The sequence below is a fragment of the Mirounga leonina genome, unplaced genomic scaffold (genome assembly GCF_011800145.1).
Source record: "Mirounga leonina isolate KUSES-001 unplaced genomic scaffold, KU_Mleo_1.0 Mir_154, whole genome shotgun sequence".
NCBI lineage: Eukaryota > Metazoa > Chordata > Mammalia > Carnivora > Phocidae > Mirounga > Mirounga leonina.
In genome coordinates, this window is record NW_023270389.1 from 2,379,803 (window position 1) to 2,436,998 (window position 57,196).

The following is a 57,196-nucleotide window of genomic DNA, read 5'->3' on the forward strand; positions in this document are numbered from 1 at the left end:
GGCAAGGTTCAGGGTAGCTGCGGAGGCTGTGGGGGTTGGGGGGTCCAGGACTCAGCACTGAGGTCCGGGGTCTGGTGTGGGCAGAGAGGCGGGGCCCAGGGGAGCGGAGGCCCTGTGGGCTGACCCTGCTTCCCCCTCCCCAGCACCATCGTGAAGAGTGGACTCCGTTCCGTGGCGCCCGATGCCTTCCGTTTCACTCCTCGGCTCAGTCGCCTGTGAGTGGCCAGGGCTGGGCAGAGGGAGTGGGAGGACCCTCAGACTTGAGTGGCTGCTGGGCTTGTGCCCCACCCCCCAGCTGTTGTGAAGAAGGCCCCGACCTGGTCAGGGATGTGGCCTCTCCCATTCTCCTGGGGCTTTTCCGCATCTCCTTCAGGGATGATTGTGCTCTGGGCACCAGCGGGGTCATGGGTTCTCGCTTCCACGCTTCATGCTACGGGACGTCCTGGGTGCCTGCCCCGTTTTTCTTTCTGGAGTGCAGACACAAAGCAGTCCAAAGGGAGCAAGGGACAGGAGCGTGCTCCACATTCTGGCCCGGGCTCCATCTCCCACCCCCTCACTGGCCCCCGGGATAGCCTGGGAGCTGGGGCATTGGATCCGCCACTAGTCGCCCTGCCCACCCCTGGGAGTCACAGCTGTCTCTCTGTAGATGGTGGGGAGGGGCAGCGAGGGGCAGGAGAGGGAGACTCTTGGAGTCCCTGGCAGCCCCCTCTCTGGGCTTCTGGGGCCAGGAGTTCAGCCCCTCCTTCTTACCATGGCGAACAGACAGACAGACGGCAGGGTGCTGGGGTCCTGCCATTCATGGGGTTGTGCGGGGTCCTCTAAAGTCTCTGCTGTGTCCAGTGATGTAGCAACAACAGAAAAGGTGATGTTACTCACATCACTCACGACATACTGGGGCTTCAGTTAAAAGTGAGTACCCAGTGACACCTCACGACGCTTATGTCCGTGAATCTTCACAATCAACTTGGGTGAGAGAGCATGTCAGCTCCCTTTTATAGATGAGGATTCCGAGAATCACAGAGGCGACGTTTCTGGGCCGAGGCCACACCCCGCTGTGTCTGGTGCTGGACTGGGCATTCTTTCTGATCTCTGTGTGGTGGTGCCAGCCCCACTCAGCCCCCACAAACTGTAGGACAGCTAGGCCAGGAGACGGGCCAGGGCAGTCCCCATAGACGGAGAGCCCCCGGAGTAGCAGGCTGGTGTGGGGCTCCTTACCCAGCTTGCTGTGTGGCCCAGAGCTGGCACCTCCTGGCTGGCACTCTCTCCGTGTCTGCAGCTGGGGGCCCGGGGCCTGGGGGCCCTGAGGAGGGGAAGGAAGGAGGCAGGGAGAAGCTGAGGAAGTGCTCGGAGATCCTGGTCACCATCCCCCTTTTCTTCTGGCCGGTTCTGGGCTCCGGGGCAGGGGAGCACAGATGGAGTCCCTTCCCCCAGCTGGGGCCTCAGCACTTTGCCAGCTGGGGCCAAGGCAGGGAGAGGGGAGCAGGCTGTTCCCTGAGACCCCCCCCGGGGTCTGGGGAGGGGGTTAGGTGGGGTTAACCCTCGCTCTCCCAGCGAGAAGAGGGGGACTCCAAGAGCCTAACCTGTCCCAGCCCCGGTGCCTCCGAGGCTGGTTCTGGTTGCCTGGGCTGGGGAGGAGAAGCCAGATGTCAGCTTCCTGCCGCTCCTCCCTCCTCACCCTGGGTCAGAGCGAGGTCGGGGCTCAAGGCGGCTGTCTCTGTCTCAACTCCCACAGGAATCTCTCCTTCAACGCTTTGGAGTCTCTCTCCTGGAAAGCCGTCCAGGGCCTCCCCCTGCAGGAGCTGTGAGTGTGGGCCTTCCAGGGACCAGAGCACTGTGCGCGCCCGCTCACGCACATCTCTGTGTGGAGCTGCGGCGGGGGGTTGCTCTTTGGGGACTCTGCCCACGCCCGTGACCCCCCTCCAAGGCCGCAGGTCCCCTGGAGGGCACTCCTGCCCTGGGGGCGGCCAGGGTGTGGGGGCAGAGCTGGCCAGCTGAGTGCGTGCGCGCATCTGCCCACCTCACCAGCACCCCGCGCACAGGGGCCGCCTGGGACCGTGGCCGGGTGTGTGTGGTTGGCACCTAAGGCCCCTGGGTCACTCGGAACACACTGCCCTTCCCTCCGTCGTCCCGCGCAGAGTCCTCCCCCGGCCTGTCTTCCTGAGCAGCCCGTTGGGGCAGGCGAATGCCATGTAGCCCCCAGCCGGCCCCTGGGCTTTCTGGATTCTATTTCTTGCAATAACGTCTTGTGCCTGGGGTGCCGGAGAGGACCTTCTCCTCTGCCCCATTCCTTCACCTCCGGATCCTGCCCCCCGCCCCACCGACCGACCACACCCCCTCCTGCGTGTTACTGCATTCTCTGTGGCGCCTCAGGCCCGACGCCGGCCCGTCCCCGACTCTCTCGGTGTCCCCCATGCCCACAGGGTCCTGTCGGGGAACCCTCTGCGCTGCACGTGTGCCCTGAGCTGGCTGCTGCGCTGGGAGGAGGCGGGGCTGGGCGGCGTGCGCGGCCAGAAGCTGCAGTGCCCCGGGCAGGGGCCCCTGGCCTTCTTGTCCAACGCTAGCTGCGGTAGGTGCCGGGGAGGGGGCGCCGGGGGGCCGCATGCCTGCGGAGGGAGCACTGGGCAGGGGACTGCGGAACGGACATGGGCAAGAGCTGGGGGTGCTGAAGGTTGGAGGGCACTGGGCATCGCCGGTGGGGGCTCGGGGCCACTAGGGAACGTGCGGGAGAAAGCCCTGGGGCCGCGCCCTGCTCTGATGTGCCTCGGCTATCCTGGGCCACCAGGCGTGCCCGTGCTGAAGGTCCAGATGCCCAACACCTCCGTGGACGTGGGCGACGAGGTGTCGCTGCAGTGCCTGGTGGAGGGGCGGGGCCTGGAGGGGGCCGGCTGGATCCTCACGGAGCTGGAGGACTTGGCCACAGTGACGGTGAGAAGCCCTTCACTGCCCCGTCCCTGTCCCCCCTCTTCTCCTCTCCCCGGGAAAGGCTTGGACAGGACACAGGGGACAAAGCCAGGAAAAGGGAGACAGTGAGGAAGAAGCACATGGAACGCAAGGGAGGGGCAGATACGGTTTCAGCCTACGGGGCTCAGACTCGTTCTGTGGGGCAGGCACACACATGCCCTCAGGGTGGGCACTGGCCCAGCGGGGACCCCAGCCCCTCTCTGGGAACATGGCGCTTGCTGCCAGAGAGACAGTCCCTGGACCCACAGACCATCCCTCCCATCCACTGGCTTTGTAGACAAGGGAACAGGACCAGGGGGAGAGCGCACAGGATTCGTGGTCCTGCATCCAGTCGCATCTCAGGGTCCTTCCCTGGAGATTGTGGAAGCAGCATCCTCTTGGGTGTGTGATGAGCTTATTAGTAAAGAAGGTCCAGGTCTGGGCCCAGCTTTCTCACTAATGAATTTTTGGACTGACTTTCGGAAGAATCCCTTAATATGCCTATACTTTGGTTTTCTTATCTGTGAACTGAGGAGGTGGATGTGATGACCTTTGATGTCTCTGCCTGGTTGTCAACTGAGGAGGTGGACGTGATGCCCTTTGATGTCCCAACCGCCTCTGGGCACTCTCTGGCTGCTATCTCTGTTGTGTGGATGTGTCTTTGGGCATCTTCCCGTGCCTGGCCCTTTGTGCTCAGGCAGCCACGAGCAGCCAACAGCTGACTAAGGCCTTGTGGACACGGTCAGCCGAGGCCGACAGTAGGCTGTGCCCACCCATCAATCTGGCCCCACATGGGTGGGCACACAGGGTCCAGCCCATTGGAGGAGCCGGGCCAGTGTGTTCACTTTGAGAGGGGACCCACCCCCAGGATTGCTGGAGGCCCCTGGAACAATATTGAAAGAAGGAAGAGCCACTGGAGCTGGGGACCCAGGTATGGTGGGGGGAACACGAGCCGCTGAGCAGAGCCACTGAGAGTGAGTGATGGAAAGGGAACAAGGCAGAGGCAAGAGGTTGGCCATGACCATCGGCGGAGAGACTTCTGGTCAGCTGTTTTGGGAAATTCCAGGGTTTTGCTTTTCTCTTAGGGAGATTTACGTGTTTGCTACCACTTCTGTTTTCTAGAAACTTCCTACAGAAAAGTCACACCCAACTGGGTTCAGTGGAGGGCAAGGGAGGCTGGTCACCCTCAAGAGAGGGGACGGTGGCAGAGCAGCTCCAAGGGAAGAGCTGATGGGCTGCCCTGCACCCCCAGGGATTTGGGGGAGACAGGGCCACAGACAGAAGCTTGGGGCAGGGCCGGGCTTCCCCTGGAGGAGGTTGGAAGCCAGAGCCTGCACAAGAGGCTAGAGAGCTCTTCTGGAACTTCGAGCTTCCATTCCAGTGGAAGCCCGGGGAAACTTCACCTCCTCTAGCACTTAGTTGCAGGATTCCACATTTCTGAAATTTCCAGATAAATGAGGTTTGTCCACTGCTCCATTGACTTCCATCATTTTATGGAAATAGCTTTCTAAATAATAGCTTTCTAAAATGTCAAAAGATCATTTTGTCTTACCTCCTTGGCTTACAAAGCAAGAAAGCCAAGGTTCAGCAAGATTAGGAATTGTCCTAAGGTCGTGTGACTGACACATATCCACAGTTTCTTAGGAAGAGAATCTGAACCTGATTGAGTCTTCTGATGATGATTCAGAATGAAGTCACTTGGCCGCTAGCTTCACTCTCCGTGTTTATCTGCCAGAGGGGCTCGGGGTGCCGCCGCTGTGCCTACCCAATGCCCTGCCAGCCCGTTTTTCTGGTCTCCCCTGGGCGGAGACTGTTAGAACTGTGTAAAGCAAGAATGAGTTGTGTCTGTCTGGTACTTGGGGTTCTTGACATCTGTTGAGCTTCTCAGATGGTGGTCCTGGTTCAGGGTATTCTGCGCCTGTTTTGAAGTTAGTGGTCATGTTCTAGATTTTTTCGGATCATTAAATAAATGGTCCAGGAGATAGTCTGTGAACAAGCTCTAAGGGGGGGGGGGGCATTCTCTCCTCTACCTCTTCCCTCCCCCCGTTCTCTCCACTCCTTTCTTTTCCATCTGGAGCCACAGGGGTGCCCCAAAGATATCAGCTCCAGCCCCCTGCCTCCATACCCACGCCTGCTGACACTCTCCCTCATTTACCCTTCTCTTTCCTGACCCAGCAATCTGGGGGTCTGCCATCCCTGGGGCTGACCCTGGCCAATGTCACCAGTGACCTCAATAAGAAGAATGTGACATGCTGGGCGGAGAATGACATGGGCCGGGCCGAAGTCTCCGTGCAGGTCAACGTCTCCTGTGAGTCCCAGTGACCCCCACACACACACCCCCCTTCTTCCCTGGAAAGAGGCTCTGAGGGGCAGGGGCTGGAGGAAGGGGCTGGGATATGTATCTCCACAGCTGTTCCCACCCAGCTGTTTCCAGATTCCCATGAAAATCTGATCCTGTGGGGGAAGTCCTGGGGGCTGGTCAAGGCCAGAGGGATGGGGATGGATTTCTTTCTGGCTCCCTGCCCAAGGCTTGCTACCTGAGGCAGCCAGCTGCCTGGCCGCTCTCGCCGTGTTACTTCGCTGCCCGCCCACCGGAGCACTTTTGTCCCACATCCGAGTTTTATTTATTTATTTTTAATTTTTTTTTTTAAGATTTTCTTTATTTGTGAGGGAGAGAATGAGAGACAGAGAGCATGAGAGGGAGGAGGGTCAGAGGGAGAAGCAGACTCCCCACTGAGCAGGGAGCCCGATGCGGGGCTCGATCCCAGGACCCTGGGATCATGACCTGAGCCGAAGGCAGATGCTTAACCAACTGAGCCACCCAGGTGCCCCCACATCTGAGTTTTAAAAGAAGAGATTCTCCTCCCCAGCTCTTCTTTATGCTCGCTGCCTAATTTCCCTAGGTCTGCCAACAAATTACTTTAAACCCTGTACATTATGCAATTTTTCTTCTTTAATTGTGAAATATAAGGTAGATATGTGCATAAAACATAGATACTTTAAACAATAATTAGTCTTTGGCTCTTCAGAATACAGTCCCTTTCCTCTCCCCATCCTTTTTCTCTGCACCATCCCGACTTTTGGGATAATCGTTTCCTGGCTTTTAAAAATAATTTCACACACGTGTGCTTCCCTATCAGTGTGGTTTAGTTTTCCCTGTTGGCGCACGGTCTAGAGATGGAATCCTCCTGCAAGTATTATTCTGGGCTTAGTTTCTTCTGTGCAACATTGTATTTGTAAGATTCACCAGTGGTGCTGGGAGCAGCTGTTGTTCCTTAGGTCCTTTCCTGCCGAGTGGTGCCCCTGCACATCTATGTATCTATTATCAAGAGGCTTTTGCTCTCCTCAGGTTGGGTCTATTTCAAACCCATACATTTTTTTTCCAAAAGCTTTTTTTTTTTTTTTTTAAGGATTTTATTTATTTATTTGTTAAAGAGAGAGAGAATGAGCAGGGGGAGGGCCAGAGGGAGAGGCAGAAGCAGGCTTCCCGCTGCACCGGCAGCCTGATGCCTGATTCTGGGCTCGATCCCAAAACCCTGAGACCATGACCTGGGCCAAAGGCAGACTCTTAACCACTGAGCCCCCCAGGCGCCCCTTTCCAAAAGCTGTTTAACTACATATTTTTTGCTTGTTTGACGTGTAGGCCCTCTCCCGGTCTTCTTAAGCTTGATTGCACTTCATTTTTCTGGATCCCTTATCCAAAAGACCGCGTGTTTCATTCCCATAGCGGGACCCGCTTCCCTGGGGCTGTCACTGACTGCCACCACAGAGGCTGGCCGAGCCTCTGAACTGTGTGTAGCTGCTGCCTGGTTCATTTAAGATTGACCGTCGCCTTTCTTCGGGAGGTCCCTCCTTGGGCATGTCTTTGGGCCTGCTGGCCCACCGCCACCTGATTTCTGGTTCTGCCCCACCCCGACTGGTCAGGTGGGCGCTGGGTCCCCTCCGGCTGCTCCCTGACTTGCGGCTGTCGCCCCGTCTGGCCCGCAGTCCCGGCCAGCGTGCAGCTGCACAAGCCAGTGGAACTACACCACTGGTGCATCCCCTTCTCGGTGGACGGGCAGCCGGCGCCCTCTCTGCGCTGGCTCTTCAACGGCTCCGTGCTCAACGAGACCAGCTTCATCTTCACCGAGTTCCTGGAGCCCGCGGCCAACGAGACCATGCGGCACGGCTGCCTGCGCCTCAACCAGCCCACCCACGTCAACAACGGCAACTACACGCTGCTGGCCACCAACCCCTTGGGCCAGGCCTCCGCCTTTGTCATGGCCGCCTTCATGGACAACCCTTTCGAGTTCAACCCCGAGGACCCCATCCCGGGTGCGAGGGCCACCCTGCTCCCCGCCCCTCGGGGCACAGATCCGGGCGCCGCGGGGAGGCCTGGTCCGGGAGCTCTGGTGTCGGGCTCCGCGCTGGCCTCCCTGCCCTGCCTCCCCCGAACCCCGGGAGCCCCGAACCCCTGGGCTGCCCCGCTCCCTGGGCTGGCCGAGGAGAGGGTGGTGCACCAGGGCATCGGGGGCCCAGCTGGAGAAGGGCTGCGTGCCTCTTCTCCTCGAGGTCCAGCCGCCCCACCTCCCCACCCCACCCACCGCCCCAGGAAGGGGTGAGTGGGGAGGAAACTCACTGACCTCCTCCCCCCATCTGACTGCTCTCTCTCCTCCTCCCACTGCAGTCTCCTTCTCGCCAGTGGGTGAGTAGCCCAGGCCGGAGGGCAGGTTCTGTCTGGTCCCTGAAGCCGAGGCTGGGGCAGAGGGCACAGCTGACCTGATCCCCAAGGGCTCAGCAGGGGCGGGTCGGGGGGAGCTGCTGCAGGAGACATAGCATGGGCCGAGGCCCACTATCCGTGCCCTGTGTCCCCACAGACACTAACAGCACTTCTGGAGACCCAGTGGAGAAGAAGGATGAAACCCCTTTTGGGGTGAGCATGAGACGGGGAAGCTGGTCTCAGCCTTGGGATCGGGAGGCTGGGCTCGTGGCTTGTCAGGGAGGAGGACGCAGGTCTGGGGGCCCGGCTCTGGGCTCCCACGCAGGATGGGGAGCTGTTTGCTCTGGGGGGATTCTGAGGGAGCAGGAGAAGCTCGGCTCTGACCACCCCCACCCCCAGGTCTCAGTGGCCGTGGGCCTGGCTGTCTTTGCCTGCCTCTTCCTTTCCACGTTCTTCCTTGTGCTCAACAAATGTGGACGGAGGAACAAGTTTGGGATCAACCGTGAGTCGGGGTGCTGCAGTGGGGCTGTCCGTCCGTCCGTCTGTCCGTCCGTCCTGCTGGCTTTGTTTCCCACTGGCTCTCCCTGACCCCGTCCTCCGTGTGGGGGGCCTGCACATGGTGGAGAGCTAGGGGGTGTGCACTGGGGTGGATGCGGGCCTGGCCGCGGGGCGCGTCTGTCGGCGCTGCGGCTGGGAGAGTGTCAAGCAGCAGCTGCTAATTGGCGGCTGGATTGTAGTCAAACACTGAGTGGGTCTGGGAGGTCTGAGCTCTGCGGGGGGGGCGAGTTCTTTGGTGGCCCACTGGGCCTGGCGTTGGGCAGGAGCCAGACAGAGAGAGGCCAGAGTGCCTCCCCGTCCCCTGCCGGCTGCCTCGCTCCCTCGCTCCCCTGCCCCTCCCCTGCAAGTTACGGGCCGGGGTTGCCTGGTGCCCTGCAGCCTGACAGGGGCTGGGGTGTGTACCTGGGTTGTGACCCCTCCATAAGGCTGTGTTGCTTCCCCAGGGGCAGCTGTGCTGGCTCCAGAGGACGGACTGGCCATGTCCCTGCATTTCATGACATTAGGTGGCAGCTCCTTGTCCCCCACTGAGGGCAAAGGCTCTGGGCTCCAAGGCCACATCATCGAGAACCCACAATACTTCAGTGATGCCTGTGAGGGGCTATCCTGGGTCAAGGGTGGGGGTGAGCCTGGTTGTGTGTGCGCGTGTGCAGAAGCCCCTGTGTCGTCTCCTTTGTCCACCCCAGGCCTGAACCAGCCTCCCCTCCCCTCCCTCCTTTCCCCGTCCACACCGCAGTATGGGGCTTTGAGGAATGCCCAAAGGCTCAGTTTCAGTCCCCAGCCACCCCCTTGGCTGGCAGCCTTGCGCTGCCCCCAGGCCTGCCGGCCAGTCCTTCCCAACACGGGGGCTCAGGTCTGACCCTGCAGGCCTCCCGCCTCCCGGCAGGTGTTCATCACATCAAGCGCCAGGACATCGTGCTCAAATGGGAGTTGGGCGAAGGCGCCTTTGGGAAGGTCTTCCTTGCGGAGTGCCACAACCTGTTGTCTGAGCAGGACAAGATGCTCGTGGCCGTCAAGGTACAACCCTGTCTACGAGCTGCCGCTGGCCCGGGTCCCACGTCCCAGAGCACCCCAGTTCCAGGACCGGGTGCTCAGGCTGGGGGGGTGGGCTGCGGGGTGTGGCCCCCTTGGGTGTGGGCAGGGGAGGGGGCCCCTCACCCAGTCCCGCCGCGCCCCGGCGTCCAGGCGCTGAAGGAGGTGTCGGAGAGCGCCAGGCAGGACTTCCAGCGAGAGGCCCAGCTGCTCACCATGCTGCAGCATCAGCATATCGTGCGCTTCTTTGGGGTCTGCACCGAGGGCCGTCCGCTGCTCATGGTCTTTGAGTACATGCGCCATGGGGACCTCAACCGCTTCCTCCGGTAGGAGTGCCTGGCCACCAGTGCTGGCCTCCGGCTCTGAGCCCCTGTACCCCTTCCCTGCAAGCGCATCCCCAATGGTCTGTCGAACCGAGGGGGACACCAGACGTAGCAGGAGGGCCGGGCTCCTGTCCTGGAGGAGCGCGAAGGCGGCTGTGTGGATGGGGGGCCGTCTGCGCCAAGGACATGGTGGCGGTAGTTGGGGGGGTGGGGCGCGAGCAGAAGTCAGGACAGTGACTTGCAGAGAGTGTTTGCACGTGCGGGGGGGCGCGCAGAACCAGGCCTGTGGGGGTGACAGCGTGGAGGCCTTCCAGGTACTCTGCTCCCACTCTGCACCCTGGCTGCGTGTGCATGGACACGTGTGTCTGAATAATCACCCTAATATATATGTATTCTTCATAATCTCCAAGCGTATATGGCCATTTATACTCGAAGAACGTCACTAAAAGTTAATTTCTTTTGCTGTGGCAGAACAACTCTGACACATTTACTAATGTGTGCCGATGATTTTAATAGCTTTAAGAAATGTGCCCATTTCACAGATGAGGCGTAAGTGGCTTGCCCACAGGCACACAGGGGTAAGTATGACCCCAAGTAGAGCCCTCCTGTCAGCCCCTGACTGTGATGGTCACATGTTCCCTTTGTTGAGTCCTTGGATGAGAACGCCCCCTTTCCCAGGATGGCGCCCTGGGAGGTGTGAGGCGGGTAGGGGGAGGGCCAGGCTTGCACTCAGCTGTGACCTCCTAGCTGAGCCAAATAGCTTTCCTCTCTGACCTCAGTTTCCCTGCCAGTAAGAGGGACAGTGGGGGGCTGTGGTTCTGGATGAGAAAGCGCTGTGTGGCTGTCCAGCTGACGGTCGTGATTTGGTCTCTGAACACCCCCTTGGGAGTGAAGGGTCATCCACACCGTCAAGCTATAGAATTCAGTTGGGAGAGACCTTGAGTCTGAGCTTATCCTGTGGAGGAGGAGGAGCCCATGCAGGGTGCGGAGCAGGAGGGAGGTGATGAGACCCCCATGTGGAGTGTGGAGGTGGATGGGCTCAGGAGACTGGAGTCAACGGGAGGCCAGACCAGAGGCCTGGCTCACCAGACACCGTGTGGGCTCAGTGCTGAGTGTGGGGTTGCAGTCCAGGGACAGGCCACCATCTGGGACCCAGGCTGTGGGAGAAGTGGCTCTTAATGCTGCGGGGAGCACAGGGAACCAAAGGAGGGAATCATGAAGGCTCCTAGATAAGTCTGGAGGACATTCCCTAAGAAGCCCAGCTGTTCCTTCGAGCCTCGGGGCCTTTGCATTTACAGTACCCTTTGCCTGGCACAGCAGGTCTTCCTCCCAGTCACTTCACCCACCTCTGTCTCTGACCCTTTTGAATGGCTTACTCACCTCTTTTCTTCAGGGTTTACGTCTCAGTTTAAATGTCTCTTCCTCCAAGAAGTCTCCCCTGACTTCTCCCACCCCTAGCCTAAGTGCCTATCAGGTGCCCTGTTGACCTGTGGCCTACTCCCCAGGTAGCTCTGTGACTGGCGCACTGCAGGTGTGTAGTAAGCCCCGGGCTACGTGAAGGAATAAACAGATGAGGAGAAAGTTGGCCCGTGGGCAGGGGCTGGCCTGACAAAGCCATTGGCTCCGGCAGGGGTCAGAAGAAGGAATATCTGGGGAATGGAGCTGAGTGACCAGGGATGGATCTGGAGTGGTGGCTGTGGGAGGTGGAGGGTGTCCTGGAGACCTTTGGCAGGAAGAAGGACCCCACGGGAGGCTGAATAGTGAGGGCAAAGGCGAGAGAGACAGGAGGACCCCCAGGTTTCAGGCTCGGAGCCTAGGGGGAAGCTTCCCTTCACGGAGGCAGGGTCAGACCTGGGGGAAGAAGCTAAGCATCTGGAGGACCCAGTGGGAGGTGTCCATGGGCAAGAGATGCAGGGGCCAGAGGGCAGCTGGCTGCTGGGCTCAGAGTTTGAGGGGGCTGCCTGGGGGGGCCGTGAATGTGGAAAGTGTGGGCACTGGTGGAGGCTCCGGAGGTGGGCACACCCGGCGGCCCCCCTCCCAGGCCCTCCAGACACCTGCCTCCCTGTTCCTTGCTTCTTCCATTCTCGGGAGTCTCCTCCCCCCTCCCACCCCAGCCCCCCTGGTTCCGTGACCTCAGCCTCCTGGGGGCTCCCCCCTCCCCCAGCCGGGCCTCCTCTCCCTCACTCTTTGGCAGGTCCCACGGGCCTGACGCCAAGTTGCTGGCTGGCGGGGAGGACGTGGCTCCCGGCCCCCTGGGCCTGGGGCAGCTTCTGGCCGTGGCCAGCCAGGTCGCGGCGGGGATGGTGTACCTGGCTGGTCTGCACTTCGTGCATCGGGACCTGGCCACGCGCAACTGCCTGGTGGGCCAAGGCCTAGTGGTCAAGATCGGCGACTTCGGCATGAGCAGGGACATCTACAGCACGGACTATTACCGCGTAAGGGTCCTTGGGCCCCCGCCTCGGGCGCGGGCATGCCCTCCTCTTCCTGGGCGGCGTGGGGGCCCAGGCTGCCCCTCTCTGGACTCTAACCCCTGTCTTACCTCCTGGGCCACGGACGAGGGTGTGTCTCCGCTCTCTGGGACGCACAGAGACGCCACCATCGCTTTTTCCCTCTTAGCGTCGGCCCCCAGAGCCCCTGCCATTCATCTTTAATGACGGGGCGGGGCGGAGGCAGCCGCGGGGGCGGGGGGGGGGGGGCGGGCGCCCCCCCCCCCCCCCCCCGCAATGACGCGGCGCCGCCTGCAGGTGGGGGGCCGCACCATGCTGCCCATCCGCTGGATGCCGCCCGAGAGCATCCTCTACCGCAAGTTCACCACCGAGAGCGACGTGTGGAGCTTCGGCGTGGTGCTCTGGGAGATCTTCACCTACGGCAAGCAGCCCTGGTACCAGCTCTCCAACACGGAGGTCAGCCCTGCCCACCGCCCTGGCCCTGCCCCTCGGGTCCCCGGGTGCCCCATCCCACTGCAGGGGCCCCATCCAGCGGCCCGACAAGGCTGGGCCTCCATCGGTCCCCTTCTCTCCTTGCATTCTTCCCGCTCGGATTCCTGCCTCCACTCCCAGTCCGAGCCCAGGCCCAGCTGGCTCCTGGGGGAGCCTCAAAGCACTTTACAGATGGAGCCCAGACCCCCATGCTTAGCTGCATTTTATAGACCCGGTAGGCATTATCAGGGAGGAAGGGAGAGGCCTTGAAGAGGTGCACAGCGCAAGAGGGCCTGATACTGCAGCAGGAAGGCTGGAGGTCAGACTGCAGGAAGGACAGGCCCGTCCCTCCCTCTGCCCTCCCCCCTGGACACTGCTAGAGCAGGCCCCAGGTGTTCTGTCTCCCAGAGCAGCTCCCCCCACCCCCTCCTTGGCTCGCAGCTGTCAGTTTCCATTTCTCGTCCTAATGCAGTCTGCTCCCCGGAGGCTGCCGGGGTGGGGGAGAGGGTTATAGATTTTAATTTTCTCAAGCACGGAGAGAAGGAATGGAATTAGTGCTGCCCATAACCCAAGTCCTTTAATGGGGAGGGAGGAAAGAAGGGAGGGGAAGAGCCTCCAGGCCCCGTCACCCATCTCCCTGCCGCCATCTCTCCTTCTTTGGATCCCTTAGCTGCTCTAACAGTCCTTCCTGGAGTCTAGCTTGGATCTTTCCTGCTGCAGTTTCTGTTCAGAGGTGCTAGGACCCCACAGAATGGTACCTACAGAAGACAAAAGGAATTGGGGTTGCCCTGTACCTTAAATCGCCAGCCAGCCAGTTTTCAAGGCCTGCAATCCTGCTCTACTTTCCTTTTGCCCTCTGGAGCTGAGAGGTGGAGGACCCTTCCCTTCCTCCATTCAGCCCTCAGCCCTGGCTGATGGATTTGGCAAATGCCTGGGCCCCTCCCCTTCCTCAAATCACCTGGCCAGTCTTCTGAAGGTCTGATTACAGCCCTTCGGGAAGCAGTCTTACCCCCAGCTCAGCCTTCCCAGCCTGCCTACATGCTCAGTGTCGGGGTGGAAAGGAATTTTGGGGTTCGCTGCGTCCTTCTAGATTATTCGTAGCCAAGAGGCCCAGCCATCTGTGGGACCGGCCTGGAGAGCTCAGGGAGGCGGGGGTGGGGGGTGGGGGGTGCAGCTGCTGGCCTCCCCCTCCCGCTCCAGCTCAGTGCGCCCTCTTCTCTCTCCCTCTGGCGGTCCCAGGCGATTGAGTGCATCACGCAGGGGCGGGAGCTGGAGCGGCCCCGGGCCTGCCCACCGGAGGTCTACGCCATCATGCGGGGCTGCTGGCAGCGGGAGCCCCAGCAACGCCACAGCATCAAGGACGTGCATGGCCGGCTGCAGGCCTTGGCCCAGGCGCCTCCCGTCTACTTGGATGTCCTGGGCTAGGCGGCCAGCCCAGGGGCTGTGCAGCCTGAACACTGGGGCCTGCCCTCGGCAACCCCTGCAACTCCCAGCAGCCCCAGGGTGATCTCAAAGCATCTAACTCACCCTCAGCATGCCAGAGGGGACAAGTGGGGTCTGGGAGTGGAGGATGCCCCTGCTTCTCTGGGCAGGGTCCTGTCATAGCAATTATATTTATTATCCCTTGGCCGTGTGTCTCTTGCCAGTTCTTGGGATGACGTCACTCTGGAGAGGGGGATTGAGCCGCAGGTAGGGGGATGCTCCTCCCCTCGCTAGTCCCCCTCAGCGGTGGTCCTACTCACGGCAGCTGCCGCAAACCCTCCTGGTCCTGGGGCCATTGTGTCCACCCCATGGTGGGGTGGCCTCAGGGCAGGCTTCCCAGAACCTCAGACCCGAATCGGCTGTCTCCGCACTTCATGCTCAGGAAGGCCGTTGCTGTAGTGGAAGGACAGAAGTTAGACGTTGCGGCGGACAGGATGGAAGCATTGGTGGGGAGGTCTTCCTGGTGTTCGTGCGCACAGAACAGAGCAGGCAGGTGGTAGAACATGGACGAGAGAGAGGGAGAGTGCGCTTGAGTGTGCATGTGTGTGTGTGCACGCGTGTGGCAGGGGCAGGGAAGGAGCAGGAGCAAGAAATGATGCGGGAGGCAGGACCCATTTTCCTTCCCCTCCGTCACTCTTCCTGGCTCTGAGTGCTTTGAGATCAGCCCCTGGAAACTGGGGCCTGGGCAAGGTGGCTATTTCCTGAGGACAGAGCCATCTCTCTGTCCCATTCTGCCCAAGGAGGAGGTGGGCACTCCCTTCCCCTCTGCCCCCTGGAACACCACTGGCCTTACAGAATGGCCCCAGGCTTCTGTAGGCTCCGAGGCTGGCTGAGGCCCTCCCCGCCCGCCCCCATCTTCCTCACCAGGAGCCCTGGAGGAGCGGTGCCCCCCCGACTCCGGTCCCATCACTTCCAATCACCTGCTCAGCTCCCGCAATAACCCACGCTCCCCATGGCTCCTCAGGGCTAATGTCGTGGCTGTCTCATGTCCCTGGGTGACCAGCTCCCCCCACACAGTGATTCAATCTGGGTCTTATCACCCCTAGGCCTAGCCCGATGGTGTCTGCCTCTTGTCCAGGCTGGTTAGTGCTAATGGAGGTCTGACCCAGAGCTGCAGGCTGATTGATGGGGGGGGTCTGGTCCCTGAGGGCCAAGTTCACAGGTCCTCCCTCCTCTTCTGACCAGGGCGGGGGCGCAGTGAGTGCGGCCCCACCCAGTGAGGGGGCGCTTACACCAGGTGGAGTAAGGGGGGGTGTAGAAACATGGTGGAAGAGACAGGGTCGGCGACCAGATCCAACAGGTAGGCCAGGGAAGGTGCGAAGAGAGAGACAATGCAGAGACAGGGGCGGAACCTACAGACTTGGGGACATGCAGAAAGACTGTACGGGGGGATGTGGGGACAGAGCAGAGAGACAGACGGACACCGATGGACAGACAGGGGCGGATGAGTGGTGGAAACAGTGACAGGCCAGCCGAATCAGAGAATGTTCTGGAGAACAGCATGGGAGCTTGGTGGGGACGCTTTCTCTCTCACCCGTACTCCCATCCTCCCACCTCCTCTGCTCCTTGAGCCTCTCTTCAGGGCTGAGGAGGGGGTGGACTGGGAGACTCCGTGGGTGGAGGTTTGGGGTGTCCTCCCTGAGCGGGATTTGGGCCATCCCTGGAGCAGAGGGGATGGAGGGTCGGGGAGTGGAAGGGACGTGCCTGGGCAAGTGGAACATTTCCAAGGTCAAGAGCATCACGGCATCAGAAGCTCTTAAGACCACAGCCAGAGGTATTGCTGGAAAAGCTGGGCAGGTAAGGTGAGGGGTTCTGGGAACAAGGTCAGCACGGGGAGGGGTATGTTCCATGAGAGAGTGGGAGAGGGGACAGGAACAGGAGCTGAAGCCAGTCACTCGGACCCCTTCAGGCAACCTGAGCCCCGGGCCTTGTCGTGGTTGGTGAGGAGGGTGCCTGCTTGCACCCACATGGCCAGTTTCATGGCCTAAGAGCCCCCCTCCCCTTCACTCACATGCAGATGAGCAGGTCTCACGGGCAGACACATGTGAACACACATACACAGCCCCCACCCTCCTCGCCGTAGCTGTTGGATTCCTTTGTCGTTAATGGTGCCCCCCTCCACCCCAGCGAGGCACATGCCCCTCCCTGTTAATTACCTCTTGGCTGTGCCCAAGTCCATTAGCTGCCCCCCCCACACCCACCAGGGGCTAAGCACCAGCTGAGATGCATGCTTGCAGGGGGATCAATGGAATGGGACCCTGAGGACCCCACGGGGAGCTGGGACAGGGACAGCAACCTGAGGCTGTGGGGATGGGACACCTGGGTCCCCTAGACCTAGTGTAAGCCCCACCCTCTCGGAAAAGTCTGTCTGGACTGGAAGGCGGAGGCTCAGACCTGGTGATGGGCTCTGCAAACACGCTCAGCATGGAGGGGAGCACCCAGAACTCTCCTCTTAAGGAGGTTGTTGCCAGCTCCATCCTCCCAACTCTGGAGAGAGGGCGTCAGCGATGCAGAAGCCGGTGGGGCTCCCCCAGGGCCACCCCAGTGCGGGGATGGGCTCTCTGAAGAAGCCAGGGGTCCAAGCCATCCGGGCCCCCTCAGCCTCTGCCAGCAGCCTCTGCCTCCTTCCTGCCCTGCTCCTGCAGGGGTTGGGTTCCTGACAGACAGGGGAACCGCGCATCTGTTCTGGTTTCCGGGAACAGTGTGGGCAGAGGTCTGGGGCAGCCTGGGTGGGGACTGTCCTGACCTGCATCCCTATGAACCCCCAAGTGAAGGGAGACCCCAGAGAGAGTCCCAGACTCTAGAGGCCCTGGGGTCTCTGAGTGTCAGCTGGAGAGAGCCTGTCTTTTTTTTTTTTTTTTTTTAAGATTTTATTTATTTATTTGACAGAGAGAGACACAGCGAGAGAGGGAACACAAGCAGGGGGAGTGGGAGGGAGAAGCAGGCTTCCTGCTGAGCAGGGAGCCTGATGCGGGGCTCGATGCGGGGCTCGATACGGGGCTCGATACGGGGCTCGATACGGGGCTCGATGCGGGGCTCGATGCGGGGCTCGATCCCAGGACCCTGGGATCATGACCTGAGCCGAAGGCAGACGCTCAACAACTGAGCCACCCAGGCGCCCCTGGAGAGAGCCTGTCTTGCCAAATTCCTGAAGTGGCCTTGGACAGGCTGCCCAGTGCGGGAGGGGGTGACAGTCCCTGGAAGAGCCAGGACCCAGAAAACCCGACTTCTCAGCCAGGCTGAACGCCCCCCTCGGCCCTGCAGCCCCCCAGGGGCTCTACGCCTCAGCTCCGACAGCCCCCACTGCCACAGGGGAGCCTTTGAGCACCTCTGGCTCTGGGGCGGTGGGGAGACAGGGATCTGCCGCCAGGAGAGACGGAGGCAGGAGGAGCCTGCACAGAGGCCCAGAGGGAGAGAGGGCCGAGCAGCCCAGAGCCATGCAGAGAAAGGCTGTGGGCATATCTGCATGGAGGGGAGGAAAAGACAGAGGCTGAGCTGCAGAACAGGGCCCGGGAGCGCGCGAGCAGAGCCCCTGGCGGGGTTGGACTCTAGCCCTGTCTCCTATCAAGCCCGAGGCCCAGGCTCTTCAGCCCATCCCCTGCTAAACGGGGTCCCTTCCTCTTCCTCCAAGATCAGGCTCCCTGGAGAGCAAGCTTCTAGACTCTGGAGCCAGAGCGGCAGGTTCTGTGCTCAGCAGCTGTGTGATGTTGAGCAAGTCACTCAGCCTCTCTGTCCCGTCGTGACCTTGTCTCCAGAATGGGGGTGACAGTGGCAGTCACCTCACAGGGCTGTTTGGGGGTTTCAGCAAGTCCTGTGAGTCCCTTCCAGCAGGGACTGGCCTGGATGTGCCGGGCACAAGGTGGCTGGCCTCATTCCTCTCTTCGTCTCCTCCTCTCCATCCTTTGCGTGCCCTCCATCCCGGCCTGGCCCTGGTCTTTGTGGGTGAGGCAGGACAGACTGGCAGGTGCCATGTTTTGTGGGGACAGTGCTCACAGAAGAGGCGCTCTTGCCTGGTCCCGACCAGCCTTCCAGCTGCAGAGAGGGAGGACTTAGCTGGCTGTGGGGGCTGGGAGGTGAGGCAGGGGTTTCTTCTCCCTCTGAACCCCTGCAGACTGCAGGTCTAGAGAGGTAAGGGCCAGAGCGACCCCCGCTGACCAACCCTGTCAACTCCAGTCCCCCGATGTTCCCCAGGGAGACCTCCCTTCCCCGCTCACCTCCTCCAGGCAGCCCTCAAGGATTAGACAGCGACCTTGGCACCCCTGTAGGGTGCTTCTGAGGTCACAGATGCTCACAGACTTGAGTCAGGTCTCCAACGTATCCATCCAGGTGTTAGGAACATGCTTCGGAGGCTTCCTGCGTCTTATCCCTGTGACCTCCCATTCCTGAGTGTCAGGAAGTCCTTCTTGCTGTCTACCCTCTTGCTTCCCACCTGGATCTGAAGGGGTTACTCAGCTCCAGGCCTGCCCACTGCAAGTCCCAGCTGCCTGGGCCTGTGGTGAGAGCTAATGTAGGCAAGAGTCGGAGGACAACAGGGGATAAAGTTATTAGCATCTTCATCTTTGAGGGATATCGATTGTCGGGTCTCCAGGCTCACTTGGTCTTACAACGGGGCTCACAGGGGTGTTGGGAGGGACTCGGAAAAATCTCATGGAGCCTCCACCCTATATCCTGAGCGGGAGCTGGGGTGCCTGCGTCTTCCCTGAGGGCGACAGGTAGAGACACAATGTGGGACACAAAGGCTGTGCAGAGGAGAGGGCTGAGGGCAAGGAGCAGACTGGGGGGGACTGGGGCTTTGCTTTAGAGTGTGTGTGCATGTGTGTGTGACACGGGGGGGGTGGGGAGGGAGGGAGAGGGGAGGAGAGAGGGAAAGAGGGAGGGGGGAGGGTGCAGCTGAGCTGGAGAGATTCAAGGTGGCAGCCCAAAGGGGAGAAGACAGGGTCCCTCCTCCTGAGGCTCAAGTGCACGCCAGCAAGATTTCGTGGTGGAGGCCGAGCCCCCTCCACCAACACCGGGATGTTCTGTGATATCTTGCGGCAGCTCCAGGCAGCCTCCCCTGCTCCTGGGAGCCGAGTGTCGCTGGTGTGTCTCCGTGTGTGGCGCTGGGCGGTGCCACGCGGGGGAGTGTCGTCCCCTTCTCACACCGTGTGTCTGGTTTGGTGTTTGCACGGGACAGCCTCTGGGAGGAGGTGTGTGTAAACTTCGCCCTCGCACACAGCTGTGCACATTCCTGTTCTCAAGGTGGAAACAGGAAGGATGCAGGCAGGGGAAGGGGCTCGGGGGTCTGGCTGCCCACCTCGTCCAGGTTTTGCAGCCCCTGGCCGACCACCTGGGGTCCAGTTGCAGCAAGGCTTGCAGGGGTGAGGGCCTCAGAGAGGGGGTGCAGGTGTGGGTGCGGGTGTGCTGGGGACCGAGGGACACTCTCCCTCCCTTCCTTCCTCAGGACTCCTGGCCTCTCTTCTCCTTCGCTTTCCCTTCCGGAGCCCGAAGCCCGGAGCCCGAAGCCAGAAGCCCGGAGGAAGGGCAGGAGTGGCTTGTTGGGCAGGGGGTCAGATGCATTCTTTTTGCCCCAGAGGAGCTGGCTTCCCCTCTGCTGGGCTGGGAGAGGAGGTAATTAATGGCAGCGAGGCCAGGAGGGGAGAGTGTTCAGGGCTAATGTTGGTATTAATCAGGAGCCGGTCCCCAGCGAGGGATGGCATTCAGCTGGGGCAGTGTGTGTGTGTGTGTGTGTGTGAGAGAGACACTGGGGAGTGGGGGGCTGTGGGGGACTGGGAGCTCCTGACTCAACCCGTCAGCTTCCCTCCCTCTCCATAGGGCCCCCCCTTTCCTTGTTTTGCTGGAAGTCCCTCTTATCTGTCCTCCGACCTCCTGCGGGCATCCTGATGGAGGGCCAGGATCCCTCCCCAAGTCCAAGTCCACTCCCCAACCCCTTCCGAGCCCTTACTGCCCGCTGGTGCATTAGGTGATTCCTGAGGCTGCCGGCCCTGCTAATTGCCTCTCATACCTCTCTCATCACCAGGGCAGCCCCCCACCAACTCCATTAGCCCCCCCTCTCCCCTGATAGCCCCTAAATCAGCCCCAATTATTCACAGGAGGGGGTCTGGGCTGAGCTGTGATTACAGCTCCAGTGGAGGGGTGAGGGATGGGGACTGGAGTGGGCAGGGCTGGGAGGGGCGGGGGGGTGGGGCCTGTGGGCAGATTCAGGGCCGGGACCACCACGGGCAGGGACCTGGGAGCCTGAGGCAGGGACGGGATGCCAGGCCAGAAGGTGTGCAGTGGGGGTTGTAGCTCCTTTTGCAGGGTCCCTTACCCACACCCGAAGACCCAGGAGGGCAAGGGAGGGATCAGGTGGGCATGACCCCTGTGAGTGGGCCATGCTGGCCAGCATCATGGGCACCACGGCCAAGCACCTAGACAGGCTTGGGGAGCAGCAAGGAGGCTCTGTCCTTCTGGGCTTTCCCTTGAGGTTCCCACTGCCCGCCCCTGCCCTGCCCTGCTGGCCACCACGTCTGTGCCTCTGGGGTGTGCGTCTGCTGAGGGGCATCGTGCGCTCAGCCGGTTGCGGCATCAGGGCACTTTCTCCAGCCCTCTCCGAGTCCCTCAACGCAGCTACTCTAGGACTCCCCGCAGCCCCTTCCCATCCCAGAGGGAAGAGGCGCTCATGCTCTGCGCCCCCCAGCTTCCCCCCTCCCCCAGGAGCACTGTCCTGGGTTCCGAGCCACCCACCGCACCACGCCCCTGGGTCAGAGCGGTGGCCTCCTCCTACTCTCCCTGCTTCCAATGTGCTCCCCACAGCCAACTCAACCCCCAGTTATTCTTTTAAAGCTTGAATTGGATCGTGACCCTCCTCTGCTCAAAATCCCCTGGTGGTTCCCTATCTCCTAGAACAAACTCCAGCGCAGCCAACAAGGCCCTGTGGGGTTTGACCCATCCACTCCCCTGACACCCTCTCTGTTCCAGTCGCCTAGCTGGTCTCTGAACGTGGCACGTGCTCTGGCCTCAGGGCCTTGGTGCCTGCTCTTCCCACAGCCTGGAATGCCCTCCTCCCTGCAGAGAGCTGCGTGGGTCCCTCTTTCATCTCCTCTAGGTCTTCACCTGGAGGTTACCTTTTCAGTGAGGCCTTCCCTGACCCCCTTTCCAAAACCAGGGCCCCCAGCACTCCCACCCCCCTCCCCTGTGTTCTTGGCCTCTATTTGTTTATGACAGCACCGAGATCATGGAATGCATCACGATTCTACGGATCTCTCGTCTCTCCCCCAGCCCCACCACTAGGCTGCAAGCTTCATTTGTCCCCTCCATGTTTAGGCAGAGATTTTTCTCTATTTTGTTCACAGCTGTAGCTCCCCATGCCTGCACACAGTAGGTGCTCAACAAATCTTTGTTCCACGAATGGATAATAGTGTCCCCAACTAGCATGTGAGCTCTTGAGAACCGGGGAACTTTTATTTCTTGCCTAAATAAGTTATTAAATATAAAGGTCTTAGGCGAGTGCCTGTGAGTCAGTAGGGTCTGTCCAATAAAAGTAGCTGCCATCACCATCATCATCATCATGGTCATTTCCTCTGCATCCCGGGCACCAGGTAAGCACAAGACCAGTGCCTGTTGAACAAAAGAATGAAGGAGCCGCGGCAGCCCTTGATCTCCAGGTTGTGAGGTCGGGCCCCACCTTGGGCATAGAGACTAACTTAAAAAGAAGAAAAGAATGAGGGCCTTGGACCCCCTTGACCCCTCTTGGGAGGCAAGAGGAGAACCTGCATCCTTCCAGCCACAGGGCTGGGCCCCGGAGGTGGAGGTGGGGCCCAGAAAGCTGGAGGAGCCTTGCACGCAGCCCCTCGCGCGGATGTTCATGAGCTCTTACTCCGCGCCAGGCTCCGGATCATAAAGGCCATTTCGGCCTGTCCCCAGTCCTTGAAACACTCAGGCTAGGGGCTCAGTCGTTCAGCGTCTGCCTTCGGCTCAGGTCATGATCCCGGGGTCCTGGGATGGAGCCCCGCATCGGGCTCCCTGCTCCGCGGGAGGCCTGCTTCTCCCTCTCCCACTCCCCCTGCTTGTGTTCCCTCGCTTGCTGTGTCTCTCTCTGTCAAATAAATAAATAAAATCTTTAAAAAAAAAATTGAAGTATAGGGGCACCTGGGTGGCTCAGTCGTTAAGCGTCTGCCTTCGGCTCAGGTCATGATCCCAGGGTCCTGGGATCGAGGCCCGCATCGGGCTCCCTGCTCCTCGGGAAGCCTGCTTCTCCCCTCCCACTCCCCCTGCTTGTGTCCCCTCTCTCGCTGTGTCTCTCTGTCAAATAAATAAATAAAATCTTTAAAAAAAAAAAATTGAAGTATAGGGGCACCTGGGTGGCTCAGTCGTTAAGCGTCTGCCTTCGGCTCAGGTCATGATCTCAGGGTCCTGGGATCGAGCCCCGCATTGGGCTCCCTGCTCAGCGGGAAGCCTGCTTCTCCCTCTCCCACTCCCCCTGCTTGTGTTCCCTCTCTCGCTGTGTCTCTATCAAATAAATAAGTAAAATCTTTAAAAATAATAATAGCAGGTGAAGGGGTGCCTGGGTAGCTCAGCCGTTAGGCGGCTGCCTTCGGCTCAGGTCGTGATCCCAGAGTCCCGGGATCGAGCCCCGCACCGGGCTCCCTGCTCGGCGGGGAGTCGGCTTCTCCCTCTCCGGCGGCCGCTCCCCCGGCTCAGGCTCTCGCTCTCAGTCTCCCAAATGAATAAATTTTTTAAAATCTTGGGAAAAAAAAAAGAACACTCAGCCCAGGTGAGACAAGTTTAACGTTCATATGCAAGAGTGGGGGGGGAGGTAGAGGCCGGACAGGGTCCCCGAGAAAGCGCCCTCGCGCTGAACCTGGACGTGGAGGGAAGAGAACACCGCGCAGGTGAAGGGCGGAGCGCAGGTTCCCCCCTTGGCCCCTAGGAGGCGCTGCATCGCATGACTTTCAAGGCCCCTCTGGCCTCGGGCGTGCTGAACTCTATGATCTTGGGCCTCCGGGCCCGGAGCTGTGCGCTGGTTTCTGCTGCCCCCTGCTGGACACTTTTGGTCCGCCACCCGCCAACTTGTCTCGCGCCCTTCCCTGCGCCAGGTAAGCTGCACCTGCCAGCGTGCTCTCCCCACCCACACCTCCCCGAAGCACTTGCTGGTCTCCCTCAGACAGGAGCCTCTCAGGTAGAAACTATGCGCAAGACATGTTGTTGATAAAGGACTCGAAGCCAGAATACATAACAGATTCATCATTGTTAAACCCCACGATCCCACCCCAAAGAAGCTACCGGGACCGGGGCGCCTGGCTGGCTCAGAGTGTGCGACTCCCCATCGCGGGGTCATGGGTTCGAGCCCCACACTGGGGGTAGAGCTTACTTGAAAAAAAGCTACCATGATAAACGAAAACACGTTCACACAAGACTTGTACACAAACGTTCAGAGTACCTTTAGTCACAGTAGCTCAAAACTGGAAACGAAACAGCAGGTCCCATCCAGTGGCGCGTAAAGATAAGGCAAATTGTGGACTCTCCATACAGTGGGATGCCACTCAGTGACAAGGAGCAATGAGCTACCCAAAACCCTTATGGTGAGTGAAAGAAGCCAGACATAAGTAAGTATGGCATGAGTCCATTTATACGAAATCGTAGAACAAACAATTCTGCAGTAACAGAAAGCAGATTAGAGATTTCACAGAGCTGGGGGTGGGCGTGGGGCATTATTTGCAAAGGGGTACGAGGGAAATTTTGGGGGACAGAAAGAATTTTAAAAGATTTATTTACTTTAGAGGGAGGGTGGTAGAGGGAGAGAGAATCTGGAGTCGACTGGAGACAATGACCTGAGCCGAAATCAAGAGTCAGATGCCTAATTGACTGAGCCACCCAGGGACCTGGCAGGTACAGGAAAAAAAAAAATTTTTTTTAAATAAATTGTATTTTATTTATTTATTTATTTATTTATTTATTTATTTGAGACAGAATGAGAGAGAGAGCACATGAGAGGGGGGAGGGTCAGAGGGAGAAGCAGGCTCCCTGCTGAGCAGGGAGCCCGATGTGGGACTCGATCCAGGGACTCCAGGATCATGACCTGAGCCAAAGGCAGTCGCTTAACCAACTGAGCCACCCAGGCACCCGCCCCAGAAAAATTTTTAAAAATTATGTCGACTGGGGCACCCAGCTGGCTCAGTCCATGGAGCATGTAACGCTTGATCTCGGGGTGGTGAATTTGAGCCCCACTTTGCGGGTAGAGCTTACTTTTAAAAAGCTATTTTGATTGAAGTGGTGGTTACACGGGATAACACATTTGTCAAAACTCATCAAACTAAGACATCAAACCAAGTGAATAAGCCAGACACAAAAAGACAACTATTGTATGATTCCACTTTTGCCACGTACCAGGAGTAGTCGAATCCATAGACACAGAGTAGAATAGAGGTGACCGGGGGCTGGGGGAAGAGGAGGAGTGGGGAGTTAGCATTTAATGGGGACAGAGTTCGAGTTTGGGGTGATGAAAACGTTATGGAGATGGATGGTGGTTGCACAATATGGATGATTTATGTCACCGAACTGTACACTTTAAAATGGTTAAAATGGTAAATTTTGTTATGTAGATTTTGCCATAATTTTAAAAATCTTAAAAAGTGTCATCGAACAGTACATTTTTAAGTGGATACGTTTTTTATGGTTTGTCAGTCATACCTCAGTAAAGTTGGTTTAAAAAATCTCCAAGGAGGAGTGTTCCTGCCTTGCTCTTTCTGAACTATTGTAGCTTTTTTTTTTTTGTGGCAGGCGGTGCAACCTGGGGCGGGAGCCCAGACCACTGCAAAGCCACTTAGTGGCATCCTAACCGCGCGGGACAGCCGTCTCATCCTGTAAGTGAAACCGACCTCGAGTTAAGGATTCCTGCCTTCGGCTCGGGTCATGATCCCGGGGTCCTGGAATCGAGCCCCGCATCGGGCTCCCTGCTCGGCGGGAAGCCTGCTTCTCCCTCTCCCACTCCCCCTGCTTGTGCTCCCTCTCTCGCTGTGTCTCTCTCTGTTAAATAAATAAATAAAAAATCTTAAAAAAAAAAAGGATTCAATGACGCAGTCCACCTGAAGGGCTAGCGAGGATGAAAGCAAACGGTACTCGTCACAAAAATGGTCTGTGTCCGCTCAGAGACCTTGCAGTCCCAGGCCCCAAGAGTGGGGCGCGGGTGCGCGCTGTGGCCGCCAGGTGGCGCCCGGCAGCAGGCGGGCTCCGGGCAGGGGTGGAGGCTGGGCCCAGGGTCGCCGCGGGTCCGGGGCTCCTCTGGCCCGAGCGGAGGAGGGGACCTTGGGCCGCGGCCCGCCTCGGGTCCCGCGGTCGCCGGACCGCCCAGGGAAGGTGCCCGCTGCAGACGGGCTCTTTGGCCCCCGTCACAGCCCCACTTTGCAGACTGGAAGGCTGAGGCGCGGGAGGCGGAGCAACCCGGGGCCCTGCTGCTGCTGCGGAACCAAGAGGGTCCCGGCTCCGGGGACCCCCCTTCCCCACCCTCCCCGCTCCAGGGCAGGCTGCCACCCCAACACCTCCCTCCGGCTCCCGGCGCCCTCAGCCTCCCAACGCCTCCCTCCTCCGGCGTCCCCCTCTCCAGCCGTCCCCAGCCCCCTCCCCCGGCGACCCCAGCCCCCGGCTCCCCCAATCGCCCTTCCCCGGAGCCCCCAGGCCCCCGGCATCCCCCGCCCCGGGCGCCCGTAGCCCCCTTCCCCGGCTCCCCCAGCTCCCGCGTCCTCCCCGGTGCCCCCTCCACACTTCCTGCCCCGCTGGGGCCCGGGGCCCGCCCCCTTCCTGCCCCGCCCCGCCCCGCGGGCCCCGCGCCCCGCCTCCCCGCCGTCCCCTCCTGGCCGCCGGGCGGTCCCCACCCGAGGCCGGCGACAGCCCGGGTCCAGGCAGGTGAGTGACTGCGCGCCCCCGCGCGCCCCGCGCCCCCTCTGCCCCGGGGCAGGGCTGCGGATGGGGGGTTCTCCTGCGTGAGGGTGGGGGCCGCGGAGGGGCCGAGGGCACTGGGGTGGCCCTCTCCGGGGGACAGCACGTAAGTGGCATGCAAATGAGGCCTCTTCCCGAGGCCCCCGGAGCGACTTGTGGGGCGGGGGGCGCGGAGGGAGGGCGGCCGGAGAGCCGGGTACCGGGTCCTCTACTAGGCTGAGGGGAGCCTTGAGAGCGCCCACTCTGGAATCAAGGCCGCTTGAGTTCGAACCTCCACTCTGCCCCTTCCTGGCCGTGGGTCCTCTGAGCCTCAGTCGCTCTTTCTAAGAGGGGACTCACAGAGCACAGTGCCTGCCCGTGGGGTTGTTGGAGGCTCCGGGGAACAAAAACTTGTCTCCTCTTAGCACAGCGCCTGCTCGGGGCTATTGTTCCTGCCGCGGGTGCTAAGACCTGACCTGACCCGGCAGGAGCGCTAGGGACGCGGCCAGGTGTACAGCTCCTTGGCGCCCCTGGCTTTGCCAGTTTTGAGCACGAGAAGTTGGCCACAGGTCTCCCGTCCCGCGTCTGCATCAGCAGAAAGCCTTGGGGGGGGGGCAGATCATTTGCGGTGGCAAGGCTGGGGTGGGGGTGGCCGGCCCCAGGAGCCGGGGCCCTCATAAGGCCACCCCTCAGCCCTACCCATCTCTGGCCTCCGTGCTGGATCCTCGATCTCCTGTCCTGACCTTGCATGAGTGGCCTCTCCCGGGGCTGGGCTGTGACCCCAGTCCCCAGGGATGGGAACAGCTTGTGGTGGCCCGAGGTTCCCAGGCTCGGCCAGACGTCTGCTCCAGGCAGGACTGGGCAAGGGGTCAGCTCTCAGCTGGGCCTGGGCAGGGGGATGGTGCGGCCAGGGGGCTCTTCCCTGAACCCCAGCCCACCCCTCCACACTCTAGTGCCTGTGTGCATTTGCATGTGAGCCAGTGTGGGGGCAGCCTTCCTGTCCCCGGTCCCCTGCTGCACCTCTCCCACGTCTGAAGCCCCCCACGTCTACCCAGCCTCCTTGCCTGCGCCTAGGAGCTGGGTGGGAGGCCAGGCTCACCTCTCTGGCCCCCTCTCCTCACTGGGAGGTGAAACCCAGGGCTGACATCTTTCTTCACTCCCCTACCCCATTCCCTATCAGACTTTCCCAGAAGAGGAAACTGGCTTTCCAGGCAGACAGAGGTCACTGCACTGCTGTCTGCCTGCCCCCCACCCCAAGCTGCTGGGGAGGGTGCTGGGGTCAGGCTGCTGGGGTCTGGCAGGGCAGCCGCTGCTGTGCTCTCCAGCCTCTCCTTGGCGTGGCCTGGGAAACACTGAGAAAGAGCCTCCCTGGACGCAGGAGGGCCCGGCCATTCTAGCCCTGAAGTCTCAGCCCCAAAGTCCTAGCCCCACCGTCCTAGCCCCAATCCTAGCCCCAAAGTCTTAGCCCCGAAGTCTTAGCCCCGAAGTCCTAGCCCCGAAGTCTTAGCCCCGAAGTCCTAGCCCTGAAGTCCTAGCCCCGCCATCCTAGCCCCAATCCTAGCCCCGAAGTCTTAGCCCCGAAGTCTTAGCCCTGAAGTCCTAGCCCCGAAGTCTTAGCCCCGAAGTCCTAGTCCCGAAGTCCTAGCCCCAAAGTCCTAGCCTCGAAGTCTTAGCCCCGAAGTCCTAGCCCCGAAGTCCTAGCCCCGCCGTCCTAGCTCGGGAAGGTGTCGGCACCATGCCTGGCACATAATCGGGCACGGAGAGGCCAGCAGGAGGAAGGGGAGACCAGGAAGGAGAGAGAAAGGCAAAGATGGAGATATAAGGAGAGATAAGAGAACAGAGACAGTGACATTGCAAACAGGAGCCAGAGGGAAGAAAGGGCAGACTTCGGAAAACAGAGCAGTGACCCAGGGAAAGAACAGAAAGGGGTGGAGACAGAGGAGAGTGGGGAGTCCGAAGACCAGAGGGAAGATGGGGGTGGGCGTGGGGTGGGGGAGGATGTAAAGGGTTAGCACAGGCTTCCGGGTCCCCATCCCTGCTCTGCCCTCACCTGGCTGTGTGACCTGTGGGGCAGATTGTTTACCTTCTCTGGGATATTTCTATATCTATAGAATGGGAAGCACAATAGCACCTACTTTTCAGGACTGCGGAGAGAATGAGCAGAAATCATCTGGCCCACATTTAACGAGGGCTGGAGATACAGCTCTCCCACGCGAGCCAAGACAGAGGTCTCTAGAGGGAACCGGCATGTGGGGGGCTCTGGAACATGGGGCCTCCTGGGTCCCCTCCCCTCTCTCTGTCTCCCACCCCCCCATAGGGCATCAGGGGCCCAGTGCCTCTGATTTCGGGGGAAGCGTGTGGGTGGCCAGGGAGGGGGCGGCGTCCCAGGCCCGAGGCCCGGGATAAGGGTGCAGGCCGTGAGGGCACACCTCCTCCTCCCCAGGTGACTCAGAGCCTTGCAGGACTGTGCGCTCATCCGTTAGGAACTCAGAGGCCGCTGGAGGAATGCCTGCTGGAGGTCAGGAGGGCAGTCTGGGGCTGCCTTTCACTCTATAAGGGTGGAGGCTTTCTATGAACTCCCCCAGTTTCCGGCGTCTTGCCAGTCCTGGGTTTGAGGGCCCAGGGCTGCTGCCTGAGGGGCCGAGGTGGGGGGGAGGCCACGTCCTGGGGGCCGGGCATCCCTGCATGCCCTGCTGGCCGGGGCCGGGGACAGTAGCGAGGAAGGTGAGGAAGGCAGGAAAGCACCCTGAGCCCACAGAGCTCTGTTCCAGTGGGGAAGACTAACCTTGATAAAGGCATAATGGTCATGGCGCAGGCGCCCAGCCTGCTCATGGCCTCGGAGAGGAACGGATGGAGGCTGCCCAGCCTGCTGGGGAAGCCAGAGCACAAACCTGCAGTCCCAACACCGGCCCCAACCAGGCCAGCAGACCCCAAGGCTTCCACGGGCTGTGGACTCCTGGCTTGGCCTGGGTCGGCCCCACATGCCCCCAGAGGAGGGACACGGGTGCTGGCCCTTTGGCTGGGGCCTGGGGAGGTGTTGGAGCTGGCCCCCAGGGAGAACGGCCCAGGGCCCCTCTGGGCCACGGGGGCCTGCAGGCCGGCACTCAGGCCGGGAGGAATGCGGCAAGTGTGCGGCCCGGGCGGCGTCCTGGAAGGGGCTGGGAGGGGGGACCGCTGGCCGGCCTGGCTCCTGGTGCCCTTTCCTGTGGTGGTGGTGTGGGGAGCCACAGACAGCAGCGGTGACCAGAGAGGAGTGGCCCTTTCTGAGGGTATCTGGGGGTGGCAGGGAGCGGGGGGCCAGAAGGGGAGTCCCTCCCGGCCTGTGTCGCCTGGGGGTTCCCCCCCACCCAGTGCTGTATTCTTTGAACCCGATTCTAATCCCGCTGCTGCCGCTGAGCACCAGTTGGCCCCGGGCAAGTCGCTTTCCTGAGACCTCTGTGGCCCTCCCGGGACTGAGGACGGCAGACGGCGGCACATGTAGGCCGTGGCCGTGGCGGGCGGGCCTGGCATTGGCGCCAGCCTCCAGGAGGCACGCGATAGACGTTCGGTGAATCAGAATCCCCGCAGTTTCCCTGTTTCCTGATGAGTAAACAGGTCGGACTGAGGACCCTCTAGCTTCTGTTTCCTGAGCCACAGAGAACACAAGGCCGGCCCCTCACCCCTGCCCTCTTCCCGCCCAGCCTCTGGCCAGCACACAGGCTTCCTGTCCCTCCATCCGGCAGACAAGCCTGGAGTGCCTGGCGGCCTGGCTGGATGTAGGCGGGGCTCTGTGCCTGTGTGTGCAAGCATGGACACGTGTAGACTCAGTGGCATGGGGGCCGGGGTGCATCCCTGTGTGGGGGTCTCACTGCTGAGTGGGGAGGACTAAGTGATCCTGTCTCCATGGCCAAGATGGGCTTGGAAAGGGCACAGAGAAACAGACGCAGACAAGGGAGGTAGACCCGGGGCCAGGCCCCCGTGGCTAAGCTGAGACACATGGCTTGGTGAGCTTCCACTGCACGCCGAGGGTGGATGCCCTTGTGCAGAGAACGCACCGCACAACCGTGCTGTGCCTGGCAGCCGTGATAGAGGAAAGGAAGAAGAGGGGCGCCTGGGTGGCTCAGTCGGTGGTGGCGACTCTTGATTTTGGCTCAGGTCGTGATCTCAGGGGCCATGAGATGGAGCCCTATGTCGGACTCTGCGCCCAGCATGGGGTCTGTTGGAGATTCTCTCCCTCTGCTCCTCGCCCTGCTCTCTCTCTCTCAAAACAGATAAATAAATTAAAAAAAAAAAAAAGGAAGGAAGGAGAGAGGCAGAAAGACACAGACCAAGAAACTGATGAAGACAAAAAAGGCAGAAAGCAGAGAGGTTTTTTTTTTTTAAGGACTTTATTTATTCTTACTTGAGAGAGAGAAGAGGGGCAGAGGAAGAGGGAGGAAGCATCCGAGGCTGACTCTGCGCCGAGCGTGAGCCTAACATGGGGCTCGAGCTCACGACTGTGAGATCGTGACCTGAGCCCAGTCGGACGCTCCACCGACTGAGCCCCCCAGTTGCCAGAAAGCAGAGAGTTTTTGATGAGGAACAGAACAAAAACAAAAGGAAGAGGCCAAGAGCCTAGAACTTGGGGGGTTCTGTCTGTGCCCCCGCACACTGCAGAGCAGCTTCTGGTCTGAGGCTCTGCTCCAGGGTGGTTACCGGCCCTAGCGGTTCAACCCCCACTGCACCCCGCGAGCTGTGGGGGCCACTCTCCCATTTTACAGAGGGGAATCGAGGCTTACAGGGCTCAGGTGACATGCCTTGTTAAGTACTAGGACCTCTGGACTCTGCGATGGGAGGGGGACACAGAGAGATGGGAGAAGGGGCTGGGGGCGCCAGGGATTGGCGCTCAGGCTGGGGGCTGGGGGCAGCAGAAGCCAGGCGTCCTGTCTCAGCAACCTGCTTTGGCTTGAAGATGTACCTGGCGGGCAGCCCATTGTTCTGAGGGATCAGGTTTTGTGGGGGGGCTGGCCCCCTCCCACCCCCATTTCCCTCCTCTGTGTCAGCAGCTAAGGCCCCATTCCCGGATCATCCTGGGGGTTCTTCAGAAAAAACCAAGAAACAGCTTTTCTTGGAATTAATACCCAAAGGGTATGACAGGGCCAAGGGCAGTGGGGATGGGGACAGGGTGTGGGAGGTGGGGAGACACGAACGTGAATTGAGCATGTTAGGGATCTCGCAGCACTTCATCTGTATTAACTCCTGTGTTGATGTGCAGGACAGCTCTGCAGCTAGCACCCCCTTTTACAGAGGGGGGCTGAGAACTGTGATTCGTTGCCCAGCTCAGAGGCTGTCCTCCGCTGTCCCCCTCCCAGAGAAGAGTTGGGGAGGGGAGCCGGCGGGGAAGGCCCTCCTGCTCTCGCCTCCTACCAAAACGATGATCACCTCCTGTCCACCAGGAGCTCTGCCCCCTCCCGAAGACCCAGACTCTTTTCCCTCCTGCTAAGGGGGCTGGGGCAGCAGAAGAACAGGGGCTCCCCACCGGAGGGAATCAGGCTGAGCGGAAGAAGGGCTGGGGCCAGCTGCGTGTGGGCCTGGAGGCCCCCGGGGCAGGGCTGGGGGAGGCCGTGCTCCACTCCGGCCTGGCGACTCGGGGCCTGGCCAGGGGCCCAGCTGCCTTGCATCTCGAGGTGGAGGAGAGAAGCTCCACTCATTCTTGACTGCAAACATATCCCCGTTCCCACGCCTCTGGTGTGTTCTGTGGCGGGGGGGCCCCCCCTTCTCCTGTCCGCCCCCTTCCGGCTCCCCCTCTGCATAACTGAGACTGTTACAGAGAGATGCAAAGCCCCTGGGATTCCCCGCCTGGGCTGCATTGATGGGAACCACCGGGACCTCGTGCCAGCAGTCTGGGTTTGGATCCCGGCGGGCTCTGTGGCCCGGGGCAGGGTGCTTACTCCTGCCAGTGCTCTCACCTGTCAAACAGTGCTGCCTCCCGTGGGGGACCGAGGGCAGCCTGACATGAGACCTGGGAAATGGCGTGGCTCCCCACCTTCCTCCACACAGTAAAGGATGCCTGGGCCACCTGAGCGTTCTTGGAAGGGAAGGTGTCAGGCAGGAGCCTACGGTGAGGGGGATTGGGGCGCCCTCTGTGAGTGCGGATTGGGAGCCAGAGCTGCTGATTTAAAACCGGGGTGGGGGGGAGTGTAGGCATGTGGGCCCCGGTGCTGGTGGGCCTGGGGGTGTTGGGGAGGGACAGGACCAGGGCCTCAGGTTCCCCAGCCCGTAGGGGACAAAGTCTCAGATGGAGACAAGCTGGGGGGCCAGGCTGGGGCTCTGGGCTCCTGGCCTGGCCTGGGGTCCCCCTCCTCAGGGGCTGAGGTCGGCCAGGCCAAACGCTGCCCCTCCCTGCCGGGATCCTCATCCCACCTCTCCACCTCTCCCCTCCCTGCGGACCACCCACTGGTCTCACCGACCCCACTTCCAGCCCTGCTCCTGACCCACTGGGCCCCTGTGTACTCTGGGAGCCCGAGGCCCTTTGGGAAAGGAGAATCCCCCACCCCTCCAGCCCCTGATCACCCGTTATCAAGGTCAACCCTGGGATGGGGGTTGGAGCCCTCCTAATGCTCCCCTGCCCACCTCCTGAAGCCCGCAGGTGAACCATTTCCTCTAGACGTTGGTTTGGGGGGCAGTGACTGGTGGAAGGGGCTGATGTGAAGGCCCCTGGCCCTGCCGCAGGTCCTTCCTGCTGTGGGGTGTGTGCCCCCCCACAGCCTCACGCTCTGGGGACATGGGTCCAGGAGAGGGGGGTGCAGGGTGGCGATCTGGATCTGGATCCCTTCAGACCGAGCCCCAGTCTGAGGACAGCTGAGGGCCCAGGCAGAGGGCAGTGTGAACACAGGGTGGAGGTGGGAGGTGTGTGAAGGCTCAGGATCCTGCCAGGGCGCAGCCAAGGGAGGCCCCGCGGGGACGAGGTCACCTGGGAGCCCACAGGGTGGGCCCTGGAGGCAGGCCTGGACCTGGGAAAGCGGCCCGTGCAGGGCAGGGGTGGAGGGGATAGTTTGGGGATGGTGGCAAAAGGAGCCAAGTCTGTTTGGGAGGGGGATGGGGGGGATGCAGAGGTTGCGGTGGGGGGTTTGCCCCCCGGGACAGACATTTACGACTGAGGCCTGGCTCTCTGAGGACAGGCTGAGTCTCCCCCTCACCCCTTCAGACAGGGCCTGTGTGCTCAGCTCAGGAGATAAGCCGCTGGCCCTGTCCCCTGCATCCCACCCTCTGAGTTCAGGGTTGGGGAGCAGGGAGCCCATGACCCCACTCCCTGCTGCCCTCCCCCACACACGCACACACCAGCCAGGCTTGATTTCCTGTTTTCAGGCTCCATATCCTGAGCGCTGGGATCCCCCAGGACACTGCCAGGCCCCCCAGGCCCTACCCCTGGCTCCTGCGAGTTTCTCAGACCACAGGGTGCCTGGTGAGTGCCCCGAGGACTGAGGGTGGGGGAGGAGCACCAAGGAGGCCAGTGGTGGACGCATGCCCTGGGGGAGCTGTGACAGGGCCCCCGGTCATCCCGCAGGGGGGCAGCAGAGGGTGACATGGGGTTAAGTCGGGGCGCATCTCTTTCCCTCGACTTGGAGGGCTGAGAGCGGCTGGGGGGCCCTGGGAGTGTGTGGGTGGGGGGCGTGGGGTGGGGCCAGGCAGCAGGCATTCCAGAGATACTCAGGGGGGGAAGGGGCCAGCAACCGCGACCTTTCTCTCTTCTCAGGGAAAATTATAAGCAGATGTGGGCGCCTCAGGGAGGCAGGGAGCCGGGAGGCAGGGCAAGTTTTAGGAGCATGGAACACAATCTGACTCGGACTGCGGGGGTGGGTACTCAGGAGCTCAGCCCCTCCTGAGCCCTGCTGAGGTCCTGACCGGCTCCCCACCCGCCTGGGCGAGGCCAGGGCGGAGGAAGAGGCCGAGAGGAGCTGCTTCCAGATGGCTGAGGCGGTGGTCGGAGGGAGCTGGGGGCCGCTTACATCTGAGGCCGGCCTGGGGGCCGTAGCCCTGGGACTTGGGGGCAGTGGTGCGCTGCTGGTGGGGTGGGGATGGGGTTGTCCCTGGTTTGTGGTGTTTGGCAGTGTCCCTGGTGTCAATAATCCCCCCCGAGCCAGCGTGATTTCAGGCTCCTAATGTGTCCTCTCTGGCCGGGCACTGTTGGCTCCCGGAAGCCCGTGGACATGCACCAGACACCAGTGGTTAGGAGGGGCCTCCTTCAAGGTCACCCGGACCGGCCCTACTCCCAGCCCTCTTAGCCGCCGGCCCCCAGCTGCATCAGAGGGGTTTTGGCCTCCGCCTGCATGCATGCAGTGACAGGAAGCTCCCCTTCGAGTGGCCGGTTCCATGACAGGCTGCTGTGCCTGGAAATTCTTCCTCCAGCGGAGCCCTGGTGGGCCTCCGGCATGATTTCCCCACTGGCTCCAGCTTCCCACCTCCACACCAGCATCCCTGTGCCCTGGGCAGGGGGTGGCCAGGGCTCAGAGATCCAGGGCAGGAGCCCCGCCTCTAGAGGCCCTGGGCCCTGTGTGAGAGAATGGTGCTGGGAGGGGTGGGGGCAGTCTGCAGGGAAGGAGAGGTGTCACTTCGGGGAGACTTTAAGAGGTGAGGACTCAGGAGAAGAACGGAGGGAGGACGGCCAGGCAGAGGGAACAGCCACCTGGTCAGGGATGCGACCTTGGGAGCAGAGCCCTCCCATGACGGCAGCCTCGGGTATTCTGCACACCCCCTTGTGGTCCCTGCAGATACTCGGTGGCCCGTCACCTGCCCCAGCGCCTGGCCTCGCAATGCTACCCCCTCTGTGCTCCCTCCTTCTGGCCCTGGGCCTGGGGCTGGCTGGAGCCCTCAACCCCAACGACCCCAACACCTGCAGCTTCTGGGAAAGGTAAGGGGCCCTTGCTGCTTCCCCAGCTCCCCTACTGTCTATGGGGTCTCCTCTCCCTCTCCTTCCCTGCCTCCCTGCCTCTCCCCAGCTCCCCCCCATCCCTCCTGATTCTGCCCCTGCTCTCTCTCCTCCCCTGCATGGGCTACCTCTGACCCTGTCCCTTCCTCATCCCTGTCCCCTGGTCCCTGTGGGAAGCTGGCTGCAGGACAGAGCACAGGGTGGGAGCCATTCACGATGGAGCAAGCAGGGGGCCTGGTTCCGGGGGAGCAAAGGGGACAGGGTTGGGGAACGAGGCCCAGGTTGGGGTTTGGCCAGAAATGCTTCATCCATCTCCATCAGCTGCGCCCAGCAATCAATTCTAGCTCAATCTCCCCTGTAGGGAGGAGGAGGAGGGAGAAATGGAATGCTCTGGTCCAATAGGGCGAGGAGGGGGCAATGATGGGGGGTGTCCCAGGAATATTCCAACTCTGGGAGGACCCCTCCAAACGGAGGGGGCCAGGATAGGCATTCCTCCTAGGCTTGGGGGAGCAAACCCCCATGTTGGGGCAGCATTCCTCAGAATGGCCAAGCCCTCATACCTCTGCTTCCAGAGTGCCCTGGGGCAGCCAGGCCTCCCCCCAACACTGAGCCCTGGCCCCATCCCTGTCCTGCAGCTTCACCACCACCACCAAGGAGTCCCACTCCCGCCCCTTCAGCCTGCTCCCCTCGGAGCCCTGCGACCGGCCCTGGGAGAGCCCCCACAGCTGCCCCCAGCCCACGTGAGTGCCCCCCCGTCCCCCTGCCGTGGGCTGCGTGCTGCCTCAACGGGCCCTGGGCCTCCACAGCCTCATTCTCTTCTCGGAAACGTTGGAGTGCCGAGGAAGCACTCAAGGGGTGGGGGGGCTTGTGTGGGCCTGTGTGCGTGTGTGTGTGTGGGGGGGTTGGGGGGCCAGTGAGGGAATGCTCCTTTTGTGCCCCCCACCCTGCCTGGAGTGGTGAGCCTTGCCCGGATTCCCCAGTGCCACACGGTGGTGCCACAGGGTGGTGCCACACGGTGGTGGGGTGGCCGGCCTCAGCAGGGGGCACTGAGGGCCACCTTCGGGGTCCCCTAGGGTCGTCTACAGGCCGGTGTACCGCCAGGTGGTGAGGACAGAGCACCGCAAGCGTCTGCGGTGCTGTGTGGGCTTCTACGAGAGCCGGGGCACCTGTGTCCGTGAGTCTGGGTGGGGCCAGGGAGGGGGAGAGGGAGGGGGAGAGGGAGGGCCCAGCGCCCGCTTCCCTGCCCCCTCGGGGCTTGTCCTCGCCCCCTCCCCCAGCAGCTGCCACTAGCCTCCTCTGTCCTGGCTGACCCCATGTTTCTCCCTGCGCTTCTCTCCCTGTGTTTGAGCATCTCTGTCTCTGTCTGTCTGTCTCGGGGCTGCCTTCGTGTCTCTCTGTCACTGAGTCTCTGTCTCTTCCCATCCCTGTCTGTCTGTTGCTGTCTGTCTTTGACTTGTCACTGCCCAGGCTCTCCTGCCCGGCCCCCCATGCCCCGAGACCCCCGACAGGAGCCTGCTCTGCCTCTCTCCCCCTTCCCTCATCCCATAGAGACTCCTACCCAGCGCGACCCACTCCCCGCCGGCCGCCCGCTCTCTGCACACAGCCAAGTCTGGTCCCGCCCGGGAGCCCCTCTCTGTTTTCCCAGCCTGGTGCTTGGAGAAGTCGCACTGAGGGGCTGGGGAGCCTGGAATCGGAGCCTTTGTCAAGTTCTGGCCTGGGTTGCTGGCCCTGTCTTCTGTGGCCGCTTCTCCGAGGCAGAAGTGCTGCTCTGGGAGGGCCAGGCCCCCAGGGCCCGGCTGGCTTCGGAGGAGGAAAGGTGGGTGGGGGCAGGGGAGGCGTCCCTCACTCCCTCCATCTCTGCGCAGCGCTCTGCGTCCAGGAGTGCGTCCACGGCCACTGTGTGGCTCCCGATCGGTGCCAGTGCGCGCAGGGCTGGCGGAGTGGTGACTGCTCCAGTGGTGAGTGCCGGGCGGCTGCGGGGGCGCGGGACGGGCTGCACCCTCCTGACCGCGCACGGGTGCTTAGTCCCCTAGGACAGGCGCCCCAGAGCCCCACGGCGGCCAGCTGCCTTTTCTGAGGTGTGGCACGGGGCACGGGTGTGGGGGGCAGGCTGGGACACAGAGCCGGGGACTGAGTGGACGTTGGGGGGGAGACCCCCGGTGACCCCCTTCTCCCCTCCTCATCCTGCAGCGTGTGCCCCAGGCATGTGGGGGCCTCAGTGTGACAAGCCCTGCCACTGCGGGAACAGCAGCTCCTGTGACCCCAAGAGTGGAGCCTGCTTCTGCCCCTCCGGCCTGCAGCCCCCACGCTGCCTCCAGCCCTGCCCCTCCGGCCAGTACGGTCCTGCCTGTCAGTTACCCTGCCAGTGCCACGGAGCGCCCTGCGACCCCCGGACCGGAGCCTGCTTCTGCCCCCCAGGGAGAATGGGGCCCAGGTGCATAACGGGGTCGCAGACACAGGACCACATGGGCACACGTGGGGATAGGAGGGGACTCGGACTTGGTCCCAAATGGGACAGAACGGAGAGGCCGAGGTCCTCGTCCCAGCTCTGCCCCTGGCGAGTTGAGCAACCCCGAGCCAGTCGCGGAGTCGTCGTGAGCTGTTCCCTGTCTCAGATGGCAACAGTATCATGCTCCCGGAAGGCTCGCTGTGCAGATGAACCTGCACGTGTGTGGGCGGGCGTCGCAAAGTGGGGCTGACACGGTCCCAGAGAAGCCTGTCGAAAGGAGGTGCGGGGCCAAGCGGGGGGAGACGCACTAGGTAGAGATGCACCGGGCCTCACAGAGCAGCTCCAGAGGGGAGCCCTCTGGGGCAGAAAAACTGGCAGGCAGTTGCAGCCCCTCCCCCCGCAAGAGCAGGAGCAGAGTGGAAGGGGCACACGCCCATCTGGGGTGCTGGCTGTCCCCACCGTGTCTGGTCCGGAAACCTTTCCTTTCTGACTCCTCCTGTCCCCGACAGGGAAGGCGGGTGGCACCCGACAACTGGATGCCACACTGAGCTCTGAGGTCAGGATTTGCTCCTTGACCTCAGGGAGCCAGGGGGCAGGGGGCCAGCCCTTGGAGGCAAAGGGGCGGCTGGTGCTGCTGGCGCCCACCCTGACCTCGCCGCTTTGCCCAGCAGCTGTGAGACGTCCTGTCTCCCGGGCACCGTTGGCTTCTGCCCCAGCACCTATCCCTGCCACAATGGGGGTGTCTACCAGGCCTCCCAGGACTCCTGCAGCTGCCCACCTGGTTGGATGGTAGGAAGGGTGGGGCCTGAGCCGATGGGGTGCTTCTCTGCGGGGCTGGGAGGAGGAAGTGTGTGAAGGGGGTGGGCTCTGTGGACCCTGCAGGGGTTTGAGGTATGGGGGTATCAAGGGGTCCTGTGCCCATGGGGAGGGGCTGTCCATCTTCCACCTCTCCAGGGCACCATCTGCTCCCTGCCCTGCCCAGAGGGCTTCCACGGACCTAACTGCTCCCAAGAGTGCCACTGTCACAATGGTGGCCTGTGTGACCGATTCACTGGCCAGTGTCGCTGCGCTCCGGGCTACACGGGGGATCGGTGAGTGGCTTTGGCGAGGGCGGGAGCGGCGAGGGGACGGGCGCCGCCAGGCTCACTGGGCAGGCCCCCAGGTGCCGTGAGGAGTGCCCCGTGGGCCGCTTCGGCCAGGACTGTGCCGAGACGTGCGACTGCGCCCAGGGCGCGCGCTGCTTCCCGGCCAACGGCGCGTGTCTGTGCGAACACGGCTTCACCGGCGACCGCTGCACCGAGCGCCTCTGCCCCGACGGCCTCTACGGCCTCAGCTGCCAGGAGCCCTGCACCTGCGACCCGGAACACAGCCTCAGGTGTGCCGCGGGAGCGCGCTCAAGGCTCGGACGCCAGTGGGGGAGGACTTGGGTGCTGAAGCCGCGGAGGCCGGCCCGAGGGCGGGACAGGTGTCACAGGAGGGGGAGGGAGGGGCCTCGGGGCGGGGGAGGGGGCGGGGGCGCGCTCGGAACGGTCCCGCGGTTCGGCGAAGCCCCGCGCCCGCCGCGCGAGGGGCCGGGAGCCCGGGGAGCGCGCGCGGACCCCGTCCGACGGCGCCGCCCGCTCCCGCCGCAGCTGCCACCCGATGAGCGGGGAGTGCTCGTGCCTGCCGGGCTGGGCCGGCCTGCACTGCAACGAGAGCTGCCCGCAGGACACGCACGGGCCCGGCTGCCAGGAGCACTGCCTCTGCCTCCACGGCGGCGCGTGCCAGCCCGACAGCGGCCTGTGCCGGTGCGCGCCCGGCTACACGGTGAGGCGCGGCGCGGACCCGGGGGGGCGAGGCGGAGGGGCCGGGCCGCCCCCTCACAGCCCCCCCGCCTTCAGGGCCCGCACTGCGCCAGCCTCTGCCCCCCCGACACCTATGGAGTCGACTGCAAGGCGCGCTGCTCCTGCGACCACGCCATCTCCTGCTCGCCCGTCGACGGCGCCTGCCTCTGCAAGGAGGGTAATGGGGCGGGGCCTCCGGGGAGGGGCGACTTGGGGCGGGGCCACGGGGAGAAGGCGGGCCCAAGGGTGGGGGCGGGCCCCGGGCGGGGTGGAGGCTGCAGGGTGAGGGCGGAGCCCGCAGGCAGCGGCTGGACGGTGGGAAAGTAGCCAGGCTACTTCCTTCCTGGAAAATCCACTTTGCTTTTCTTCAGCCACAAAAATCCTACTTGTGCTTAAAGGCCCAGGTCAGAAGGCACGTCTCGGGCGAGCATCCCTCGCCCTCAGTCATCTAGAACCACGCACTGGCAGGGCCAGGAAGGGCTTCTGAGATCCAGCCGGGTGGCCCGTTGGCAACCTTTAGGCTGCGTTCTGACGCGGATGTGTTGTATTTGGCTGGCCCTGGGTGATGTGTAACCCACCTCCGGTCTCCAGTCCCCACTCCTCCCTGTAGTCTTACACATGATCTGTGCATTTAGTTACCTGGTTTGGGATTTGCTGCCAAGCCCCCCCATTCTGCAGGAGAGGCAGGCCCCAGAGGGGAGCGGTGCACCACTGGCAGCCCCCGAGCGTGTTACCGTGTACATGCTTGCCTCCTGCGTGGGCCACGAGCACCCGCACCCCCACCCCCAGGTCGCGGCACAGAGCCTGGCACAGCTGATGCCGCGTGTGTGCTTGCTCGGGAGGGGGGCCGGATCCCCATGCCTCTCTGCGGGGCCCCTCTTCCAGGTTGGCAGCGTGGTAACTGCTCCGTGCCCTGCTCGCCTGGAACCTGGGGCTTTGGTTGCAATGCTAGCTGCCAGTGTGCCCACGAGGCAGCCTGCAGCCCCCAAACTGGAGCCTGTACCTGCACCCCTGGGTGGCACGGGGCCCACTGCCAGCTCCCCTGCCCGGTAAGTGCTCAACAGCCTGTCTGCCCAGGGGAGGGCGGGTCATAGCGACCCCCCCAGCTGACTGGCCTGCCCCGCCCTCCACTCCCTCTCCAAGAAGGGGCAGTTTGGTGAAGGCTGTGCCAGCCGCTGTGAGTGTGACCACTCTGACGGCTGCGACCCTGTTCGTGGACACTGCCGGTGCCAGGCCGGCTGGACGGGTGAGCATCGAGGTGTCCCGGCCCCAGGCCCCCCAGAGCTGGGGGATGGATCCCACAGGAGAAGTGTCCAGAAGAGCCCCTGTGGATGTGGGGGGGGGGTGCCGGCCAGGCTCACCCTACACTCTGTCCTACAGGGACCCGCTGCCACCTGCCCTGCCCTGACGGCTTCTGGGGAGCCAACTGTAGTAAGAGCTGTACCTGCAAGAATGGGGGCACCTGCGTCCCCGAGAACGGCAATTGCGTGTGCGCCCCCGGATTCCGAGGCCCCTCCTGCCAGAGATGTGAGGCTCCCTCTCCTTGCCCCCGCTCACCAGCAGGAGGGTGCAGGGCAATGTCAGATGCCAGAAGCCCCCCGCTGCCCCTCTTGGTGTCTTCTGCAGTGGGAAGGAGGGAGGGAGGGAGCTAGTGGGGTCCAGGGCTGAGCGAGGGGTGGTCCCTGCCCCCAGTCACCACCGGCCTCTTTCCCCCAGCCTGCCAGCCCGGCCGCTATGGCAAACGCTGTGTGCCCTGCAAGTGTGCCAACCACTCCTCCTGCCACCCCTCGGACGGGACCTGCTACTGTCTGGCCGGCTGGACAGGCCCTGATTGCTCCCAGCGTATGTGGCGGCTTGTGTGCGAGAGCGCATGCGTGCTGAGAGCTGGGCTGAGGACCAGAGGCTTCGGTGCCGCCGCTCCCGCGTGTGAAAGCCTCCCGGCCCACTTTGATTCAGTAGTTTATATAAAGAATACGGACGCTATATAATGACCCAGATGCTCGGGCTGCAGCTCGAGACTTGCAGAAGACAAGTCCCCTGGCCCCTCTGCAGGGCGGCCTGGGAAGGGCATTATTGTCCGGGCATGGGGGGACCCCTAAGCTTGGTTTTGGACGTGTTCTTTCTTTGCTTCTGAGGTTTTCAATTTATATTTATTTATATGTGGCTTCTTCCCCCCATAAATATATAAAGAACATCACGGAACAGATTAGTCCAAAAAACAAAGTACAGCAAGTGTTAGAAAGGAGAAATGAGAAGCGGAGACCCAGAAGAAGCTGGGTGCGGGCTCAGGGGCGGCGGTCGAGGGGCGTGAGGGAGTGGAGGGTCCCCACAGAATTCGGTGCCGGCTACCGTTACAATTATTTGCTAATGTCAGGCACACAGAAATTATACCTCAAATAGTATGGACGCTTACTTCTGTCTTAGGTTAAAGAGAAAAAAAGAATCCAGAGCTAAGCAATACAGGGTAGTAATGGTGCCCTTTGCTTGTCTGGCCCTGGGCACCCCATCTCGATATGGCTATTAGATAACCAAGCGCAGGTTCAAGTGGGCAGCTGGGCATGTGATAAACATCTATGAGTCATCCGTGGGCAGCTCTGGTTCAAAACCTTGGTGTCCCAGGGAGACCAAGGCTGAGCAGATTCAATGAGGCTGGGGGCGGGGCATTCGTCCAGCGGGGGCCGGCCTTGCCCTGCCAGACAGCCATTTGTCCCCTGCAGCATGCCCTCTAGGACACTGGGGAGCCAACTGTGCCCAGCCCTGCCAGTGCCGCCATGGAGGCACTTGCCACCCCCAGGATGGGAGTTGTTTCTGCCCCCCAGGCTGGACGGGACACCTCTGCTTGGAAGGTACCCACAGAAGGGGGACTCATGCCCCGCCCCCCAGCCCAAGGAGGAGACTGCAGCTTTTGGCCCCTCGCCCCACCCGCCTCCTTGCCTCCCTCCCAGGCTGCTCTCCCGGGACGTTCGGAGCCAACTGCTCCCAGCCATGCCAATGCAGTCCTGGAGAGAGGTGCCACCCGGAGACTGGGGCCTGTGTGTGTCCCCCAGAGGACAGCGGTGCCCCCTGCAGGATTGGTGAGTTCTTCTCTAGGGCCCCGTTGTCCCCAGGGCACCAGGACCCAGACCCCTCATACTCCCGGTCTCTCTACTGGGGCCTCTCCTGTGCGTGCGCCCCTTGCGTAGCAGCAGAACCAAGACGTGCCGAGTGGCCACCCTGTCCCCCTAGGAAACCAGGAGCCCTTCACCATGATGCCTACCTCTCCGGTGACCTATAACTCGCTGGGGGCAGTGATTGGCATCGCAGTGCTGGGGTCCCTGGTGGTGGCCCTGCTGGCGCTGTTCATTGGCTACCGCCATTGGCAAAAAGGCAAGGAACATCAACACCTGACGGTGGCCTACAGCGGCGGGCGCCTGGACAGCTCCGAGTACGTCATGCCAGGTGAGCCAGCCTGGGGGTGTGGGGGGGCAAGGCTCCTGTGTCCCCACTCCGGACCTGGAAGATGGGAAGTGGGGCGCTGGAGGGGAGAGGCGAGGTCAGAGAGGCTGGTTACTGACCTGCTGGGACAGAGCAGCTCTCCTGGGCCGGGGCCTCTGTCTGACCGGCTAGGTCACCACGCGCCTGTGTCTGTCCATGCAGATGTCCCCCCAAGCTACAGTCACTACTACTCCAACCCCAGCTACCACACCCTGTCACAGTGCTCCCCGAACCTCCCGCCCCCTAACAAGGTCAGTGCCGGCGGGGGGGCGCTGCAGAGGGGTGGGCACAGACTTGGTTCTCTGGGAGGCTCCATCCTGACATGCTACTCTCCCTATCCCACGCCCCCTCCCCCCATTAGGTTCCAGGCAGTCAGCTGTTTGCCAGCCTCCAGGTCCCCGAGCGGCCAGGGGGTGCGCATGGCCTGGATAACCACAGCACTCTGCCTGCTGACTGGAAGCACCGCCGGGAGCCCCCACCAGGGCCTCTGGACAGGGGTAGGAGCCTGGAGACTGAGGCCTTTGGTTGGGGTGGCCGTGTGCAGCCTGGCATCCCGCTCCATCTGAGCGTGGGAGGCTCCAGTTCCAGAGGAGGTGGGAGCCTGACCGGTCACTGCCCCCCTCCTCTCCCTCCTGCTCAGGTAGCGGCCGCCTGGACCGAAGCTACAGCCCCAGCTGCAGCAGCCATGGTGGCCCAGGCCCGTTCTCTAGCAAAGGCATGGGCAGAGAGCGGCGAGGGAGCGGGCTGAGCTGGGCGCTAGGAGCCAGGGCCCCACGGAGCCTGACTTCCTCCCTCTGTCCTTAGGGCCCATCTCTGAGGAGGGGCTGGGGGCCAGCCTGGCTTCCCTGAGCAGCGAAAACCCCTACGCCACCATCCGGGACCTGCCCAGCCTCCTAGGGAGCCCCCGGGAGAGCAGCTACGTGGAGATGAAAGGCCCTCCCTCAGGGTCCCCCCCCAGGCAGCCCGCTCAGCTCTGGGACAGCCAGAGGTGGCGCCGCCCCCAGCCACAGAGAGACAGTGGCGCCTATGAACAGCCCAGCCCTCTGACCTATGGTGAGCCCCCCTCTCCGCTGGGGCAGGGCTGACGGGCGGCCAGGACAGGGAGGGGGAAGGAAGGGTCAGAGGGAGAGAGAGCAGGGGTGGCATGGCGTGGCAGCAAGAGCATGGACTATGGGCTCGGACTTGGGCTCACTCCAGGCACGATGTTTGGGAAATCACCTTGCCTCTCAGAGCCCGTGAGCAGTGGGCCTACCTCACAGGGCTGAGGATTTGAAATGGGGGTCGCACAGCACCTGACTTGTGGAGTTGGTACCTAGGAAAGAGGGGAACAAGGTTGGTGACAAGGTCAGGGTGGCCTCGGAGGAGGTCACTGGCAGCAGAGGAGGGACACACATCCATCTGGCTGTGGGCAGGAGAGGCTGCGGTCAGGAAGAGGAGGGAGGAGCCACCCCCCATCCTGTCCCCTCTCTGTCCCCAGACCGAGACTCTGTGGGCTCCCAGCTCCCACTGCCTCCGGGCCTGCCCCCTGGCCACTACGACTCACCCAAGAACAGCCACATCCCGGGACACTATGACTTGCCTCCAGTACGGCACCCCCCATCACCCCCGCTCCGGCGCCAGGACCGCTGAAGGGTCAGGACGGCATGTGGGCACCAGCATGCCTGTTCTTTGCTGCCCGAGGTTGGGGACAGAGCCTGCTGGACCCTGCCAGGAGCAGGGAGAGGACCGGCAGACCGCGAATATGAGCACGTTTACTAGAGGAAGTGAATGTGGAGGGGACAGGGCCTGGCTCCCAGCTTCCAGCGCGGGACACCGTGGTCAGCAGGAAGCCCGCGTTCCCTTTCGTCCATGTTCCAACCTGCTGCTCCCCAAGGCCCCAGGGCCCTTGTGCATAAACTGGTGGGATGAATGTTGCTAGAAAAGTCTGATTTCAGATTAATGTCAAAAATGTACATTGGGTTCCTTTTCTGTGTACTCCCAGGCTGGGCTCCGTGTGTGTGTGTGTGTGTGTGTGTGTGTGTATAGCTTCAGAGGGCTTCGAGGCCCACAGCCTGTCCTGGGGCACTCACTGTGTAGTCGAGAGGCAGCCCAAACCAGTTAACTCTAGCAATAGCCTCACTGGCCTCCCTGCATCCACTTGGTACGTGCTCCAACCCACTGCTCAGAATACGAGGTGGTTACCTGACCTCCATCTGAAAGTCTTCATGGGCGCCCCATGGCTCTGGGGCCAGAGTCAAAACTGTCAGAGGCCTTAGGGGCTCTGCTGGCCTGGCCTATCTCTTCAGCCTCAGCTGGAACTGTGTTCACTGTCACTCCGTTCCAGTCACCCTGGGCTCCAGGTCCTACCGGCCACACTTCTTCCTACCACAGGGACTTTGCACATCCGTCCTCTTCTCTTTCACTCACCTGTTCACTGCTGTTTGTCCTTCACATCCTCTCTCCATGGAAGTGCCCCTCTTGCTTGGCACGGATTACAGCTGTGTGCATTCACCGGATGCCTGGAGAAGGCCCTCAGGGTACCAGCTCTCTCTGGAATGTGTTGTTTCTTCATGTGATCGTTTGATTAATCTCTGCCTCCCCCACCAGACTGCGGGGTCCCCCAAGGCAGTTACCATGTATTGTACTCAACACTGGTTCCCCTTGGCACACAGTAGGCTCTCAATAAACGTTCCCCAAAAGGCTGAGTGGCTGAGTGAGCTGAAAGTACCAGGGATTAAGTGTTAGTAGGTGCTCAGGTGCGGGCGAACGGCGCGCTCTGAGCTCACAGCCCGCGAAAGTCCCGCTTCCCGAGGAGGAGCCGCCCGTCTACAGGGCCGCCGCACAAAGGCTCAAGGCCGGCAGGTGCTGGGAGCCGCAGTGGGGGAGCACAACCCTGCGGAGGCTGCCGCAGCTGGGGCGGGAAGGCAGGCGGGGGAGGGGCTACTCAAATGGGGGCCCGCCGGTGTGGAACCCACAGGGTCTACACCGCCCGAGGACACTGAATCCGGATCCACTACCACACCTCCCAGAGGCTAACTAGATGGGTCGAGAATAGAGACCCAGTGCCACGCCTTTTCCATCGGGAGCCCTCTCCTTACAGGACAGGAGGGAGAACCCCAGAAAGTGCATCTGCCCCACCGACTCTCCCTGCCTAGATCCCTCGGACTGCCGCGATCCCTAACATGCTCCCGGCTTTCCCGAGCGCCGCTTCCCGGGTGGATTTGGAGGGCCCCTGGCCCCGCTCCTCCCTCGCGCTCGCTCCTTGGCTCCGCCCCCGGCCGTGGTTCTGCGGCGCTCCCAGGTTCTCCCGCCCCCCTCCCGGCTGTGGCTCCGCCCCCGGCTGTGGCTCCGCCCCCGGGCTCGCAGCCCTCGGCTGTGGCTCTGCGGCGCCCCCGGGTGGCCCCGCGCGCTCTGCGGTTGCTCCCGCCGGCCAGCCCGCCGCGCACGGTTGTCGTGGAGAGGGACGCGGAGGCACCGCCACTGCGGGCGGGGCGGGCGGGGGCCGCGGAGTAGGGACCCCCGGTTCGGCCGTCGCCTGGGCGAGCCCCCACGGAGTCCTGTCTCGCCTCCTCGCCCGGTGAGCCGTCCCAGAGTCGCTGCGGCCCGCGCCGGCATGTCGGGCGAGGCGAGCGCTCCCGGGGCCTCCCCCAGGGCCCCGCGTCCCGGGACCCAGAAGTCGTCCGGCGCAGTGACCAAGAAGGGGGATCGCGGGGCCAAGGAGAAGCCGGCCACCGTCCTGCCGCCGGTGGGCGAGGAGGAGCCCAAGAACCCTGGTAGGCGGGCGGCGGGGCTCCGCGGGCGCTCGGCTTTGCCAGGGCGGGTGGGCGCCGTCGTGCTGCGGGGCGCTGCACTGGTCGTGCGGGAAGACGCTCTGGTGCGCGCGACAGCCGAGCGGGGGGAGAATCGTGGCATCTCCGGTGCTAGGGAGCGTTGTGTTCAGCAAGTGCACGTACCCAGGTCCTGGCACATGGCGGGGTGTTCTGCGTGCTAACCCTTATTAGCGGTGTGGCCTCGGGCACCCTCCTTCTCTGTAGTACGGGGATGTGAGGAGCGGTGGAGTGGACCGTGGGGAAGTGTTCTGTAAACTCCGATTCCTTTGTTCCTCCACAAGCATACGTTGTGCACCCGTGTGACCAGCTCTCTGCTCCATCTCGGAATACAAATCCCAGTACTCCCAGCCCAGCTCCTGCAACTCAGCTTGGCAGATGTTTGAATCGAACTTGATCCTAGAGAACCCACACTGTGGTTTGGGATGGTGACAAATGCGATAAGATGTGATAAGATGTATGAGAGAAGAGGGCCCACGGAGTGATAGGAGGTCGCGGGGGAGTGGAGTGGAGGAGGGAACCCACCAGGAGGTGACTTTGAGTTTCATTCACTCATTCATCCAACAATTACTTTTTGGATATGGAGAGAACAATAATCACACAGTCCTTTTATGTTTTCTGGGAAAAGAAAACCACGGCACAGTACAAGTAAGCATGTGGCTCTGTATGTTGCAGGTGACAGAACCCCAACCCAAACAGATGATACATGAAGGGGAATTTACTGGAATTGGAATTTATTATTATTATTTTTTTAAGTAGGCTCCACACCCAACAAAGGGCTCAAACTCATGACCCTGAGATCGAGAGTCGCATGCTCTACCAACTGAGCCAGCCAGGAGCCCCTTTTGGAAGGCTTCTGGATTCAAATCCATCTGCTTTGAGAGGGACAGGGGCTTGCTGTCCCTGGACTCATGGGAAACAGACTTGGGGGGAGGCTCTGATTGTCAGACCTTGGACAGGTGCCAGTCCCCACACACCGCTCTGTATGGACAATGGCGTGGAAGCGGAGAGAATGAGGCAGGGAGGTGGAGTATGAGACATTTCAACAGGCCAGATGGGTAGTTGGAATTGAGCGGTGAGGGAGAATGGATTAGGCTTCCTGGAAAAATACTTCCCAAGTAGAAGTAATAAGAATTGGTGGTCTTGGCTGGGGTGGAAAGAGAAGGACATAGCAAGAAGAATTCCCAGGTTCCAGGAGGCGGGCTGAGGTGCCATTCAACGCAGACAGGAAAGCCTGGAGGAAGGGCGTCTGAGAGAAGACCTCCGAGGGGGTATGTCGGCTGGACAGCTAGACACTTGGGTCTGGAGCCCTCAAGAGAGGGCAGGGCTGGAGATGTCACTTTGGGAGCTGCTGATATCCGGGCGTATTTAAGGCCTGGGAAGGAAAGAGATCCCGTGGGGCAGGAGGGAGTGTAACCAGAGGGCGCAGAGCACTCAGGACCCAGCCTAGAGCTATTAGGGGAGGCGCAGCAGGCAGCGAAGTCCAGTCGGCCGGCCGACAGGTGGGAGAGAATGGGGGTGACCACTGCCCGGGACGCTGGGCAGGGCAGCACGGCGGTCAGGGCGGCGCTGGGTGCAGCGCGGCAGGTGCAGGGCTCAGAGCGTGATGGCGGCAGTAGGAAGGTTTTAGGGAGGTTTACGGGTTTAGAGGAAATCCCATCTGCTGGCTTCTGTTTCTCAAGAAGTGCAAAGGCAAGGTCAGGAGTGAGAGTGGGGAGGACTGTGCGAGGCGGGGAGCAGGAGCAAGGCCCTTCCGGAGCGGCGCGGTCCCCCAGGTAACCGCTCGCTAAAGCGCAGACGCGGAGCGAGTCGGGCGGGCGGCGAGGTTCAGGCAGGCAGCGCGCTTCTGGAGCCCCGGCGGCCGTCGGGGTGCTGGCCGGGGGCTCTGGCATCGCCGTGAGCTTGTTAGAAATGCAACTCCCCGGACTGCACCGGGTCGGTGGAATCAGGGTCCCTGCGGGGCGGGGGACTGACTGGGGAGGGCAGGAAACTGGCTGGTTCTCCTGGTTGTTCAAGTTTGAGAAGGTCTGTTGTGGAGAAAGGTGGCGTGGGTGAAGCGGGAAGGGTTGAGGGGCTCCCGCAGCAGGGGGAGCAGCGCCTGCGGGCAGGCCGCGAGCCCCACGCAGCTGCGCGACGGGGTTACGCCGGGGCCTGTCCAGGGAGCTAACATGTCCTGTGTGTCCCGCTCCGCCTGATGGCTGGGCCCACGAGGAACGTACCTCTCGCTCCTTTGCCACGAGAACCCTCCAACCTCTCTTGTCTTGTCCCCACGAACGCCGAGCCCCTGTGCTTCCAGGTCATCTCCTGCCTCCGGGCAGGCTCCCTGCTGCCCCTGGGTCAGCCTGCAGCCCCGGCGGCCGGGCGGGAGCGACGGTGCTGTGGGGGCTCCAGGCTGCCCGGCCCTTGGAAGAGCAGGCTGGCGCCAGGCCAGCCCTTCTGCCTGCAGATCCCCCCACGGGCCGGGGACACGCGTCCCCGTCTCCAGGAGCCACTCCTTCCTGGGACGCCCCTGGGGAAGCAGAACGAGCAGGGGCCTTCGGGGACTCACTCAGGTCTGCACCTCCCTCGGGATGGGATGTGGCGGGCGCCTGACTGAATTAGTGGAACTCTTGAATGAAGTGATATTTCTAAAGCATTTACAACAGTGTGGGGCAGGAGTAAGTGCTATATACCGGTTTGCTGAGTAAATAAAAGCCGGAGGCTCTGCGGGAGCTCGGTGTCCAGGTGGGGTGCGGGGGGAGGGGGGCTGGGACTGGAGAGGTGCTCCTGGGCTCCTGCCTTTGCTCACAGCAGGCCTGGGCTTCTCCCCCCGCCCCCGCCCCGTGACCCCGGGCCATCCCAGCGAACCAGGGCCACGGCAGGAGGCTGGGCAGGGGACACTGTGGGAGGTGCAGGCCCCCGGGGGGCCGGCCGCGGAGGGGAAGCGGCCTTGACCGGTGGCTGGCTGGAGGCGCCCGCACAGAGGTTAGGCGCCCTGGGTTGTGTGCATCCTGCGCCCTCTGGCCCCCCTTTCTTCGGGGTCTGGATTTCCGGCTGTTTGCTCTCAAGTGTTCTCAGCTGCGGGTCTATACAACGCATTTTACGTTTAAAAAATGGCTGTAAGGACGTGCTCCTTGGAGGAGGGGTCCCAAGCCCCCCGCGGGTGAGCCCGGGGACGCGGGACCCCGCAGGCGCCCGCTGCTCTCTGCTGCCCCCCAGTGGCGGCCGCGGGCACAGCCGCCGTACCCTCCCGCCGCCCCGCAGAGGAGTACCAGTGCACCGGGGTCCTCGAGACGGATTTCGCGGAGCTCTGCACGCGCTCCGGCTACACCGACTTCCCCAAAGTTGTGCCCCGGCCTCGCCCGCACCCGGCCTTCGTCCCCTCCGCCTCGATGTCGGAAAAGACCACCTTAGGTGAGTGCCAGAGGAGCCCCGGGGGTCCCTGCCAGGGTCGCCTGGTGCTACCCAGCCTCCCATCGCAAGGCGGGCCGAAAGGCTGGGGTGCACGGCAGTGTGTGCGGCCGCGAGGGGAGGGTTCAAAGTCGGGGGGTGGAGGTGGGTGAGTCTCCCGCCTTCCTTCCCAAACCCCAGCCCACCCCGGCCTGGCCCAAGAAGCAGCACCCCCAGGCTGGGGCCGGCCCCGGACAGTGAGCGGTACTCCCCTGCGGCTGCCCCCAGGCGGGTGGCTCTGCTTCCTCCCTCCTCACCCCGTCTCCTCGCACCCCTGCCTCGTAGATGATCAGCGCCTGTCGGGGTCCTGCAGCCTCAACAGTCTGGAGAGCAAATACGTGTTCTTCCGGCCCACCATCCAGGTGGAGCTGGAGCACGAGGACAAGGCGGTGAAGGAAATCTACATCCGTGGTGAGCCCCGCCGGGCCCCCAGCTCCGCTGCCCCCCACCCAGGCCTGAGGCGCCTTCCTCCTCCTCCTCCTCCCGCAGGTTGGAAGGTCGAGGAGCGGATCTTGGGTATCTTCTCTAAATGTCTGCCTCCGCTCAGCCAGCTGCAGGCCATCAAGTGAGGGGACACAGGGCTGGGGAAGGCAGAAGGCCGATGTGGGGGGGGGGAACAGGTGGGCTCTGGTGGCTTGGGGGAAAGAACTGAAGGGGCCCGGAGACCCCGGGACTGTGGGGGGTGGGGCATGAGGGAGGGTGTGGCCGGAGGGGCCTCCGGGGGAAGGAGGTGAGGCTCCATCTGGGTTTCTGTACCTTCCAAGTCCAGCTTGTGGAAGGTGGGCCTGACCGATAAGACCCTGACCACCTTCATTGCCCTCCTGCCTCTCTGCGCATCCACGCTCAGGTCAGAGAGGCGAGTGGGGAGTGGGGAGGGCCCTGGCGGGGTGGGCAGTTGGGAGACGAGAGTGGCATCCCTGCCGAGGGCTGTGTTGGTTTTTGAATCTCCAGTCTGACCAGAAGAAGCGGGTCCCTTTGCTGCCGCACCAGGGCCTAGAGAGCCTGGCCTTCGGCCCGTCCCTCCTTGCCTCTCCCCCCGTCCCACCACCATCCACTCTCTCCCTGGAGGTTTTCCCTTGTGCCGGCTGCCTGGGGCCTGCCGCTGGACTGGGGGCTGGTCAGGATCAGGGGGAGCGGCAGAGGGAGAAGCAGGCTCCCCGTGGAGCAGGGAGCCCGATGTGGGGCTCGAACCCAGGACCCTGGGATCATAACCTAAGAGGGAGAGGAAGGATTTAGGACAGACACTGCAGGCTGCGTGGGCACCGTGGTGGCGGGGAGTGCGGGCAGAGCAGTGCCACCCCATTTCATGGGTGTAGGACAGGGAGACAGCAAGGCTGCCTGGGGGAGGTGGTGCTGAGCTGAGCTGTGAAGGAGGAAGAGGAGGGGGCAGGAGCTCCTTCCCGAGGCTCCCCCAGCAGCCTTGACTTACCCTGCCTCACAGAACACACCGCCGGTTCTTCACGCGCCTGGCCCACCTGCCCCGGTGGGTGGGATGGACTGCTGTCCAGGGCCGGGATGGTGTCCTCAACACTCTTCATATAGAGCACCGTGAAACACAACTTGTGTCCATCGTGGGAATTTGAAACAAATTAGCCAGCAGAAACAGAACTGTAGAATTCATTTTAAGATACAAAAATAGGGGCTCAGGGGCCTGGGTGGCTCAGTCGGTTTGACATCTGCCTTCGGCTTAGGTTATGATCCCAGGGTCCTGGGTTCGAGCCCCACATCGGGCTCCCTGCTCAGCGGGAAGCCTGCTTCTCCCTCTGCCGCTCCCCCTGATTGTGTTCTCTCTTTCTCTCTTTCCCTCTTTCTCTCTGTCAAATAAATAAAATCTTAAAAAAAAAAAGATACAAAAATAAGTCAGATCAACATAATCAAATAATTTAAAATGAATGTAATCAGCTTTAGGTGAAAGATGAACCAACCCGAAAGGTTGAGCATTGATACTAAATAGTGGGAGAATATTTTTAAGTAGCGGAATTTCTAGCCATTAGTTCAGTTTTTGCTGTGACTTGGAAAAGGTCCTCTGTTCCTCCTGCCTCCCAAATTCCCTCAGGGTAGTGGCTTGAAAGAACCACCATTTCTTATCTCCGGGTGTGAGATAAATCCGGGTGCAGCTGAGCTGGGGGCTGCCAGCTCGGGGGGCTCTTGGCTGGGGATGCTGTCACCTGGTCACCTGGCTGGGCTGCAGCTTCTGCCCCCGAGCTGCGCGCGGCCCCTGACTGGCTGCCAGCGGGTTGCCCAGCGCATGCCCCGGAGCCCTTTGGAACTTGAACTTAGAAGGGACGTCTCACCACTTTTGCCATATCCCATTCCGTCAGAAGGGAGTCACTAGGTCCAGCCACCCTCCGGGCAGGAAGTGGTGGTCACAGGGATCCTCGCTGAGGCCACGTCCCCCCAGGCCCCTGTCGCTGGGGAGTGACCCCGCCACACTTCTGTCCCATATAACTTTCTCTGTTGGAAGGCCATCCTTTGACTCTGTTTCCACGCTGCACCTAGAGACCCACACCTCCTCTCTGACCCCTTCCCTCCCGGGGCCTCAGTGGTGCCTCCTGGTTCCCGGACCTTCCCCGTCCGCAGGAAGGTGTCTCTGGAGGGCAACCCGCTGCCCGAGCAGTCCTATCACAAGCTCATGGCGCTGGACAGCACGTGAGACTGCTTTTTCTCGCCCCCTTTCTCTGCGCCTGTTCCCCAGTCCAGGTCAGCCCTAGTCCACCCTTCCCTGCCCTCCACCACCTGCCCACGGACCCTCGGTTCCTACCCCTCCACCCTCAGAGGTCAGGCCCTCCGGAGAGGCGAGCCCCGACCCCGCGTTGCTAGCGAGCCTGCTCTCCCCCCACACGCGCAGCATCTCGCACTTGTCCCTGCGGAACAACAACATCGACGACCACGGGGCGCAGCTGCTGGGCCAGGCTCTGTCCACGCTGCACGGCTGCAACCGAACCCTGGTCTCGCTCAACCTGGGCTTCAACCACATCGGGGACGCGGGCGCTGGCTACATCGCGGATGTGTGTGTCTGGCGGGGACCCGGAGTGGGGAGCGGGGAGCGGGGAGCAGGGCAGCCGGCCGCAGGGCTCACACACGCCGCCTCCCCGCCCCCGCCCCAGGGCCTCCGGCTGAACCGCGCCCTGCTCTGGCTGTCCCTGGCGCACAACCGCATCCAGGACCAGGGCGCCCTGAAGCTGGCTGAGGTGGGTGCGGCGGCGGGGAGGGCGCCGGGGCCCGCCACTGGCGTCTGACCCGGCCGCTCGCCCCAGGTCCTGCGCCCCTTCGAGCTGACACACACTGAGGTGGTGGAGCGCCGCCGCCTCCTGCTGGAGAAGGGGTCTCAGGAGCGCTCGCGATCGGTGAGCCCCGCAGCCCCCCGCCTGTCCTAAGCCGGCCTCGGTGCAGGCCTAGCAGGCACCGAGCTTGTCCCCGGGCGGCAGTGTGTGGGGCAAGGGGAAGGACAGAGTTCGAGCCCGAGCAGCCCGGCCACAGCCCCGGAGCTCGGGCTGTTGGCTCAGCTGCGGAATGGCGTCTTCCTGGGGCTGCCGGGAGGACTGGCACTGAACTCACGTAATGCACCTGGAGCCGTGAAAGGGTCCTGCTGCTTCCCTCCCAGCGTGAGAGTCTGAGCCCCCACCCCAGCGTCCCCCCGGAGCTGTCCCCAACAGCAATGTCGTGTTTGGGCAGGGAGATTGGGTGGGGGTGCTGTCAGTCCGGCCAGGCGCGAGGCTCCCCTCACTCCTCCTTGAGGAAGGGGTTCTGGCTGCTTCTTCCATCCCCTCCCTTTGTGAGCACAGCCCTCCTCCTCCCGACACGGGGACTCCAAAGCAGAGCGCGAGAAGAACCCCCTGATGGGGGTCAGCAATGCCGCACTGGCCGAAAAGTCAGACAAGACGCCCTCAACGAAGACCCCGAAAGGCCTGGGCAAGAAAAAGGAGAAGTCAGGGGTAGGGGTGCTGCGAGCCACGGCCGGCAGGGGGGAAGCTTCCGTGGAGCGCAGGCGGGAAGGAGGGAGGGGGCCTGGGGGCCAGAGCTGGCCGTTCCCACAGCAAGCAGGGCTTCCCTGGCGAGCAGGGCTCTCGTGTCTCCTTGCGCCCCACAGAACGGGGTGAAGAAAGAGGAGAAGTCAGGGTCAGGGCAGTCACCCACACAGGGGACCCCCAAGAAAGAAGACGCCACCAAGGTGGGCAAGGGAAGTAAGTGTCGCCGCCCACCGGTGGCCCCTCCTTGCTGTCGGGGAAGGAAGAGCAGTGGGCTGGACGCGGGGCCCGTCCTCCTGGTGCTGCCCTCTCTGGCCGTGTTTCCTTCCATTGGCGAGCCCCCCATCCTGCCCTGTGTCCCCCGCCTGGACCCCCGTGGCACCGCCCTCAGGGAAGGGACCCAGCCACAGAGTTCTGTTCCCGTTGCGCCCGATCCCAAGGTTTGAGGAGCGTCCCTCCTTGCTCGGCCCGTTCCCTCTGGGGCCCCTGGGCGGTATGGCACGTCCCCGCGGTACATCCTGGCTCGTCTCCCCGCTCCAGAGGTCACCATCCCCGAGCAGAAGCCGAGCAAGGGAAAGGGGCCTAAGACGGGGAACAAAGAGAAGCGCAGCTTCCTGCTGGAGTCCGAGGTAGGCTAGGGGAGCGGGGGTGGGGGTTGGAGGGGGCTGGGGAGGAGGGAAGGAGGCGGGCATGGTGGGGGGTGTGGTGGCGGCAGCCGCGCCTTCCCTGCAGCCCCTCCTGGGGGGGGTCTCTCCTGCTTCCATTCGTGTCCTATCGTCCACGCATGCCCCCCCATCCCCGCCGGGCTCGCTGGGCTGAGGGGCCGTAGGAGCTCAGTGCTCACCTTTCCCTGTTGTCTCAACTCTCCCCACGCGCCCGGGGCCGCCAGTCACTTCCCCAGCTCTCCTCCACTGGAGCGCTCCCCCTTCCTCCTCACCCGTCAGCAGCCCCCCAGGAAGGCAGGGCGTCTTTAGGGTCCTGGTGCCGCCCCACCTGTGCACGGCTCCTGGAGACCCTCTCTCTTTTGCTACTGGAGCCTGCCTTCCCCCTTTCACCTCTGACCGGGCTTGCACCTTGCTCAGAACCTTCCCGACTGCTGAGCCCACAGCGCCCACCCGCCCCAGCCCTCAGCGGCCCCAGGGTCTGTGTCCTCACCTTCTGTCTCAGTCAGGAGACCGGCCGCCCCAGGCAGGGAGGGGCCTCTCCTCTTGGGACTCTTCTCTGCCTCCAACAACTTACCAAAGAGGAAGGTCACGGGGAGAGGGGCTGGGTGGGAGCTGCCTTAAAAACAACTTTTTTTAAATTAAGTAATCTCTATGCCCAGTGTGGGGCTCAGACTCACAACCCTGAGGTCCTAGTGGCAGTTTCCCCCCCAGCAGCCAGGTGCCCCCCTGGGGTTTGCTTTGCCCGGCCTGACCCCTGTCCTCCTTGCTCTCACTGTTGGCGGAGGAAAACCCCAACAGCACACGCTCGCTGCTTCGCGCTTTGGCTCTGGCCGGTTCCTCGGCCTGGACCGCCTTCCTCCTCCTCCTCCTCCTCTGCAGTAAGGACCGCAGGCCCCGCCGGCCTGGGGGGACAGGCACCTGCTCCCGGAGGCTGTTCTGGGCTGTGGGCCTCCTCCGGGCTGCACGGACCCTGGCTTCTCTGGGGCAGGGTGGTGGGGGGGCGTTGCATCACTCTGGCTCCTGGCTCACTCTCCAGGGTTGCTTCTGGGCGGTGCCCGCTCATCTCTGTCCCTGCAGCACTGAGGACAGAGAGCGCGGTGGCGCCCCTGGGCTCGGCTGCAACCTTCTCCTGCTTTAGCAGCTGGTTGCCGAGCCTTCAGAGGTGGTTAGCCCTCTCCTGGAGCCTGTGGAGCACCGAGAAGGGAAAGTGTTCATGCCCGGGAACAAGGTCCTTTTGCACCTCAACCTCATCCGTATGTTTGCCAAGCACCCCTGTCGTCCTCCCCCAAGACCACCTGGGCCCCGTGCAGCCGGGGGTGGGCAGCCCCGACTCCATGGAGCAGAACATGGTTGCGCCCCGGCTGGGCATCGTGAGGGTGGAGGCCGTCCCACACAGGGCTTGGGGTGAGAGCAGGTCAGGCGAGAGAGACGAGGGAGGGAGGACAGAGGCAGGAAGGCCAGAGGGGGAGTCAGAGGAGTGAGGGGCAGGGGCGGGGGGCCACCTGGGCCGCTCCCCCCACCAGGAAACCGCATCACCGAGGTGGGGTTGGAGGGCTTCCTGGCCACCGTGCAGCACCAGGCCCAGTTCTCCAAGTCCAAGAGCGCGTCCAAGGGCCCCGTGGGGCTGCTGTGCCTGTCGCTGGCGGTGAGTCAGTCCCCTGCTCCCAAGCAGGTCTGGGGGCTCCCTCATGCCTTTCCCACAACCACCTCCACCGCTCTTGCTGCCGGACCAGCAGCGATGTCCCCCTGCCCCGCCCCACCCTGTCCCATCAAACTGTCTCTTCCCAGAGGACTGATCCTTATCCCTTTGTCGTCTGTCACCTTCCTTTTCCTCCTCCAGAAAAACTGCTTCTCCCCGCAATGTCCCCCGTACACCATGATCCAGGAGCTGATGCTGCCAAGGGACCCCATCAGTAAGGCCAAGCCCAGGGAGGAGGAGACCACGGCTTCGTCCACCTAGCCCCCTCCCCCTTCTTCAGCAGCAGCTCTGCTCCCTGTGTGGTGGGCTGGCCTCCCTGGGGGAGAGCTCCGGTCGTTAACAAACTCTATCATCGCTGTACTTTCCCCCTTGCGGTTGTCTGAACACTGTTCCAGAACTACACGGAACATTTGGACTGAGTCTGTTCATGTCACGCGGCCTGAAATGGCTGAAGGGCTTCGCAGCTCTGCTGGGGATGCAGTTGGGCCCTCGGGCGGGGGCAGCCGGGGCTGGGGGGCGGCACCACGCTCCCGCCTTCTCCCTGCCTCCTTGGCCCCGCCGCTTGCTCTCTGCCTGAGCTCCCTGGAGAACAGGGGACGCGCCAGGGTCCGCGTTCAGCCTTTGGTCCAGAGGCAGGCGGTGGGAAGACTGGGCTTGTAAGCCACCGGCACACGCCCGGTGGAGGGGGCACAGGTAGGGTGGACGGTGGGGCTCGGGCTCCACCATTCCAGGTGCCCACTTCTGTGTCTCTGTTGGGCCCAGGCATCTGGTCACTTTGGAGGAGACGGGGACTCAGCTAAAGAATGCAGAATTGGCAGGCTACTTCGGGGAGGGGAGAGGGTGCGAAGTCTCTCCGCATCGGCGGAGTGAAGGCCAAGCACCACGAAGCCCAATACCTTCGCCCCAAATGTTGGCAGTTTGAACCCAGGGACGCCCCGGTGGCAGGTGGGCTGGAGGAGCCTGGAGAGCGGGGGGCCTCCCCTGAGATCACCTATGGACGGGGCCCAGGGAGTACGGGGCTGGCCTCTGGAGAGTTTCCAGAAGCGTCCCTCTGCCCTAGCATATCCTCTCGGCGCATGGAGATCCACTCTCCCTGCCCCAAACTCCCGCTCTGCGGGGCTCTGCGGGGCTCAGTGGCTCTGCGGGGCTCAGCGA

At 62.3% G+C, this 57,196-nt stretch overlaps 3 protein-coding genes across 3 annotated transcripts in view; all 3 read left to right on the forward strand.

Annotated features, from left to right (window-relative positions):
* NTRK1 (neurotrophic receptor tyrosine kinase 1) overlaps positions 1 to 14,024 on the forward strand; it is a 17,516-nt gene extending 3,492 nt beyond the window's left edge. Inside the window, exons 3-16 of the mRNA XM_035009842.1 lie at positions 144 to 215; positions 1,733 to 1,801; positions 2,421 to 2,566; positions 2,783 to 2,925; positions 5,116 to 5,248; positions 6,928 to 7,254; positions 7,797 to 7,852; positions 8,039 to 8,141; positions 8,641 to 8,787; positions 9,081 to 9,211; positions 9,380 to 9,552; positions 11,744 to 11,984; positions 12,294 to 12,452; positions 13,707 to 14,024. Coding sequence (XP_034865733.1) covers positions 144 to 215; positions 1,733 to 1,801; positions 2,421 to 2,566; positions 2,783 to 2,925; positions 5,116 to 5,248; positions 6,928 to 7,254; positions 7,797 to 7,852; positions 8,039 to 8,141; positions 8,641 to 8,787; positions 9,081 to 9,211; positions 9,380 to 9,552; positions 11,744 to 11,984; positions 12,294 to 12,452; positions 13,707 to 13,892 — 2,086 coding nt within the window. The 3' untranslated portion in view covers positions 13,893 to 14,024. The remainder of the gene's footprint in view (positions 1 to 143; positions 216 to 1,732; positions 1,802 to 2,420; positions 2,567 to 2,782; positions 2,926 to 5,115; positions 5,249 to 6,927; positions 7,255 to 7,796; positions 7,853 to 8,038; positions 8,142 to 8,640; positions 8,788 to 9,080; positions 9,212 to 9,379; positions 9,553 to 11,743; positions 11,985 to 12,293; positions 12,453 to 13,706) is intronic.
* An 11,884-nt stretch (positions 14,025 to 25,908) lies between these two features.
* On the forward strand, positions 25,909 to 45,158 carry PEAR1 (platelet endothelial aggregation receptor 1). The gene is made up of 24 exons (XM_035009839.1): positions 25,909 to 28,359; positions 33,168 to 33,264; positions 34,571 to 34,710; positions 35,364 to 35,468; positions 35,802 to 35,902; positions 36,594 to 36,686; positions 36,919 to 37,162; positions 37,849 to 37,966; positions 38,132 to 38,268; positions 38,340 to 38,552; positions 38,809 to 38,983; positions 39,058 to 39,178; positions 39,886 to 40,049; positions 40,144 to 40,246; positions 40,381 to 40,527; positions 40,717 to 40,842; positions 41,718 to 41,846; positions 41,946 to 42,074; positions 42,226 to 42,438; positions 42,637 to 42,725; positions 42,836 to 42,971; positions 43,115 to 43,189; positions 43,279 to 43,527; positions 43,952 to 45,158. The coding sequence occupies exons 3-24, from the start codon at positions 34,613 to 34,615 to the stop codon at positions 44,101 to 44,103; spliced, it is 3,117 nt and encodes a 1,038-aa protein (XP_034865730.1). The 5' UTR covers positions 25,909 to 28,359; positions 33,168 to 33,264; positions 34,571 to 34,612; the 3' UTR covers positions 44,104 to 45,158.
* A 908-nt stretch (positions 45,159 to 46,066) lies between these two features.
* LRRC71 (leucine rich repeat containing 71) lies at positions 46,067 to 56,438 on the forward strand. The gene is made up of 15 exons (XM_035009874.1): positions 46,067 to 46,226; positions 49,524 to 49,673; positions 49,995 to 50,120; positions 50,199 to 50,274; positions 50,479 to 50,556; positions 52,290 to 52,358; positions 52,558 to 52,717; positions 52,817 to 52,900; positions 52,967 to 53,056; positions 53,495 to 53,644; positions 53,800 to 53,893; positions 54,218 to 54,306; positions 55,484 to 55,595; positions 55,866 to 55,987; positions 56,183 to 56,438. Exons 1-15 carry the CDS (start codon positions 46,067 to 46,069, stop codon positions 56,300 to 56,302), a joined length of 1,680 nt encoding a protein of 559 aa, XP_034865765.1. The 3' UTR covers positions 56,303 to 56,438.
* Positions 56,439 to 57,196: the final 758 nt, after the last annotated feature.

What these genes read in the sequence shown, in the direction of transcription:
- PEAR1 (XM_035009839.1), top strand. Translation starts at nt 34,613, where the DNA reads ATGCTACCCCCTCTGTGCTCCCTCCTTCTGGCCCTGGGCCTGGGGCTG. An exon ending in CCGGGCTACACGGGGGATCG is followed by an intron (nt 38,269 to 38,339) that starts GTGAGTGGCTTT and finishes GCAGGCCCCCAG; the next exon opens with GTGCCGTGAGGAGTGCCCCG. An exon ending in CGGTGCCCCCTGCAGGATTG is followed by an intron (nt 42,075 to 42,225) that starts GTGAGTTCTTCT and finishes CTGTCCCCCTAG; the next exon opens with GAAACCAGGAGCCCTTCACC.
- LRRC71 (XM_035009874.1), top strand. Translation starts at nt 46,067, where the DNA reads ATGTCGGGCGAGGCGAGCGCTCCCGGGGCCTCCCCCAGGGCCCCGCGT. An exon ending in GCGCCCTGAAGCTGGCTGAG is followed by an intron (nt 52,901 to 52,966) that starts GTGGGTGCGGCG and finishes CGCTCGCCCCAG; the next exon opens with GTCCTGCGCCCCTTCGAGCT. An exon ending in CACCAAGGTGGGCAAGGGAA is followed by an intron (nt 53,894 to 54,217) that starts GTAAGTGTCGCC and finishes TCCCCGCTCCAG; the next exon opens with AGGTCACCATCCCCGAGCAG.